General features: G+C 45.8%; 2 protein-coding genes across 6 annotated transcripts; both read left to right on the plus strand.

Moving 5' to 3' along the window:
- Positions 1 to 5,218: 5,218 nt before the first annotated feature.
- On the plus strand, positions 5,219 to 6,403 carry LOC113585114 (G-protein coupled receptor 20). The gene has a single exon (XM_035525095.2). The coding sequence runs from the start codon at positions 5,219 to 5,221 to the stop codon at positions 6,401 to 6,403; it is 1,185 nt and encodes a 394-aa protein (XP_035380988.2).
- Positions 6,404 to 18,111: 11,708 nt separating this feature from the next.
- Positions 18,112 to 56,612, plus strand: slc45a4a (solute carrier family 45 member 4a). Of its 5 annotated transcripts, none has more exons than XM_081716361.1 (10): positions 18,114 to 18,271; positions 19,548 to 19,641; positions 21,029 to 21,102; positions 31,854 to 32,856; positions 45,072 to 45,260; positions 48,983 to 49,162; positions 50,372 to 51,489; positions 51,870 to 51,969; positions 52,361 to 52,572; positions 53,114 to 56,612. In XM_081716361.1, the coding sequence occupies exons 4-10, from the start codon at positions 32,559 to 32,561 to the stop codon at positions 53,483 to 53,485; spliced, it is 2,469 nt and encodes an 822-aa protein (XP_081572487.1). In that variant the 5' UTR covers positions 18,114 to 18,271; positions 19,548 to 19,641; positions 21,029 to 21,102; positions 31,854 to 32,558; the 3' UTR covers positions 53,486 to 56,612. The 5 variants fall into 5 exon arrangements, with proteins under 5 accessions (XP_081572490.1, XP_081572487.1, XP_081572488.1 ...); XM_081716362.1 differs by lacking the exon at positions 21,029 to 21,102 and adding an exon at positions 22,105 to 22,501; XM_035525578.2 differs by lacking the exon at positions 21,029 to 21,102.
- The last annotated feature ends 6,335 nt before the right edge of the window (positions 56,613 to 62,947 follow it).

A 62,947-nucleotide genomic window follows, 5' to 3' on the forward strand; every position in this document is an offset into this window, starting at 1 on the left:
TTTGACTAGTCAGGTGTTTTTCCACTCGGTTTCAATCACCTGTTTGACTAGTCAGGTTTAAATAACTCATATGCCTGGCCCGGTTTTTCAGAATAGCCCCAACTGAATCCATTCTTTTGAAAAAACCTGCCCCGGGGTACCCGCAAGCCCCAAACTCTGCCTATGCCTTGCTGCGCGTGCTAACCAAGACATGAGAGACGTTCAAAGAAGGCATCTGCGCAGGCTTCGCCGGGCCCCCTGGCCTGAGAATAAACAGGTGTTGGTAAGTGTCCAAAAAGCCCACAGGCAGATATATGACATCCTGCCCTCCCATCCATCCCCTCAGAGCCCTCTGCAGGAAGTGTTTCCTATCAAACCTGATGGAAGCTAAATGAAAACAAAATGTCCCCCGCTCACTCGGAGATTAATGGCAGTGAACGCTTAAAGCAAGTCACAGGTTCAGTCTCTCTGAGGCAGGGAGAGGAGCAGCGACATAAACACCCATGATGGCTCCATATTTTACACTTTTATGAGGAAAGGTTTGGCCCTGCATTTATATCGACAAAATCAAAATACGAATTTTCTGTTTTAATTGCAAATTAAGCACAATTGCACGTTCACGTGAGCACTTGAAAGATGTTTTCCTTTCGGGGGGGGGGGGCTGTTAAATCATGCATGTTTCAGTGGAGTGTTCTGGAGTTTATTTGGTTTTCCAAGTAATTATTTTCTTCAGGTATTTGTTTCTGTCTTGAAGGTGTTTGGCGGTTTACATCCTCAATGACTTCGTGAGGAGGCTTCCAGCTCATATGCACAAATGTTCATTGTTATTATTATTATTATACAAATGACTAACCACAATTTGTGGTTACAAATGTAATCTAATGACATGCTTCATTCATGCACAAAGGTCATTTGGCACATTTTTACAATTCAGAACTTCATGAAAGAAATAAAACACACAGGAATGACAAAACATCACATCATGTTCAGTTTGAATACATTTACTGTAATGGCTCACTGGTCTGGTTATTTGTTGCCTAAGTCTAATATCATTAATAGAATTACAACAAGGTCTGAAATAAAATTAACTACTTATATAAACTATTTTTCTTCCCCTTTGTGTTAAGCACAGCATATTTTTACAGTAATTATGATGTCTGATTTACCTGGAGACATGGCTATATAAAATGTATTGATGTTCCATTAGTGCATTAAAATGCTTATATACACATATTAAAATACATAAATCTAAAATTATTGTTTATTAATATTCATATTGGCCACAACGAGGTGCTAATTATTGGTTATTGGATTGGCCCAGAAATTCAACATATGTACATGCCTACTAAAAAGAATAAATAAAGTTATTATAGATAAGTAGTTCCAATCAGTAGTAGCAAAGTATTTTGTTACACTGTAATGATATGGTATGCAAAAACAAAACAAAAGCAAGGAACTGTGTCAAAATAAAAGTTCCAAAGAAAAATGTCACAAACATTTTCACATACACTTCGTATGTCACTTTAAATCTATGGTCTTTTAGTCATCTTTAGGCCATAGGTCCCTTATAGTGCCTCATCATTCCTCATTATTCTATATCTTTTCTGCATTACTCTAGGACTACGACCGTAAGACTCAAAAGTGTGTGCATGAAGTGTCAGTCTAATAGCTTTAGACTGGGGAGGAAAGAACTTGAGGAAGGCTTCACACGCGCTCGTGCGCGCACCTGCAGTTTCCCACCGCTGGTTCCTCTGCGTACGCAGGAGAGTGGATGTTATAATACCGCTAGTTTATAGGCAGTTTTAAATGCCAGTGCTGAAATATACTGGCACTCTGGCCTCTGTCATAATGACACATGTTTAGAGCCTGAAGGCTGAGGAGTCTAGCGTGACCCCAACCTGTTACAGTCCTGTCAACAGTGCTGGAAGTGATAGAATTACTATGTGTTTGACAAGCCCTGTCAGTATTCTAACAGCCTTCTGTTTATTCTGAATGGTGTGAACAGATCTCGGGACCACATCCTTTCTTAAACATGGGTACCATTTCCAGCGTTGGATTACTAGGTTGATACAAAGCGGATGATCGCTAATGTTTCTTTCTCCTCGTGCTACAAAAGATGATTGCGAGGCAAACAGTGTGGCAGCACTCAGGCGCGAGGCCTGTCGTAGCAAAATAAAAAGGCCCAGGAGATTTAGCAATGGCAGAGGGGTTCAGGATGGCAGACCACCCCCGGTCCTGCTCGAGAGAGTCACGTCAGAGCGGTGAAACATGACCTTTCAAAACAAAGGCCCAGTGCTTAAGCCCTGTAACTGAAACACAGAGAAGAGAGAATTACGTTGAAGAGTATCTCTGCCTCACACACTCCTGCAGGAATGTGGAGTGCAGAAATCCCTAACTTTGTCAGGGTTACTACTAATAACACCTTTCAAGTTATTTTTGAGCCATTATTCTTTATTTGTGAGCGCAAACGAATCTTCCCTGATGGAGGTCTAAGAGAGTTTTTTTTTACTGAGAATTAGTGAAGAGAATAAGAACGTGTTACTGAGAGTAAACTGTGTAGAATAACAGCGGAAGTGATTGGATCTGCATACGTCCTTCTCTGGCAACAAATGCTATATGGCAGGAAACTATGCGTCTATGGTCCTTGGGTGACTTTTCTTTTAAAAAAACGTTGTGTATGTCACGCTACAAGCCTAAATAATATCCACCCTAGAGACACTCTCTGTTCACAAACTCACTGATGAAGGGATGGAAAATGGTTCTCTATGGCAGATAAGCTGTAGTCTCGAAACATACCCCATTAAGGTATTTCTATTAAAGTGACTGGTAAATGTATATTAATCTACTGTGTTGTTTTTTGGGGGTTTTTTTCACACTGAGAGGCGCAGAAATTGCTCTTGGAGACACGGCTGACGGAGGACACAGGCGATGTTCTCACTCCACCCGAATCTCCCCATCCTGTCGTCCAGGGGCCCTGTCTGAATGGAACACATAAAGTCATGTGTCACATTAGTCACTTTAGAACTGGACCCCCGCCAGGCGACTGAAGATGCTTCCCCAGCAGACATGGATGAGTTAAGGAAGGTCTGTTTACAGAACGATTTAAGCTGGTTACGCTTGCTGGGTGTTGTCCTGAGCTCCCTGTTCAAAAGAAGAAAAGGTGGTGGATAAGACATCCATTTCCTGAATATTACATATACAAACTCTGTACACTCCTATACTCCTATAAACCAGTCTGTTCGTGTGGTACACACACTTTTGACGTATAAACTATTCTTTTCTATACTAAATTAAGTGTGTAACTGCTTGGTATTTAAACCTGCACCTTTCTTCAAGGTGACGATAATGTAAAGATTAGGTGCACCGTGTGATTAGAAGCACAGCTTTACATCCACATTTGACATCTCTGCTTGTTTCCAAACACTGATAACTTTTTTTTTTGGGGGGGGGGGGGTTATTGAATGTGAATTAGGAGGTTAGATGTGCATACATGTGCAACTTGCATTAATAAGCTGCATCCATCAACTCAAACTGAAATATGAAGTTAACACAATCTGAAACATGTATAAACACACTACAAAAGATTGTTATGGGCAGTGCTGTAATTTCTAACAATGCTTCATCAAATGAATCATTTTTGTAATGTAGATTTAATGCTGAACTATTTTTGTTTTCTTAAAATATTGAGCCGATTCCCATATAAGGCTTAATAGGACGCTACATTGTGCAATGAGGTTTGAACCATTTATTCACAGGCAGTGATGTCAGAACAGGAGCAAAGCAAACACACAGCTACAGAGAGAGAGAGAGAGAGAGAGAGAGAGAGAGAGAGAGAGAGAGAGAGAGAGAGAGAGAGAGAGAGAGAGAGAGAGAGAGAGGCCCTGGGCTATGACACACACATAGTGACTCGTTGAGAGGTTCAGGGGATTGTTGAATCAGAAATCATTAAGAGGTACAGATGGGCAGCACTACACTACCAAGAAAAAAAAATTGAAGACTATTCAATGTGACATAGGCGTAGACGAGACATTTTTAAACAAAAAACGAGGGTCTCCAGGTTTCGACTGGTCTGGGTTGTTTGGGGTTTTTTTTTTACCACTTCTGAAGTGTGTTCTGAAGTGTCTCTGTATATGATGTTCTGTGGCTGACGAAGTATGTGATTCTAGCGAGTGAACTTTGGTAACTGAGTAGTCGTGAGAAGCCTGCATCTGAACCTCTGGAGGTTCTGCACCACTGGAGAGCTCCACCACCTCTAAAAGGTAATGGTTTCCTCACAGCCTCATTACACCGCTCTTCACCAACCTTGAGAAGTGAACGTCTAGAAACACAGCATGGTTTGGGAAGTAGGTTATAAAAGGCAGTACGGTTTTATGCAAAAAGAAAAGGTTGTAGGATGTTACAAGGTCATGGGTAATGTTAAGATGTTTAACCATCCACACAAATCCACACTGCATGACAACCACTGCTTTTTTATATAAATACTGGTTCTATTGCTTAAATTCTAGATGGCTGGTTTTTCTTAGCTATTGTTAAGTCTGGCATCCATTAAGAACCATTCTCAGTCTTATATAGAGCTTTTCTGAAAAGTATGAATTTTCATTGCATCTCCCACTAAGAAAAAATATAGACTATGCCCTTTTATTCTGAATCCTAAAAAAATACGGTAGTGTTCTCAAATGTATTCATAATCCTCTGGGTGTGAGTTCCTCTGGTTTACCTTTTTCTTTCTTTGCTCTGTAATTCTTTAGGACTGTTATGTGTGGGTAGCTTCATGCATTTTAACCACCAGTCTCAATCATTCTCACTATGGCTTCACTCTTAATTGAGACAGATGCATTATGTTACAATAGCTCTGCGCTCTCGCCTTGTGCTGTGCTGTTTAACGTAGTGAGACTTCGTTTGATTTATGGATTCATAGTTTAAGATGGTGTCATGGGAACCTGGGCCAAAATAAAGAAACGTTTCCAGCATAAATTTTCCCATTTTGTGGATCCAAGCCTGGGCCCTTTTAGTTTTACTCTACATGACCCTTAAGTGTTATGTGTTAAATGTGTAAATAAAAAAAAAATTTTAAGAAAAAGACAATTTGAACTTATGTATGGCACCGCACGCCTCTCTCATGCCCATGAGACATGGTGACATCACGCTGGCACTACCCAAAAAATGGAGTGTGAGAAAAGTCCAAAACAAAGCAACCAAAGTCTCCTCTGTATGTTTGTTTGTTTGCATTCTCCCAGCCATGGAGACCATTCTGCGGGAGTTTTTCAACATTACGCCAGATCCCCCTGTAAACACCTCCCATCGCCTCTGGGGGGTGCCCTACCTGAAGAGGCTGGCCCATCTAGATGACGTCCTGTACCAGGACTTCCACGTCCTCTGGGTGTCCCTCACGGTGGTGAACAGCCTCATGTTCGCCGTTGGTCTCGTGCTCAACAGCCTGGCCCTCTACGTCTTCTGCATGGGCACCAAGTCTCGCACGGCCCCCGTCATCTACACCATCAACCTGGCCGTGGCTGACCTGCTGGTGGCGCTGTCGCTCCCCGCCCGCATCGCCCTCTACTACAGCGGCGGCGCGTGCGAGGCGTGCTCCTACGTGCACACGTTCAGCTACTTCGTCAACATGTACTGCAGCGTCCTCTTCCTCACCAGCATCTGCGTGGACCGCTACATGGCCGTGGTGTGGGCGGCAGGGACGGCGGCGCGCTGCCGGAGCCCCGCCGCCGCCCGGGCCGTGAGCGCCGCCGTGTGGCTGTTCGCCGTCGTCGTCACCTACTCGTTCCAGACCACAGCGCTGGAGTTCGGCGGCTCGGCGTGCTGCCGCCTACCGGCGCTCTTCGCCCTTACCGTGCTGGAGTTCCTGCTGCCCCTGCTGGTGATCGTGGGCTTCACGGCTCGCGTGGCCTGCGCGCTGGCCGCCGGCGCCCTCATGCCGCAGAGCCGCGGCCGACGGGCGCGTGCCGTGCGCCTCCTGCTGGCCGTGCTGGCCGTCTTCACCGTCTGCTTCACGCCGTTCCACGTGCGCGAGGCCGTGCTGTACTTCCACCTAGGTGGCAGTACAGAGCAGCATGTGGTGGCCTACCATGCCACGGTAACCCTCAGCAGCCTCAACAGCTGCCTGGACCCCGTCGTCTACTGCTTCGTGCCAGACAACTTCCGCTCGGCCCTGCGCCGGGCCTTCCGCGGTAGGGCAGCGCGACAGGGCGGGGCGGGGGGTGCGGTGGTGTTCGTGCCCAGCGCCCGCCGGAGCTCCACGGAGTCCGGATCGGCTGTGGCCTTCGCCTGCGGCGTGGCCGCTCTCGCCCTCAGCCCCTGTGCCCTGCCTCCTCAAGAACTGCCAGCATGGAAAAGAGAGGCAGCGAGAGGAAGAGGAGGAGGAGGAGGAGGAGGAGAAAAGGCAGGTCCAGAATCTCCAGATGTGCACTGAAAGAGCCTCATGGGGCCAAAACGAGGATTTTAGCTCCTGTCCTTCGCCGGATGGTGGCTGAGGAATGAGCCCCTAACTTTTGCCCTTGAGGGCAGTGTATTAACTACTCAGCAGGAATGAGTCATGTTACGTGTATGTATGTATGTATGTATGTATGTATGTGACAAGAGAATTCTCCTCTAACTGGAGGACCAGAGAGTGTATGTACTGATTTTAGTGCAAGGAAAAGCATCAAATGCCAGTGTGGCAGAGTGTGAGAGTGGTTGACATCCGTTCTTTCCTTTCCTGTTTTAGCGATTTAGTAGGGTGTAACCGTGCAGATGATTAACCATGCTTTTGATTTTATTACTAGGAAAATAAAAAAAAGATCGTCAAAGTGAAACTAAACACGTATTACTGAGCGAACTGCGGGTTGTGGTTTCATTCGCCCTGTAATTCATTGCTACCACCATTGATGAAGGGATGCTTGTCAAGCTCCCATCTACTGCCGAAAGACTGCCCACACACCCTTACTGCACACTCTAAACAGAATTCTTTGCCTAATTGTTTATTTTCTTCTGCACTTGATTTAATGGACAGATTGGCTAGTGTGTTTATGTCTGGGAGGACAGAGTCGGAGTCAGGGGCAGCACAGCCTCTCGAGCTCCTCCACAGGGCGCTTTGCACGAGGAACCGCTTGCGAAGTTCATCTGACATTTGCGAGATCGAATCCTTTTCGGGACTTGTTTGAACCTATTGTTCCATTAGGCAACGTCGAATCCAAAACACGAGCCTGCCACACACTTGAACTGTTTTGCTTTTCTTTTTACTTTTTATGTTATCCTGAAGATAGCGTAAAAGAAAGCCACCATGCTGCCTTAAAAGGTTTCAAGCTTTCGGGGCCCTGATGTTTAGATGGCGAATGAATGTGTGAAGTGTGAAAAGAACAGACTCACTGATGTTCATTTGCACTTTCTTTTTACGAAATTTTAATAAAGTAAGACATTTAACACTGAGGAAAGCAACGCGCAACGATTGTTTACATTTTAATAGGACCGCGTTGTTCCTTTTATTGAGAAAGACTACAATTATTAGGATTTTATATCTTCCACAAGAGGGCAGTGTTTCATGAAAAATACACCTTATGATACCGTATTGTTCTAAAGTAAGGTGAAAGCCAAAACTACTCCCGAAGAAATGTTAGCGTGCCCCATTACGCTTCAAATAAATAATCTATAATCAGGGTTTACACTTTCACAGTTCTTAACAGAATGTTTTAAATAGGTGAATTAAATGTAGTGACGTTCAAATAAATGAGAATTCTAACACAATCTGTTTTAAACACGCAAAACTACCAAAAAAGGGAGTACAATCCATTTTACATTCAGTAGCTAAATAGACACACATCCTCACTTACACACACACACACACACACACAAAGGTAGGGAGTTCAATGATGATCTTGGCGCATGTGCTTGTGAGTTTTGTTCATTTGAATGACATGCTCTCTCAAGATACAAACGAGACTGAGCCCAGGCTTGTATATTCTTCCACCTTGACAGAGCTGCAGCATCCGGTTCCCTCTGAGCAGTGTCAGGGCAGTTGAGAGAGAGGCGGTTAAACTGCAGCGGCAGACGTCATGATACATAGCGAAGCTTCTCAGAGTCCCAGCAGTCTCATGATCACACTAAGCACCTTCAACTGCTCGCATCAGCATCTTCCACCACAAATAAGGAAACTCTTTTATGAACATGCACGCAAGCACGCACACAGGCACAATCACACACACATTAGTCATGCAGTCCAAAATCACAGACCAGTGTTACATCAAAATGTGCAGGCATGTGCAAAGTTTCTTCAAATCTAATCCATATTTCTCTCATGGTTGGCAATTACTGTTTTACAGATATGTGCAGTGTCAGCAGTGGTAGGGTAGGGCACAGTGATATAGCTGGTAGGGTAGGGTAGGGTAGAGTGGTAGGGTAGGACACAGTGACATCAGTGGTAGGGTAGGGTACAGTGACAGGTGGTAGGGTAGGGCACGGTGACATCTAGTGGTAGGGTAGGGAAGGGCACAGTGATATCAGTGGTAGGGTAGGGCACAGTGGTAGGGTAGGGCACAGTAACATCAATGGTAGGGTAGGGCACAATGGCATAGGGGGTAGGGTAGGGTAGGGCACAGTGGTAGGGTAGGGCACAGTAACATCAATGGTAGGGTAGGGCACAGTGGCATAGGGGGTAGGGTAGGGCAGAGTGGTAGGGTAGGGCACAGTGATATCAGTGGTAGGGTAGGGCACAGTGACATAGCTGGTAGGGTAGGGTAGGGCACAGTAACATCAATGGTAGGGTAGGGCACAGTGGCATAGGGGGTAGGGTAGGGTAGGGTAGGGCACAGTGATATCAGTAGTAGAGTAGGGCACATTGGTAGCGTAGGGCACAGTAACATTAGTGGTAGGGTAAGGCATAGTGACATTAGTGGTAGGGTAGGGCACAGTGACATAGGTGGTAGGGTAGGGCACAGTGACATTAGTGGTAGGGCACAGTGACATTAGTGGTAGGGCACAGTGACATTAGTGGTAGGGTAGGGCACAGTGACATTAGTGGTAGGGTAGGGCACAGTGACATTAGTGGTAGGGTAGGGCACAGTGACATTAGTGGTAGGGTAGGGCACAGTGACATTAGTGGTAGGGTAGGGCACAGTGACATTAGTGGTAGGGCACAGTGACATTAGTGGTAGGGTAGGGCACAGTGACATTAGTGGTAGGGTAGGGCACAGTAACATTAGTGGTAGGGTAGGGCACAGTAACATTAGTGGTAGGGTAGGGCACAGTGACATTAGTGGTAGGGCACAGTGACATTAGTGGTAGGGTAGGGCACAGTAACATTAGTGGTAGGGTAGGGCACAGTGACATTAGTGGTAGGGTAGGGCACAGTAACATTAGTGGTAGGGTAGGGCACAGTAACATTAGTGGTAGGGTAGGGCACAGTAACATTAGTGGTAGGGTAGGGCACAGTGACATTAGTGGTAGGGCACAGTGACATTAGTGGTAGGGTAGGGCACAGTGACATTAGTGGTAGGATAGGGCACAGTAACATTAGTGGTAGGGTAGGGCACAGTAACATTAGTGGTAGGGTAGGGCACAGTGACATTAGTGGTAGGGCACAGTGACATTAGTGGTAGGGTAGGGCACAGTAACATTAGTGGTAGGGTAGGGCACAGTGACATTAGTGGTAGGGTAGGGCACAGTAACATTAGTGGTAGGGTAGGGCACAGTGACATTAGTGGTAGGGTAGGGCACAGTAACATTAGTGGTAGGGTAGGGCACAGTAACATTAGTGGTAGGGTAGGGCACAGTAACATTAGTGGTAGGGTAGGGCACAGTGACATTAGTGGTAGGGCACAGTGACATTAGTGGTAAGGCACAGTAACATTAGAGGTAGGGTAGGGCACAGTGACATTAGTGGTAGGGTAGGGCACAGTAACATTAGTGGTAGGGTAGGGCACAGTGACATTAGTGGTAGGGTAGGGCACAGTAACATTAGTGGTAGGGTAGGGCACAGTGACATTAGTGGTAGGGTAGGGCATCTGCTGGTCTTTCTTTCTCTTTCTCTGCTGCAGCATTCAGAGAACTGAATGAGTCACCTTTTGAGAATGTGAGAGATGCTTTAGCACTCCAGTATCAAAACAAAAGGCTCAGAGAGCACCTTGTTCTCAAACAAACCTCAAGAAGTCGTCACAGTTCATATCTCAGGGGTAACCTGCCTCCATAGGCCAAAGCAAGGTTTCACGACACGCAAACAGCCTGGAACAACCTGGCCCTGATTCTGTCGTTGCACCATTAAGAGAATTACAACCAGTTGTGTCCCAGTGTGGTGTGGCAGCCTGCTCTGTATCTGACAAGAAGGCCCAGAGACGGGTGCTGCAAAACTGCTCAACACATCATCAGCACCTTGATCCTTGCCATCATGAACCGGAGTGATGGCATGTCTGGAGGGCATGCAGCATTACAAGGGACCCCTTACATCATAAATATATCAAATTTATCACATATCATTTATATATATATATATATATATATATATATATATATATATATATATATATATATACACACACACACACACATATATACGTGTATATATATATATATATATATATATATATATACGTGTGTATATATATATATATATATATATGTATATATATATGTATGTATATATATATATATATATATATATATATATGTATGTATGTATGTGTATATATACATATACATATAGACATATATATGTATATATGTATATATATATATATATATACATACATATACATAATTATATATATATATATAAAATTTATATATATATATATATATATATATATATATTTATATATATATATAATTTACACTTATAGATGTATATACTTAATATTTATATCATATACAGTATATTTGTTGCTTAGATCATATTTACTAAATTCTTTAGTATGTCCAAAAGTATGTGGACACCCCTCTTAATCATTGAGTTCAGGTATTTCAGCAACACACTGATAACATGTATTTGAAATCAAGCACAAAGCTGTGTAAGCTCCATAGACTAACACTAGCAGTCACTAACCAACACTAACGAGTCATACTGAAGAGCTCATTGACTTTAAGTGCGACACTGTTATAGGATGTCACCTTCACCACAAATCGGTTTCAAATTTCTGTCTCACGTGTAAGAGTTATTATTGTGAAATGTAAATGTCTATGAGCAAAGGCACAGACCGCGGCTGCCAAGTGCTGATGACTGTAGCACGTGCAGATTACTGGTGCTCTATTGCCTCACTCTGCACAGAGTCCAAACTGCCACATCAGCACAAGAGAAAGCCATTGGGAGCTTCACAATATGTTCTTCCATGGCCGAGAAGCTACGCAGAAGTCTTAAGGTCGCTACGCGTAAAGCCAAGTGTTGGCTGGAGGGATGTAAAGCACACATCCACCGGACCCTGAAACGTGTTCTCTAGAGTTATGAATTACGCTTCACTGTCTGGTAGGCTGATGGATGAATCTGGGTTTGGAGGATTCTGAGAGAACTCTACTTACCTGAATGCACAGAGCCAACAGTAAAGTTTGGTGGACGCAGGATAAAGTACTGAAAGTCCAGAATCTTTTCTCAGGGTTCGTTCTAGTTCCAGTGGTCCCAGTGAATGATATTATTAATGCTATAGCACTCAAAGACATTTTAGACAATTATATGATTCCAAATACCAACAGTTTGGGAAGGCCCTCTCCTGTTCCAACAGGAACAGAAAGCAAGCTCTAGAAAGACATGGTTTGACATGTTTGGTGTGGAGGAGCTCCAGTGTCATGCGGAGAGCCCTGAACTCAACCCCACTGAACACCACTGGGATGTATTGGAATGTCAGTTGCAAGCCAGGCCTTCTTAACCAACTCTAGTGCCTGACCTCACAAATGCTCGTTTGACCGAATGGGGACAAATCCTCAGAGACACACTCCAAAATGTTGTGGAAAGCCTTCCCACAAGAGTGGTGTGTGTGAGTGTTGGGGTGGGGGGGGTGCTAATACCATAATAATGCCCAAGGATTTGGAATGGGATATCCATATTGTGACAGCCCTCTCTTAGACTCCTACCCCCAAGTCAGTGTAACCACTCGGCTCGTGGCTCGTGGTGTGTTTGTGTGCATCTTGTCCTCCATCAGCATGCCCCTCTTGTGTTAGTCTGTCTCTCATGACACCTGTGCCTAGCCACAGTGCTTGTTTAAGTCCCTGTGTTGTAGCTGTTCTTTGTCTGGGTTTATCCCAGTGTGCGCTGTACACGCTGCGCTTCAGCAGCCCTATTGTTAGTTATCAACTTTATCGTTGGTCGTTTTGTCGTCCAGTGATCGTTCCTTGTTGTTCTTTGTGTCCTGTTTAATAAACCGTCTGTGTGGAAGCTGTGTGCCTCACTGCCCTGTCACACAAATAAATGTAATGGTCAGGTGTCTCATAGAAATCCACCAGCCGCACAGTCAACCAGCAAGATGAATCATAGGAATTCTTGGATGCACTAGTCAAACACTACCACTAGCATCAACAACAAAACTATCAAGGAGGGGAAAGAAAACAAAACGAAACCTGCAGTATAACTAAGAAAGAGGAAATGGCGAAGGTTAGATACGGCGTATGTATTGGTCTGAGACGTGATATGAGACTGGTAGCTGGAAGGATGTGGGTGTTTTTCTTTTTCCAAACTGAATCGTCAGCACTGTGGCAACAATGCAAAGACAAATTCTCGATACCGAGTCTGTGGGATTAGTGCCCACGTGTGTGTACCAGACCACCGGCCCGTGCATATACGGTCTGGGAACTGGCTGACTGGAGTAATATTTTGGTGGCCGGTGGGGTATGAACACAAAATGAGTCAAAGGAGCCGAGTGTGAGTTTCCTGGTGTAATACGTGCATAAGAATAACAAGCAGTGGGAAATCTCACAGAAGGCTTCCTGCTCCGGCGGAATCCACGGGCTTGGGTCTATCACACGATCTCTGGCCGCAGGAGGCCTGTGTGTCAAGCACGCTGTGTCAGAACAAGCAGCCAGGTCTTTCAATGTCCCGATGTCCCTTGACCCTTATATATGGGCTTTTAATGACATGTTTAAGTGGGTGTGGTGTGCTTGGCATCCGTTCCAGTTCTGATTCAATGCCAAACAATACGCAGTTTATCTTAAATAACATTGCGGGAGTCAGAATACTATAAAACAATGGAATTAAATCCTCTATGTGAGTAAGATGAGCTCTAGCAGGGCTTATGTACCACAGGTGACCTTACACAGAGGTAACACAACACAGTATAACGTGCTAGTGATTCCATTCAGCCTGTGTGTCTGCAGGATACAGCAGGACATATGGATGTCCTCCTCCCTCAAATGGAATCAGGCGAGACATACTGCGCTCTGGAGCCTATCAGTGCCCAGAGTGATGGAGAGGCGAGAGGAAGCCAGGGCCCATGGGAGGCCAGGGCCCAAACAAGGCTGTGTGGAGATAGGGGCCACTGGGATCTTCAACCAGGTGCGGGCTACGGAGAGGCCGGCCAGGAAGCCATTGTGTTGATGGAGTGCGGAGTGGGTGAGCGCTACGTCTGGCCTCTGGCCTGGCCTGCTTCCAGAGGCCCATTGTTCCTCTGTGTGAAGTGGCCCTTTATCTGCAGGGTCTGCTTCAGCTCCGACTCACTTTCACACCCGCCAGAATAGCGGGGGGGCACACTGGCCAAACGTGTTGGACTCTTGTCCACCTCTTCTTCTTTCTCCACTGGTCTCTCTCTCTCTCTCTCTCTTCTTCTCTATCTCTCTCGGTCTTCTCCCTTTACTGGACAGCCTTTATTAATGTATACTCACTTTGCTCACTTTTTGTGATCACTTATATTTATGGTGCACCTGTAGGCTTCCGTCTCTTTTCAGTCAGTTCAGTATGCTCGGAAGGAATTGGTTTTCGCTGCACAATTGTAGCTTCTATCATGAATCCTTCCTGAGGTCTGGATATTCTGTGTATGTGTATATAAAGCCATGTGTATTAAAATCATAACCTTTGCTCAAAACCAGGTCACTCTGAACTTAAAGAGGCTAATAACAATTGACACAACGTACGCGGGGTCACTGGACGGGTCTGTCTACTGACTTCAGAGTATAGTAGTAGTGCTGGGTGGATTATTATAATTTCAAAAAATAGCGAATTTCCAAAATGCACCTTAAATGTTGTAGTTCCTTTCAAGGATCCAGACTTGGGTGCTTAGGTCAGCAAACAGTTCTGCATGTTGAAAACAGAATAGCTCACACATCAAAAAGCAAAGACTGGGCAGGCCCAGATTTTTTTTTGTTTTGTTTTGTTTTGTTTTGTTTTTTTATTGACCAAACAAAGTGCTGAAGTGCAAAGTGCATATAGTGAGAACTAAAAGCCAACAAATGGTTCATTGACCAAACTTCCATCAGTGCACTGCACAATATTAGTCAAGCTATGTGTAAGTATGAAGTGGTGGATTTGTCTAATAGATTAAAATGAAAGGTTTTTAAATAACAAACTGTTCAAATAACTGTCAATTTTGTAACAACTGTAAAAAATCAAATTAAAAAAACATCGTAAATCTCATGTTGATCTGCATATTCCAATACTCATCATCATTTGTCATCACCTCATATCAAAAAGTTATGTTTAAAATGGAACTGCCTGGTCAGATTTATTTTACTTAGAAACTGGATGTTGAATTAATGTAATTAAGAGGTTTGGCTTCTCAGTAAAGGTATGCATTCAGTTTTCTCTAACTACATTTAATCCCGTTATTTTACTTCTTTAATTAAACTGGAATAGACTGGAATATGAACAGGTATGCAGACTTAGTCTGTCCCCATGGTTTAATTACTAAGACGTAAGAACTAGTTTTGACCACCATCCCCACCCCACAAAAAAAGGAAAAAACACCAGAAAGGCACTTTTGTCTCCTTATCGTCTTGAAAGGAAGTAAATGTCTTTTCAAATCACACAGTAAGTCTCCAGAATGACCAAAACCTCATTAAAAGTGTCTGGAAAAACAGCAAAACAACCAGGCTTAGAGGAAAGAGAAAGTAAACAATAATAAAGCTGCATGGGCATGAGCGGGCATGAGCGGGCTTGAACAGGAGATTATCAGATTTAGCCGCAAGCTAGACCTCCCCCTGCATCTCTCGCGCAGCCTGCAACGTGGTTACCGGGAATCAGACCGCAGGACTTGGAAACTGGTCAAAATGAGCAGTGGATCAAGGTCTGGAAGGGAGGGGACCTCAGGGACTAATCTCAGTGTTGCAGTGTTGCAGTTGCTGTCATTAGATAAGACTGTGGGAGTGGGTTAATAATAATAACAATAATAACAACAACAACAACAATCATAATAATAATAATAATAACAACAATAATAATACATTATATTTATATAATGCTTTGCAAATGCCCAAAGACTCTTGGCTTTGGCTTCCTTGACTGGAAAGGGCTGCCCTTTACCTTGAGGAATTATTTTGGGTGGATGCAAATATCTTAAATCTGCTTAAAATATCTCCTTGGCCTCCTGGTGCAGTGCAAAGACCTGTTGGAATGTCAGGGGCAATTTCCAGCTATACCTCTCTCTCTTTCTCCCATGTCCAGTCCATTTCAGTGCCTCATTATATCAGACCACAATCACAATTAGATCACAGTGTAGCCAACATCTAATGCTGAAATCAAATTAAAATGGCTTCACAATTAATTATGCCCAGACCCCAGACAGTCTCACTTGAGTAACTTAATTTTGCTGTGTGCCAATAGAGCAGGCTTAGTATCTCTTAGATCTGCACACGCGCCCAGCTCCCTAAATGGCGATACGATCAGGACCTCCGTTTTAAAACGTTTTACAACAAAAGGGAAGCCGAGTTTTATATGACGAAAGGAACTGCCCATCAAGGAAGATCAGAGGTATCAACCCACAAACAGAGATGGTAAATTTAAGAAACATTTTCTGAAGTCAAAGCTTTGTTTGTGTGTGAAATTCAAGCAAGAGATGTAACACTGTAAGTTACTTGGTTTACAGAGAAAGCATTCAGTGTCCTGTTGGCCAGTGTCTTATCAGACCAGCTGAGTAGGCCTGTCTCTTGAAGTGGGTACATGTCTCAGAAGCCAATTTTAACAAACCAATATAGAGTAAGTTGACAGTATAATCAAGAGAAATCACTTGCAACATTGTCACAAGCAATTAACTTTAAGCTCGTCTTGTTCCACAGAATTCTGCTACTTTCAAACATACAAGCAGGCTAGCCCGAAGGCACGTGTTCCGTGCATGCGCTGAGCCACCGCTCTAACAAGGTGTGCTAAAGCTTCATCCTTCCCTCGAGCCTCCGAGTAGGAACCAAAACTATTACGTCGAGATTCTCGTGATTAGCGGCACGTCCATAAATGCGTATACTCGAACTTGGATTTTTATTTTTTATTTTTTTTTGACCCACGGTTTGTATTGCTTGTTTCTCATCATCAGTGTAATATAATAATTGCATTAGTTATTACAATAGTTATTAAATGATAACTATTTTGCAATGGTTTATTGTGTTTTAATATAAATTGTGACATCGTGAATCACATTATATAAACTTAGCTTAATGTTATCGTTTTTCTTCGTGTTCTTAAAGTGTGCACAATGCAAATCGCAGAGAGTTACGGCTAGCTTTCAATTACTCACCTGTACGTAGGCCGACAAGGGCGTAAGAGTTCATACATTAGCCTGACGCTGATGTATTAGATGGCGCTGAAGTACATTTATTACCTAATGTAGGCTACATGAAATAGATTTGAACTGTCACGTAACCACATGTAATTATCTTTGTAGATAAGGTATAATGGACTGATTTATTTCACTTTATCTAGTAGGGTTTTTTTTACATATTAATGTATACCTTTAAAATTAATAAATTATCATATAAGGACATTTCTGTTGTATTCCGTATTAACACTGTATTTTTTAAAATCATTTTCTGTGTTTTAGCCCATCGAGTTGCCCTGCCTATAGTTATATATAGCCTATATGTTAATAGCATTTGTTATAAGGGCGTTTATATACTAACTCTATAATAATTTACGTTGGTAGAAATGTCGCCTGATCGACGAATGGGCCTATGCGCTACGGTAGAACATTTCAACAAGGTGGGACAAATAAAACCCCGTTCCAGGAAAACAGCTACAGGCGCACAACGAGCGAGAGAAAAGTTAAAGTCCTGAATAAACAGGAGCCCAGAGCGTCCAGGAGAATGTCCATGAAGAGCTTTTACTCCGTTTCATGAGTAGTCTATTACTGTTGTAGGCAAACCCACTCTGGCACCGCAGAGGACTTCACTGTAAATCATAATGTGGACGATGTGAAAAACACATTAAGTGAGTTTCATGCAGACAGTGACTCAGCTTTTAAAATGTCATGCGATATCAACTTTCAACGTTTTGAGTTACAACTGGAGAGAGTTATAACGAAGCAAAAATCATGTCCGGGGTAAGAGGACCTATAAAGAAGATACAGGACGACAGACATCCATCCCTGGCAGCCGTTAATCAACGCCAGACACGTTTTGCTGCGTGAAAGTTGGTTAAAACTGATTACATCTTTGACTTTAAAGAATACTACTCTAAAGAGTAGTAGTGCATACAGACACGCAGAGAAGACGTGTTGCCTAGAGAGGCAGTATAGCCTATTCATGTTCTGTTTCGTATTCTTTGCTAGCGCCAAATAAATCCAGTAGAAAAAAATAAATAAATTATATATATATATATATATATATATATATATATATATATATATATATATATATATATATATATAAATGGAATAATGATGAAAGTTACATGTGTGGATTTGTATCTGAATTAATTAAGAAAATATATTACACGAGAGGGGTGAAATATAGCATAATAATCGTGTTATGGATTTTTAAAAGTTTCACATATAAATGAGCTCGTCTCTTATTTTATTTTTGCTCCTTTGAAATGTGGTTATTTTAATATTGCTTTTGATTCCACTAACTGTTTTAAATGGTACTACTTATCTATCTATGAAAAAATAGGGCGGTGGGGGGGGGGGGGGGGGAACGACATCAGCTAAGACGCGCGTCCAGACCCTTTACCTTTAACTCCAAATCCTCGCCCCTTTATTCAAATACGCGTGGTGCGTCAGCGGAAGCGGCACGTTTATTTCCGACAGATATTGCCTTTAAAGGCGCATTAAAGTGGCTTAACTGGAAGACGTCCCCGAGGCTTTGGCCAATGCACCAAAACAAAAATACCTTACAACGGGAGCGTAGGATAACGGCGCACACTGTAGGAGTAGCACACTCCCACGGTCTCTTGTGTCAAACGCCAGGTATCCGGGTGAGTATTCTGAATGCTGAGTTATATTTGTGGTGAAATCAATATCCTAGCTGGGTAACACTAGAGCAGCATCTCAGGTCGCCGCGGCTTGACTGGACGCTGTGAACGCTGCTGGAGCGGAGCATCGATAACAAAGAAGTCATTTCCATCTCGTTATAAGGTTGTATTTTTCCATGGTGTGCTGCCCCACAGACTCCTTTGCCTACTGGTGCAAAAGTGGCGTTAGTGGCTTAATTTGTTAACAGAAGGCGGGTTTGCTTGCTTCAAGCCAAAGAATGAGATCTCTATCAGCAGGGTTGCAGTCCTAGTTAAAACACATCCCGAAATGGTTGTTTTATGGAATCTGTTTTTAACAGTCAGTGCAACGAGTGTCTGGTCATCAAGTGCACGCATTTGTTGAGATAGCCAAGAGTCGTGACTGTCATGGATGCATTTTTGCAGCTTTTTTCCCCGACGGAACCGCATGTTGCTCATACTGGAATAATAACTTAGTTAATTTTTAAAAAATGATTCAGACTGAAAAATTCAGTGCTAATCAACCGGCATTAGATTGTAATCTACACTAGATGAAACATGCCAGTGTTGAAGTCCCCCGTACCCACCTGCTAGCTGGCAGTAACAGTCCAGGTAAGCTGTTACAGCGGAATCGTTACGCAATCTAATTTAGCAGGGAGACCGAATTCCAGCGTCTTAACCCAACATCACTTAAATTGGTAAGAATCACTGCATAAATGAGAAAACATCCGCGCAAATTTGATACACAGCTAACGGTCCTGCTCTGAAGAGTTTCGCTATGTTTACCATCACGGGTGACCTTGCATCTTTGTTCAAAAAGGTGGTGTTTGGGTAGCCATCTCATACTCAATTAGCTATTCCCTGTTGAAGAAACTATAGCGCTATAGGCTACTGCCATTGGTTTTCAGGTAGTTCATGACTGTGCATGAAGTTTTGTTAAACAGAAGAAAGTCACGAGGCGGTGTTGTGCTGCGCTCCCCGAAAGCAGAAGTTTCGTGCCGTCGGAGTTTTGTCGCTATCGCATCATGTGAGAGAATCACGCCTAGCTCAGCTCTGACCATCCTGGCCTGCACTGCACTGAACTCAGATGTAAACGTCCTCGCGCGCGCCTGTGACGTGAAGCAGACGGGTGTGTGCGGGTGCGCGCGTGCGTCGTGTTTGTGCTGCAGAGTGCTCGGGATGCCTGGTGTCTTGCGTGTTTGCCGCCGCTTCGCTTTTGAGAGCCGTGCGATGACCGCTGTCATTTGTTTGACCTTCCCAGGTGCCAAGACTGCTGTTGGGCTGGGGCCGGGTCTGTAGAAAAGCCGCTGCTGTATGCAGGCACCGGAGATTTATGAAGCTTTCAAGGCCTTTTGGTGAGTCTCATGAGCGCTGTGCTGAGGCTATAGTGCTAAGCCTGGTTCAGCATAACTGCAACTGGGTATGTTTGATGTCCCGAGGTAATCACACATGCACACCATACATGATTGGTAGACAGCAGAAGTATCACGTATGGCGCTGTTTCTTTGAAATGGGATTTTGCTGCTCTGTCGTTAAATCCAGAGGTGTATGCCTAAAACATACATGTTCACTTTGTGTGTGTGTGTGTGTGTGTGTGTGTGTGTGTGTGTGCGTATGTGCATGCGTGTGATAATGAGATCACGTTAGCTCCCCCTTCCTCATTGATTGCCTAACACTGGGGCAGACTCAGCAGAGCTGTTCACATGACTGTCAGAGGGAAGCAGAGCCCCAACCATCTGTGAGCACCGCCCCCCCCCCATCAAAACTAACTTAACCCAGGGCCAGGCCAGTCCCCCCCCCCCCCCCCCCAAGCACTGAACGCCTTCTTAACTATTAGCATTATTATGAAAGGCTGCGATTAAATACTGGCGTTCACGTAGAGTGGATAGAGATAATGCATTTAAAAGGATCTCCCTTCACCAAATGATGATAATCTGCATTAAGGATAAGCAGTTAGAGTGAGTCAAATGTTTTGTTACAGTCCTGTAATGCACTTGTAACTACATCAGAGAAATATTCCACAACATGAATGGAGTCATGGTACTGACTTCACTGAAATGTGAAAATACTGTACAGCGGCCTCATACATAATGCAGGCCAGATTCAGATCGGTTTCATGTATTAGTGTAGTAGGCTCTAATGTGCACCTAGATGTGTGCGCGTGCATGTGTGCGCATGCGTGTGTGTGCGCGCATGCGTGCGTGTGTGTGCGTGCACGCACATGCAAGAAATGTTGCATTGGTTCAGTTGGTTCGTTAACCTGCAGTTGCGAGCATTTTTCTTCGAATATTGAAAGAAAAGAAGGTCAGACATCAGTGTGCTCAAAGTGAGCTCTGAAATGACCAATTTCTGAACATTATTCTATTTCACTGTATTGTTTTTTTCCTGAACATTGGGGTTTAGCTTTGTTTTAGCAGGGCAGGGACTTTTATAGGGAGTCAGAAGCATTACTGGGGGGGGGGGGTATCTGCTGTACTCAGGACCTTCTGTAATTTGTCATTTTTTCTTTCAGTACACTACTTCTTACTTGCTCCACTGTGACTCATATGTAAAGTGCTAAAGTGTTTCATTAATGCAGAGTGGCCATTCTCAGTAAAACGTGAGTCATTTCAGGTGCCCATCATACCCACACTCTGGCTCTGTCCCCACCTCTCTCTCTCTCTCTCTTTCTCTGATATTAATGAATCCAGGCCATGCAGCTTATGGTTGGCCTCACAGCAAATGCCTGCTTTCTCTTTCCAGATGTGCTGAGCCTTGGAACTCCTCCACCTCCTCCTCCACTCTCAGTGCCCATGCTCCATCCTGCCCAGACCGGCGTAGGTTTTTGCCTAAATAGACTCACCAGGCTTCAGAGTTGCTGGTAACTGTAACTGGCATGGAAGGACCTTTGAAGTATAACCAAGCTAGGTTACTGGGAGTTGGCTGGTTAGCGCTGGCTACTGATTGTGCTTGTGGGTGGTATCTAGGCTACGGCTTCTTCCCGTCAAACATCAACTCACCCTCTCTTGTTTTGGTTTCCAAAGGTGATGTATAAACTAGATTGGGCTGTCGGGCAGCGTTCAGGTGTTGCCTACTATCTGCCCTATGCGTACGCGCAAACGTGGCACAGGGTTTTACGCTCTGTTTGCGTCATAACGCCCCTGTCTGAACATGATGCCACTACGGAATATGTATTGTGAGACATTTCAGGTGATGGACTTTTGCACTGGTTCTACAGATGTCACTTTCAGATACCCCCCCCCCCCCCCCCCATCAAAAAAAAAAAAAAACATTAAAAAAAACAGTTTCCTGATGCTCAGTTAGGTGGTTTGAAGGTCAGCGATGTGTCCTGAGCGAAGATGATCTTGTCGAAGCCGCAGGAGGTGACGTGTGATGTGAGGTGGCTGTTGCGTTTCTCACGCTGCTGCAACCGGTCTACCAGACCTCGCCATTTAGCTCCAATTTCACTTCATTTGAAACAAAGCCTCTGATGAAAACCTTCTCAAGTGTCTTTCTACCTTCCAGTTTTCTTTGTCTTTTTTGACTTGACGTGAGAAAACAGAGTTTGTGTAACTTTTGAGGGTTGTGGGGTTTTTTGTGCGATTGTGTCTGTCTATGTGTGTATCCATAGAGACAGCATGCAAGATTCTCATACTCAGGCAGCTTGCTTTCTGGGAGAGAGTTGGAAGAAGTTCAAGAATTATCATTAGTGAAAGGGACACCATCCCTCACATGCTACCTAATGTCTCAAAGCTTCTCACTCTCCGTGTGTGTCTGTGTGTGTGTGTGTGTGTGTGTGTGTGTGTGTGTGTGTGATTCTGTGTGTTTACTTTGGAAAGGTCTAGGCTGCCTCCATCTGTCTGCCTGCTTGAGACAAACTGAAGTCATCACCAGGTTGATGCATGGATGTGGAAAGCAGTTGTTACTGCCATGGTTGTTGTTGTTGTTGTTTATTTCATGCTGGTATTTGTCTTGAAGGAACCGGTTTGTCATTTTGTGGCATAATACCTTTAAATATAAAATGTCTTTTGCCTGTTTCGATTGTAAGGTGAACACAGTTTTTTAGTCTTGAATATTTCCTCAAGGCTCTCCCAGTGCAGTCCGTCCTACGCCCCGGCCTGTTTCAACATTGATCGCACATCGGTTTCCACGGCAGCATGCCAACAGCTGACCTTCGGCGTGTCATTGCCGTCATCCTCAGAGTTGGTGGCACAACCAGTGTAGCTTGTCTGAAAGGTTTGAATTCCCCTGCCATTTTGGAGCCAGCACAGATGGTTTACTCTTGGCTTCAGCGCATTACCAGGCGATCGGGGTGCAGTTCCTGGACCCCTCCTAGCTGCTCCTGGCACTAATGACATGTTTAACAATAAGCCTAACTGCATCTAGTTCTGCATCTCTCCTACTCTCCATCCTTTCATGCTCCCCCATCCAGCCCCATCCCAGAACACCAGCAGGAGTGCAGCAAATTGTTACACGAGCAAATCTGCATTCGGTCTGATGTGGGGCGTTCTCTTCCTGCCGCTCTGGAGCGCGAGACCTGCGGAAGTGCCCCAGGTTACTTTCCATACGGATCTGAATGAATCCCCGGGTGATCTGGCCAAGCGCTGCCTCTGTGCCCTGGTCTTGACCAGCGCTGAGCATGAGAGGGTGGCTGTAAGCTGTCTGTGCTGCGCTCTCACAGAGCCACGGCTCATAAAGGACGCTTTGTGTGCTGCCTGTCCGCGAAGGAAGCCCCCCACCTCCCTCCTCCCCCCAACCCCCCCGGATTCCCCCCCCCCCCCACACACACACACACTCAATATTCAGTTGCGACTATTTACATACCTGTGCATGCGTGCGTGTGTGTGACTGGAGCAGAGTGGGTGTTTATGTAAGCGCACGAACGAGTGTGTGTGTGTATGTGTATGTGTGTATGTGTGTGTATGTGTGTGTGTTAGGCATCCCCCTTCTTTTGTCTTCCTCTACTTTGAGCGCTAAGAGAGGGGAAGAGTACTTCGGTTCCCAAAAAGTCGCGCTAACCTCGGCGGTGCGAGCGCAGGCATGTGTCCAAGGCCGACCAGCTCTGCCCCTGGCTCGGCCTCTTGCCCTGACACAAACGGGCATGCAGACACGCTGGAATTTTCCAGGACGGCTCAGCGCGGTCAGGGCGAAACTGTGTGTTAGGTGTTGCGCCTTGGCCAGTAGGAGGAGGAGGAGCAGTATACAGGAGCAGTCGGGGAGAAAGTACGGTCTTTTCCTGCCAACATTTCTGTCCTCCTGTGGTTTAAAGTTCAGACTGAATCCCTGGTTAGATCTAGGCTAAGCGTGCTAAACGTTCTAGGTAAGTGTATTATTGCTGCTAAAAGGCGTAGAGAGAGCAGACTGATACCACCCCAAAACGAAATGTTTTGCTAGTTTGTTAGGTGTCGATGTGTCTGTGGTGTGGCTGTTCTGCTGCTTGCAGGTGGAGGGGAGTGCTTGGGCTTTCCTATGTCAGCGCGAAGCATTGTCAGGTTTCTGTAGACTCTTCAGAGGCGTTGTTACAATGATGCACGCCAGTCCGCAAAGGGAGGCTTCCGGAGTGAAGAGTGTTTTCCATCCTCAAAGCCGCAGAGAGGACTCGTGCTGACGAGCCTCACCCTGCCGGATTAAGTAGCCCCCGCCAGGCCGCAGCTGAGTGTAACCCAACCACCCGCCGCCACCTCCAGCAGTGGATGCGGACCCGCATCCTCACCCCTGCCTCGCCTCTGCAGGCCCCCAGCGCCTGACTTCTCACGTGACAGGGAGCTCAGCCACCTCCCTGCCTCGTCTTGACGGGATTGTCTTCGTCAGCGTTGCTTGCAATAATCTGCCGTTAATATTCTGCCATCTGTTTTTTGCACCCCGTAAGTATGCCCAGTGGGTGGCGCAGCAGTAGAACATGAAGAGGAGAGGCTGGGTGTTCGGGGGGGGGGGGGGGGTTGCTTGGTGTTCGGGTGGGGGGCTTGGTGCTCAGGATGAGAGCTCAGAACGCTCACTCCAATACACGTTGCCTGTACAACTCATTTACCTTGGCATTATTGGTCCTTTGTTCTATAATCAATAGAATCATCAACCAACTTGAACTTTATATTGGTAAAGTAAGAAAGAGATTGTGTAGGGCTGTCCTGGGTTGTGTAGGGCTGTGCTGGGTTGTGTTGTGTAGGGTTGTGTAGGGTTGTGTTGTGTAGGGTTGTGTTGGGTTGTGTTTTCTTGCGTATTTAAGGCATCACTGCCATTCTGATACACTTATTTTCAGGAACTCCTCTTAGTCATACTGTACATCTGAGAATCTCTTCATGAGTCATCAGAAGAAGTTGCATGCTAACAATACTTTAATGTTTTTACAAGCTAATAGCGGCTGAAAAATAAGATGGTCCTCATGGGGAAGATTATTTGGCAGAGGAGATGCCACAGGTAAGAGGGACATGGCGCTGTGACGGCCGTTCAGATTGGTACAGTTCCAGTCGACTTACTGTGAAAATAGAATAGCTTGTGAATAGCATGATGCCACTGGCATAGGCATGAAATGACTACCTCTTATTAGTGTTCATTGCAGCTATGGGACATGGGCTCTTTCTTGAAGTGATATGAGACAGCGTGTAGCCTCTGATGAGAATGTGTTATATTCTGAAATGACCTATCTTAACCTCAGAGGACTCCTGTCTGGCTAGCTGTCTCCACATGCTCTCGGGGAGTTTGTGCTAAATGTCACTAGTGTCTCTCACTGTATAGTATGAACTTTTAATGGTGTACTTTGGTGCATAGCAAGCAGCTTTTTCACAGGTTGGAAGGATGCCACAGTCTCAGAATTTGTCAGGTTGTTGATGAAGCAGATATTTCTTGAGAAGGTGAAAGTCTCTAGAGCAAAAGAATCATGGCCTCTCTGTCTGTCTCTCTTTGTCTCTGTCTGTCTCTCTGTCCCTCTCTGTCTGTCTTTCTCTCTCTCTCTCTCTCTCTCACAAGTTAGCTGCAGACCACTCGGTTAGGGCATCTATTCTTAGCCCCGCCTGCCCTTTGGGTGATATAAGAGCATCACAGCTCAGACCACATTGTGCCTGCATTAGCCTTCATTTGCTGACATATCCGCGGAGGACCTGCTCTGGATCAGCTGAAGCCTCAGGAAAGATCTCAGGGCCTGGGTGACCTGCCGTGTGCTAAGCCACCCCGCGTACCTGAACATGTGTGCTTCAAACGTTTATGGAGCCTAATTGGTAAACGGGACTTTTGGGTAGGAAGAAGGGTCTCTAAGAGATGTTCTACTGAGTCCCACTCTAAAGTATCTTTCTCACTTGTCTGTAAGGCAGGTACCCATGCTTCCTGTGCTAGCACTTTTCCACATGGAGACTTCAGAGTGTGTTGATTACAGTCCTGCTGGCCTGGTTTTGAGTGCAGAGTAATAGACTGTAGATAAATCTGGGAAGGGGCCTAGGCCTGCTGTCCATGTGTGGATGTGATGAATGTGACACAAATAACAGTGGAGGACAGTGATAGCGGGCCAGCTCAACTGCTAAGAGCAGGGGGGTGACAGCGGGCCAGCTCAACTGCTAAGAGCAGGGGGGTGACAGCGGGCCAGCTCAACAGCTAAGAGCAGGGGGGTGACAGCGGGCCAGCTCAGCGGGCCAACTCAACGGTTAAGAGCAGGCGGCTGGTGTGGGCTTTGGGCCGCCCCCTCCCACGGGTTTGCTTACATGTGCCAATTTAAACCTGATAGCTACACTGCACTTAGAGGGCTCCTGCAGTGTGCACTGTAATTTAGGTCAGCTGCATAGCACAGTGCAGGGTTGTTATGTTGTTTTTTTGTTTGGTTTGCTGTTGTTGTTCTTGCTGTGTGCATGGGCACACAGGAGTGTTTGCACCACAAACGCAAAGAAATGCATGATAGCCTGATATGTGGAGGAACTACCTGTGAGCTACATATTGGCACATACACACACATAACAAATATACTTATTTTGAATAAATAAATCTATGTTTGTGAGGAGAAACTGGAAGTGGGCTTTTATTGTGAGTGCACACACACACACACGTGGACACACACACACGTGCGCGCACACACAATGGTGCGGTGGAGGAATCTAAGACGGGATCGTTTTCCGAGGGAGCCACAGTAAGAATCTCCTGCACCACAGGGCATGATGTGTCTTTCCCTTGCTGCGCTCTCTGCACGTGAATCTCCAGCGCGATACTTAATACCAGCGCAGCACTTAGAAACTGCGACATCCTTTCTCTGTGTGCCGTGTAAGATCATGTCTCTCTCTCTGTCTGGGCCTCCAGACACTCTTGAGAAACAATTGGGGCTCGGTGTTTGCGAAGCCAGCAGCATGCGCCAAGCTGACCGTGACCCACATGCTGCGGTGAGGTGCCACTCTGTCCTGCTGCAGGGTGTGTCGTGACATGCGTGGTCAGGATGCTCAGAGCTGGAATATAAAGTAGCCTGCACGTTCGATTCAATCAATCACACTCCCTATTAACTCCTGTGTGTGTGTGTGTGTGTGTGTGTGTGTGTGTGTGTGTGTGTGTGTGTGTGTGTGTGTGCGCGCACGTGTGTGTGTGTGTGTAAGAGGGAGGGAGAGAGGCGGAAAAAGGAGTGGATGTTTGCTTTTTCTCAGCTATAATTTGTCTCAGATGTAATTTATCACCCGTACTAAAGTAATCTCAGCTGTACTACTGACTACTGCTTTGTGGCATCTGTGGCCGGCGTCCTGCATCTGTGGATGGGCTGTAGACCAGGTACTGCAGATAGCACATCCTCACTCACGCTTCTCTGGCCTAAACGACTCCAGTCATCCATGGTACAGCAAGGCAAGCCTACCGCCCCTCGCCTTAGCCAAGACTGAAAGTTCCTTTGAACAGCCTGTGGGAGACAGACAGGATCTTCAGGCTGTGTCCCCAGCGAGCAACAGAGTGATAACCCAGTTTTTCTCTCTGTCTGCACTGCAGATGGCAAATGGAAACTATTGTCTGTCCTTTGGTACGTGCATTGTATGCTGAAAGGGTCCCATTTATAGGGCTCTCTTCTCAGGCACTCAGAGAGAGTAGTCCTCTGGATTTCTGAACCCTTAGTGTAAAGGGGGCGAGACGGACAGGCTGTTCTTATCACTGATTGATTAAGGTCCCTCCAGCTCATTCACATCCTAAATGATTAATAGGGGTGCGCGTGCGTGTGTGTGTGTGTGTGCGTGTGTGTGTTTGTATGCGTGCGTGTCAGTGTTTGAGAGAGAGAGTGAGAATGACACACAGATGAGATTGCACTTCTGACCCGTATTGGATGTGGAGTACTATTTCGAGGAGGGGGGGCATTGTTCCAGAAGCATTAAAGTGATGTGTGATGAGCAGAGCCCAAGCTTATGTGAGTCATATGTGTAATGGCCTCAGATAGACCTTGGGATGGAGAGGTCAGAAGCAGCCGTGTCTCAGGCCAACCCTCTGAACAGAGATGACAATTTCCAGGCAGCGTTGCTAATCAGTCACCTGTTTAGGGTTCCTTCCCTTCTGAGTCAAGCGCTTGATTCATTGCCTAAAGGGCATTTTGGCAAAGCGTATTGCTTTTTGTTTTGTAATGCATTTATGAGGTGGTCTAGTCTGTTATTGTCGCGGAACGCTCGCCTCTCGCGAGTCACATGGTGTGCAGTGGGAGGATCTTCGTTTTGTAACCACGCCTGCACACACCTGCACCTTGTTTGTCTTTGTGTATTTAAACCAGTGTCAGTGTGTGCAGTGTTGTTGGTCATTGTTGATGTAGTGTGTTGTTCGTGAGTTAATGTCTAAATGTAACATTCATAATCATGTTTGTCTAGCTGGTGTTAATGTTAAACATCATTAGTGTTAAGTGTCTATGTTCACTGTTTGTGTTACACAGGAGTGCCACTATAGTCTTTATGTTTTATGTAAATAAATGTTTGTCCACGTCGAGAGAGTCTGTGCGTCCTGCTCCACACTCTTTGGCACTCGGGCAGTAAACGTTACAGTTATTGTAGCGCTGCCTTCTTCAAAAGCCCTTTGCTGTGCCACAGAGGGACATATGAGTTTGATTCACTGCTTGGATCAGCTGATGGAAATCACTGCCATTCAATTACAATGGAAATCATGGCATGATGCTTCGCTCTCTGTTACGTCATAACACAGTTCTAACTTCCTGTAACCTCCTGGGGACAAAACCATTCCTGGTTATGAAACCAAAGACATTTTCTTCAGGAGTAGGTATTGTGGATTTAACCTTGATGCACTCCCTGTAGTAGGTGTGCAAGCTAGACTGATTCAGTCCTGCAGATTTGAGCCTCCATGTGAACAGTACATTGTTCTTTGTTATTTATGCTTATCTTGAATTCAGCTCAGCTGAACGCAGTCCTTTAGCTGGGTAGGAAGCCATCCTGAATCTCAAAAGGCTTTCACATCTGTTCCATTCCAACGATTTAGTCATTTTTGCCCTATTGTGGGCATTTGTGTGGCTAGTTTGGAAATCCCGCTCTTGCTGAATACTTTATTCAACTATATTTTAAATATTTGCTAAACAACTGTAGCACATGCTGATACATTTGGTGAACTATTAGCACTGTACGTGCCTTACTGGAATGTGGAAGGTGAAGTCATGTGGGATGCAGGATGATTTTCGTCATAGCTGCAAAGCTTCCATCCAGGCAGGAGCTCCAAGCTGGAGGAGAGGATGGAGGAGGTGATGGAGGAGGTGATCTAAGAGAGGATGGAGGAGATGATGGAAGAGAGAATAGAGGAGGTGATGGAGGAGATGATGGAGGAGGGGATGGAAGAGGCTTGGTCCCCCTGGAGCGTGTCATCCGGCACAAGCCGTCCCCGTGGGAGGAGCGGCTACATAACAGCCGAGTGCTGAAGTTAGGCCTCCCGCTGCTCTGACAGCTAATGTGTTGGAGAGAGATTGAGAGGTGTGAATGTCACCAGGTAACCAGGAATGGAACAGGGACCCTGAGCTGCCAGGGTGATAAATGAGAGTTACATTTCAGGTGTTGGGAATGTGTGCTGACGGATCTTTTTTGTCCGAGCACGGCCTGCTCACCGTAAAAGGTTGTCTTAACCGCAGCTGAGAAGGCAGGCCAGAAAACTGCCTTTCAGGATTTGGAGAGCAAATCGAGTAAAGGATCATTCTCCCAGTCCACTCGCGCTCCACTAAGCAGAAAGTGATGAAATCCTTCAGCAACCCTTCCATCTAAAACAGCCTGCCTCTTAGCCTGTCTTGGGCTGCTGTCTGTCTAATTAGTCCCTGTTGTAATCTGTAAGTAGTTAGTGTCTGACAATGCTGTGATTATTCTGGTGGGGTAATGTACCGAGGTTGCAGGTCAGATGTATAGGATTACCAGTTTATTATCATCTTAAAATGTAACGTTCTGACTCTGTCAATCTGATCTCTCATCTCTGTGAAGCTGAATCAATATTGTAGATTGCAAAGTTAAAGAATTAATCATCTTCGACAGCAACAGTATGGATAGTTATAGACTCATTGTAAGAAAGAAAGGCCTAGAGATTTTTTAACATTTATACTACAAAGAAAAATATGATAAATTTATGTTGCTTTCAATCAGGCTGAAAGGTCATTGTGTGAAATGTATATGTATGATTTTTTGTTTTATTTTACCAATACCATTTGCGCTTTTTGTTGAATATCATGGCTAAGATTTCCATTTTAGGACTCCATAAAGCAAAACCATAACCATAAAGTCTTAGAGTGTTACGACGTGAATCTTATCAGCTCCTTGCACAAACAGCGGAGTCGGAGCATATCTTTAAGTGCCAGAGAGCGGACAATTAAACGATAAAACATCCGCTTGTCCGCGAAGGAACTGCGGCGTCAGCCGTTAACGCGCAGGGTAATCAGGCAGCGTGCGGCTCCGTGAGTTTTACCCCGAGCCCTCGGCGGAGCTGGTGCGGCTGTGTAAGCATGAGTAAACGTCCCGCCAGGCTTCACAAAAGTTACGTTAGCTATACATTTTTAGCTAAGTTAGCTATGAACATTTACCCGTCTTTCAATGACCTGAAATGTGTAAAATCTCCACCACGCTCTCTTTATCTTGGACTCGTTTGGATGTCTGTGTCGCCCGTTTCCTGCGTTCGTGCTTAGTGAGGAGCTAAAGGCTGCTGTGTTATTAAACCTGGGATGGAACAGTCCTATCCCTAACCACGGCTCTTACTTTATTACTCACAGTTCTGACTTTTTTCTTCAGTTCTGCACCATGGAGACAGATAAATGTAACATATTTAAATATTATTTCACTGATTATTGGAGGACATGGTTCCTAAGTAATATTTGATTTGAAGTGTTAGTGTAGTGTTTATTTTAGGAGACCATAATCCTTTCTAAAATAATGACAATTACTGTTTAAAACCATTATAAATGATAAAATATGGGAATTTAAACATATAATAGTATACAACTGAAGAACAGACAATGAACTATTTTACATAAGCATAACAACGCTCAAATGTGCATGTGCATAGATCCTGTACTTACCTAATAACTATTCTCAACTAAAACATTTATGAATGGCAGAGTCTTGGTGAAAACGACTTATGGATTTCTTATGGAAGAAGTCTCTTCCGAAAAACAGTTGGTGAGGATCGATATTCTCTGTTTCGACCAAAGATCGAGACTGGAGCAAAGTGCATGTGGATCTGCGAGAGAGATGCATTCAGGTTTCAGGGATGTTTTGAGGTGGTACAAATAGACTACAGCCTAGCCTAAAATTGAAAACACACGCAAGGAATTTAGAATCTAATGCTTTACTAAATAAATAAGAACATATATCCATATAGATATATAAATATACAAAACAGCACACACCCAAGAAGGTGCGTTTCTTACGGCAAATGTTCCTGCACACGTGCATGTGCATGCAACAGAGATAAGGTCAGAGATGCTGCCCTCTAGAAGTGGTTTAAGTCATGCAGTCTTTGCAACCTTATAATGTCCCAGTGAAGATGGGTTGGGGGACTGAGTCTCTCTTTATCGACTTTTTCAACATGTTTGAGAAATAACCTCCAAATTAGATGCATGAGCAGTGCAATAATCAGATACAAGTTCATTATCAGCTTCTAGAAAAATCCAAGGGTGCACCCACACCTCAGGTTTTGTGGGCGTGACGCCTCTGACTATATTTGTGCAGATTCCAGTTGTGCTTTTGTTGTTTGTTCATTTTCAGTCATATTGAGACTTTTAATAAACAGCTTTCTTTTCTTACACGTGCTTCCATGAGCTAATTTTTTCTTCCACGTGCTTCTTCTTTGCTGGCCTGGACTGCCGTCTGGAGGAGGCCGTTGTCTCTTCAGCACCAGGATGCAAGCTGTGCCCAATCCCTGCAAGAACGCTAATGCCCCTGTTCGCTCTGAGCCCATCCGGGAAACCCCAGACGGGCTTTATTAAAGGCCTTAAAGGTTTTAATCATGCCTTACAGATAAGGCCTCTCAATCCATCAGCCTGCCTTAGTAAGGGCTGTATACAGTAGCAGAGTTGGTGGCTGTGTGTGTGATATAAGGTATAGCATGATCTGCCATGACACAAAGAACTGACTCTCTCTCTCTCTCTCTCTCTCTCTCTCTCTCTCTCTCTCTCTCTCTCTGGCAGATTGATCAGCCACTCGATGGGGATTCACCAGCGAGCTCCCACCTGTGTGTCCTGCCCCCCTGCCCACTGCCTGCCTCCCCTCTACAACACCTCCTCCACAGAAATCATGAAACTGGTATTAACTGAATGGCAAATTATATGGATTTTTACTATTTCCAATAGACAGTAAACACACACACACACACATATACACACACACACACATACACATATACACACACACACACATACACATATACACACACACACACACACACACACACACACACACACACATACATTTTCATGCACGCACATACACACACATACACACTTATACACACATTTGCACACACCAAAGGGAGTAACCTCATGATAAAGCCATATCTCCCTCATGGTTGCATACCAAAAAAAAGACCCCAACCCATGACACGACGGATGAGGCTCTACTGGGAGCTCCACTAGCCATCCTTGAGAAACCTACATGGAATGTATCTTGCTTAATTGAGCTTTTTTTTTTTTGTCAGTTGTTCAACAAGAGCATCTTAGATGATGCAGGTTCACCAACCAAAAGGAGCTGCTCGGAATTAAACCCACACCGTTTTTTTTTTGGTTTTTTTTAATCCAGAGTTGGGTTTTGGGGTTGTTGGGTTTTTTTTGTTTTGTTTCCTTTTTTGTTGCACACAACGTGCCTACGGAGCCCGGGGTGTTCTACTCGGTTACTGCATGCCGACGGCGATGGCCCCCCAGAACACTGATTCGGATACTATGCAAGTGCAAGAGGTTGTGGTGATTCCTGCTAAGGCGGCCCCCAGAGGCTCGGCAGGACGGGGAGGAGGCAGGGCTAATGGAGTGGGTGGGGCTAGTGGGCAGGACCTGGAGAGTCAGGAGGACGCGCCGAGCGAGGCCTCCATAGACCGCATCCCCCTGCGCCAGTGGGTTATGCACGGAGCCATCATGTTCGGAAGGGAGTTCTGTTACGCGATGGAGACAGCCCTGGTGACGCCCGTGCTGCTTCAGATTGGTAAGAAAGACCCCCCCCCCCCCCCCCCCAGCCCACACTTACCATGCCCAAGACGCCTTGAGGAACAAGTGCACATGTTTTTGTTCTATCCATAGTTCTTGATCCTACTGTAACATTCAGTGAAGGACTTTGACTGCATGCCACAGCTGGGTCTCAAAGCCATTGATCACTCAGCTGGGAACCATTGAATAAGGCTAGAAGAAATCAATAATCCCTTGAGATACACACACACATGCTTATGAGCCCCCCACAGTAATGACGAGTGCCATGTATTGACTGAGATCTGCTGAGTGGAAGATGACAGTGCTTCTCTCTGGTAGTCTTTTTAATGTGATTAAATGCTACTACTGTGTTCCTATCACAAAACAACTCTTAATAGGTGTTTGTGTGTGTGTGTGTGTGTGTGTGTGTGTGTGTGTGTGTGTGTGTGTGTGTGTGTGTGTGTGTGTGTGTGTGTGTGTGTGTGCCTACAAGAGAGAGCACGAGAAGATCAGTCTTGCAGCATGACCAGGCAAAAGATTAAAATAACCAGATGGGACTTAGTGCCTGCGTCAGACATTCCACCTAATAACAGATTAGCTGTAAAATGGGGAACAGTGTGAGATGTAGTTAAAGACCGAGTTCCTGTAGAAAAAGGACTGCCGGGTTCAGTCATGAGGTTCACTGCTGTGCCGCCGTTTACATTTAATACCCAAAGCCATCATCGTCTAATCTCACGGCTCAGCCGCCTGTCAGCTCCTCAGAGCTCATAGGCTAGTCAGTTACCTGGACCTTCTCGTCTGCCTTCACATGGCTGACGCAGTAGCAGGGAGACAGAGATCCTCACAGGATGCTGTCTGACACCACCTCTTTCCTCCCTATACACACACACACACACACACACACACACTTCAGTCTGATCCGCTGTGGTGTGGAGACATTCCATCCCGGAGCCTTTTTTTGAACAGTGTGAATATTTTTATTGACATGCACATTATGTGAATGCACGTCTGAGGAGGTGTGAGGAGGTCTCCTTCTCCCCAGTAGCCAGCATTTATTTACCACTAGTCAAGGACAAGGCCTCAGTGCACACTCTGTATTCTGAGTCAGATCCAGAATCTTGCCTGGGTCTACATGTTAGTGAGGATGCATGTCTGAGTATGGAATCTTGCCTAGGTCTACATGTTAGTGAGGATGCATGTCTGTTTGAGTATGGAATCTTGCCTAGGTCTACATGTTAGTGAGGATGCATGTCTGTTTGAGTATGGAATCTTGCCTAGGTCTACATGTTAATGAGGATGCATGTCTGTTTGAGTATGGAATCTTGCCTAGGTCTACATGTTAGTGAGGATGCATGTCTGTTTGAGTATGGAATCTTGCCTAGGTCTACATGTTAGTGAGGATGCATGTCTGTTTGAGTATGGAAAAAGTTGTCTTCTTTGGCTCGATACGGGTGCAGAGTGCTGTTTGGAATTCTCACATTCCAATGTCTAGTCTTCAAAATATTGGATTTCCTGTGGAATTATGTTTGATGCACGAGTCTTTTTTAACTCACTACATGAAACCTGACACAGTCCAAGAGAGGGTGAACCCATACACCTCCTCAAAATCCCCTTGCTAAGCCAACTGGAAGACAGTAATCACTTCCTAATGCTTACTAACAGACCCTGTCTTACAGTTGTAACAATTCAGTTATGTTGTAGGCAAACAAAAAAAAGATAGGTGATTAGTAACAATCTTGGCGTTTTATTCAAGCACAGTTTACTAAAAGTCTAACTTAATGTAATAATAACTGGAATGTTGAAAACAAATATTGCATTGTTGCCTTACGGAATAACACTGTAGACGTCGTTGAGGAGTCCAGGGATTGGACATCCTAGCATGTAGCTTGCAGCATCTGCATGGTCATCCCTGATCCAACAGCTGTATTTGCCATTCCAAAAAAAAGGTGGAAGAGGACTTTTGTTGTTGTTGTTGTTGTTGTTGTGTTTGAAAGCACACACACGTCTGTGGGTATTTTAGGGCGGGGTTGTTTGTTTGTTTGGTTTGCATTTTGTTAAAATATGGAGACCTAATATTCCTATGACTAGACAGGTCTTTTTGCTGTGCTTGTCTGTGCGGGTGCCAACAAGCCCAGCAGGCTCGTGTGCGCGCCCGTGCGCGCGCACACACACACACACACACACACACACACACACACACACACACACACTCTCACACACTCTCACACACACACACACTCTCACACACACACTCACACACACACACACACACTCTCACACACACTCACACACACACACACAGAGTGTAGGACGTCTGCAGCATTGTTGAAGCGTTCAGCATCAGCCAGCTTTTGGCAGCGTTTTCTGGGTTCAGCCCCCAGTATCGCCCCACAGAGAAGTACTGCACGTGGGTGAGGTCTGCCGCAGAGCTGCTCTGCGTATGTATCGGTGGTAGCTCTGTGATTAATATATTCAACTAGTAATCAGAAGGTTGCCAGTTCAAGCCCCACCACTACCAGGTTGCCACTGTTGGGAGCAAAGGCCCTTCTCCCTCAATTGCTCAAGTGGTGTTCATAATTGTAAGTTGATTTGGATAAAAGTGTCAGCTAAATGTAATGGCAAATGCAGACAAACATCCTCCCTGTGCTGTTTGCCAGTCGTTGACATTAACTGCGTTCTTTCTCTCCCTTTTCATGGCTTGTAGTGCAAAATTAATGCACAACAGTGGAGCTCTTTATTGTCTTGGAGCTTGTACAAGGACAGCTTGCGCAATTACGACAAAAATGGTTCTTTTCCTTTATACCGTTCTCTGTCCTTTGAGATTTGACACGTTAACCGTGTTCACGGACTGTGGCCTGAATTTGTTATCCTGGGGATTCACCTTTTCTTTTTCTCTTTAGTGCTCCGGTGGGCAGGAACCGTGTGCGAGTACTGATCGTGGGAACTGCCGCAGGAGGCCGGGGCCCACTACCCTTCTTCCCTGCACTGTTTGTTTTACCCCAGAGAAACCAGCACAGAGCCTCATGAGACAAATGACTGTGGTAATGGAGGGAATATTACTCTTTTAGACTCTGCTGGGCGGTTTCTTTTTATATTTGAACATACGGCTGCGAGCGTTCTTCTGTGACTGGTCGCTTGACTAGTAGCGCGTGGCCTGCGTGCTACTGCTGTTAGCTTGTGCGTTGGTGCTGTTAGCGTGCACGCTAACGCGGTCGTGATCTTTTGGCCTTCAGAATCCTCAAATTCTGGCCAAAGCTAGACTTAAGTGACACTACTCATTGTTTTCTTAGTACATACTGGATCTTAATTACTGAGGTTTTCTTATCATTTCTGTTATAGATAAACATAACATTGCTTTGAAAAAAAGGACCTCTCTCATTCAGCTCCTTGGGGTCTCATTTGCAATCAATAATGGACTGTGGGACTTCCAGCAGACGTTCTGGAAATGTTATCCTAATTAGATTGACTAGCTGGGGTTTTTCAAAGGCAGGTTTGAAGACACCATCACAGTGCTATGTGCACGTGCTGCTTAGGGCACACTCATTCGTGTTCTTGCTAATCATGTCGTGTGGAAGGCACTTGGGAAACACTGGCCTACAACGAGTTAAAGGGGAGACACGGAGCTTTGAGCAATTACGCAATGCCTGCAACTGGATAACGCATCATCAGATGTCCGTCACCACATCAGCTCCAACACGAGGAGCGGAAAAGTGCAAGCGGCCCACCTGCTGTACTGCTGCCGCTCGCCGTCCCTGGCAGACGCCACTGCTAATTTGCCAAGTGCTGACATGAGGTTTTTCTGATGACCTTGACTTTTGCTGGCTCATAGTGTCTGCCTCTGTCTGCCTCTGTCTGCCTCTGCACTCAAAGCTGATGCATGATGCATCAGCTGCTTCACTCGCGACAACAGGAAATGCTGCTGCAGCCCCGGGGTGGCGGCTTCATCCCTGTCTTCCGTGGTAGTCCATGTTTGACGCCCCACTGCCCTGTAGGAAGTCCCAGCCCCCAAAGGGCAGCCTTCTAAGTTGGGAAGAGGGGAGCCGTAATGGATGAAGACAACGGAAGTCCCCTACGCTGCCAGTCTGCGGGGGGCGCTAGCTGCTCTGTCCCGCACTGCGTTTCACTACGCGTTGTGCTCCTAACGGAGCAGGATTTGCCGTAGGAAAACCCCAAACGCCCAGCTATATTTAACTATGGCGCTTTCCAGAATTACCATTATTAGGGGAAGTTCTGTCCCATTGTCCTAAGGGTTTGTCATAAGTTTACACCTGCAGAAGTAGAGCAATACACCCCTAAATGTTTTTTCTTCTTTAAACAAGATGAAAGCCTCACATGCGTGTGCTAACCACACACCTGGCAGTGTTACTGCACAGCCTCAACCCCTGCACTGTGCCATCACATTGTGTCACGGACCAGCGGCTCTGTGCACAGACCTCGTGCGAGAGGTGCATCTGGCTCTCTGGCGAAAGTAGCCTGCTGCCCCCCTCTTCTTCCAGGGCACACGCTCCACCCCCCACCCCTCCCTGATTGGCTGGTCTCCGATGTTGCTGTGCAGAAGCCATCCACATGCTCCCCGTGCGTGGTATCCAGGCGCTGCTCAGAAGCGTCTGCTCACAGCGTCCCAACGGACCGCCCTTAGAACGGTCTGCAGAGCATGTGTTCGCTTTGAAGCCCGAAACACAGTTGGGAGGAAGTGAGTTGCAGTTTCTCTGCTCTGTTTTGCTGTTGGACAGCAATGGGCAAAATGAATCAGCTAGAGAGGGTTGAATGGGGGGAGGAGAGCGAGGCTCCTGGTTGGACGATTAAGAGTTCTGAAGTGGGCAGACGTTCTTCAGTTGCTTGCTAGGCTTACGCACGTGTGTGCGTGTGCGTGTGCGTGCGTGTGCGTGCGTGTGCGTGCGTGCGTGTGTGCGTGCGTGCGTGCGTGTGTGCGTGCGCGTGTGTAAGAAGAGAGATGAGGATGCAGGTCACTGTTCTGTGCAAGTCCTCACCCGTCACTCTCTCAGCAGTGCATCATGGGTATGTTGCGTCTCACATGCAGATTGCTGGAATTCAGCTTCAGGACCATATGTCACAACTAGAAGGAGGCATGCAGAATTAACGCATTTATGTGAATTTTTATGACAGATAATATAAATTTTTATCTTTTTTAAATTTTTAAATTTGTAACATTTTTATCACTTCAGTTACCCTTGATGCGGAGTGTGTGTGTGTGTGTGTGTGTGTGTGTGTGTGTGTGTGTGTGTGTGTGTGTGTGTGTGTGTGTGTGTGTGTGTGTGTGTGTGTGTGTGTGTGCACAGCTCACAGACTCTTAATTATGTCCAAAGGGAGGTGGAAGATGAGGCTGTTTGCAGCATCCTGAAGGGGAAACACACTAACACTCACACGTACACTGATTATAATCATCGAGCTTGCATTCTACGTGTGTGTGTGTGTGTGTGTGTGTGTGTGTGTGTGTGTGTGTGTGTGTGTGTGTGTGTGTGTATGTGATGGGGGGGCCACTGTGAGCTTTCTACAGTAATGCTGAGGCAGCTTCTGCCTTACTGCATCATTTTCTGCTCTATAAAACACACACGCACACACACAAATGAGGATGGATGAATAGCTCAGTGTGTGAATAGCTCAGCGTGTTGGCCGCTATCCTCTTCTATAGGTGTCTGGAGGATTGTGTAATGATTATTTTTATGTTTGGTTTTTAAAGCGTCTTCCTCTCTTTCATTTTTTCCCCTTCCTCATTCTTTCTTTTTCTCCTTCCAGTCTCTCCCTATCATTCCTCTTACCTCTTACCCCTTACCTCCCTATCATTCCCTATCGTTCCCTATCGTTCCTCTTACCTCCCTATCGTTCCCTATCGTTCCCTATCGTTCCTCTTACCTCCCTATCGTTCCCTATCGTTCCCTATCGTTCCTCTTACCTCTTACCTCCCTATCGTTCCCTATCGTTCCTCTTACCTCTTACCTCCCTATCATTCCCTATCGTTCCCTATCGTTCCTCTTACCTCTTACCTCCCTATCGTTCCCTATCATTCCTCTTACCTCTTAGCTCTTACCTCCCTATCGTTCCCTATCGTTCCTCTTACCTCTTACCTCCCTATCATTCCCTATCGTTCCCTATCGTTCCTCTTACCTCCCTATCGTTCCCTATCGTTCCTCTTACCTCCCTATCGTTCCCTATCGTTCCTCTTACCTCTTAGCTCTTACCTCCCTATCGTTCCCTATCGTTTCTCTTACCTCTTACCTCCCTATCGTTCCCTATCGTTCCTCTTACCTCTTACCTCTTACCTCCCTATCGTTCCCTATCGTTCCTCTTACCTCCCTATCGTTCCCTATTGTTCCTCTTACCTCTTACCTCCCTATCGTTCCCTATCGTTCCTCTTACCTCTTACCTCCCTATCGTTCCCTATCGTTCCTCTTAGCTCTTACCTCCCTATCGTTCCCTATCGTTCCTCTTACCTCTTACCTCCCTATCGTTCCTCTTACCTCTTACCTCTTACCTCCCTATCGTTCCCTATCGTTCCTCTTACCTCTTACTTCCCTATCGTTCCTCTTACCTCTTACCTCCCTATCGTTCCCTATCGTTCCTCTTACCTCTTACCTCTTACCTCCCTATCGTTCCCTATCGTTCCTCTTACCTCTTACCTCCCTATCGTTCCCTATCGTTCCTCTTACCTCTTACTTCCCTATCGTTCCTCTTACCTCTTACCTCCCTATCGTTCCCTATCGTTCCTCTTACCTCTTACCTCTTACCTCCCTATCGTTCCCTATCGTTCCTCTTACCTCTTACCTCCCTATCGTTCCCTATCGTTCCTCTTACCTCTTACCTCCCTATCGTTCCCTATCGTTCCTCTTAGCTCTTACCTCCCTATCGTTCCCTATCGTTCCTCTTACCTCTTACCTCCCTATCGTTCCTCTTACCTCTTACCTCTTACCTCCCTATCGTTCCCTATCGTTCCTCTTACTTCTTACTTCCCTATCGTTCCTCTTACCTCTTACCTCCCTATCGTTCCCTATCGTTCCTCTTACCTCTTACCTCCCTATCGTTCCTCTTTCCTCTTACCTCTTACCTCCCTATCGTTCCCTATCGTTCCTCTTAGCTCTTACCTCCCTATCGTTCCCTATCGTTCCTCTTACCTCTTACCTCCCTATCGTTCCTCTTACCTCTTACCTCTTACCTCCCTATCGTTCCCTATCGTTCCTCTTACCTCTTACTTCCCTATCGTTCCTCTTACCTCTTACCTCCCTATCGTTCCCTATCGTTCCTCTTACCTCTTACCTCCCTATCGTTCCCTATCGTTCCCCTTACCTCTTACTTCCCTATCGTTCCCCTTACCTCTTACCTCCCTATCGTTCCCCATCATTCCCCTTATCTCTTACCTCTTACCCCCCTATCGTTCCCTATCGTTCCTCTTACCTCTGTTTTTCTCCACTTCTGTTTGTCTGTTTCTTTCTTTCTTGTTTGTTGTTTTTCCTTTTCCTCTAGTCTTTTAACATTTGGATCTTAGCATTTTTGTAGGACATCACTGAATAATTCATAACAGCTGAGAGCAGGAACAATAAGTTTTGGCTACTGTGAGAGAACATGGCCTGGTTGAACACACACACACACACACACACACACACACACACACACACACACACACACACACACACACACACACACACACACACAAGCTGACCAAGAGAAACTTCCAGAAAGTTCTAAACATCAGATGGAGGGCTTCTCAGATTGTGACTATAGGCTGCAAATCTGAAATTGTTCTGATTTTCAGAAACCGCTGTATTTGGTTTGATTTGGGACCTGTATGGCAGGAGAAAGTAGTGGTATTCATCCACAAGCCTCTCTGCTGCGGAGGACGACACAGGTCCAGGACACCGCATGTCTGGCTCCAGTGCCAGAAGCCTGTCATGGAGCCTCGTCCCTGCTTGAACTCAGCGAGCTCTGAGCTTTAGAAGTGCCACTTTACCCCATGCAGCTCCATGATTGTGGCTCAACGCTGCCGCGCTTGCCAGGTCACAGCACGCTTTTGCCATGTTATCGTTCTCATTTGTCACAGTTGTGCTCGTGAATGAATGAGAGAAGCCAAGCCCTGCAATTACCTCGACCCTCTGCGAATTCTGGAGTTCTTCCTGTGAGACTTCACGCTACAGAACAACTAAAGGTGGCAGAGGGCTGGATCCGTTCTTCCCAGCCTTCTTCGGGAAAGCGACACCAAATGCATGGGGGGAGGCAGAGAGAAGGGAAGAGATAAAGCCAAAGAGAAAGAGAGATGGAGGGAGAGAGAGGGAGACAGACGGAGACAGAGCAAGCTCGAGAGTGAAGGCAAAGAGAAAGCACGTTTCCTTTCGTGCTGCTGCATTGTCTACGGATAGTGCTACATGCACCACTCTCGCTTTTTCCCTGCCTGTTTGTTTTTCTGTCTATCCCTCTCTTTCTCTCCCTCTCTCTTTCTCTCTTTCTCTCTCTCTCTCATCCTACAGTCCCATGTTTTTTGGCTGAGGTTGATTTTCTCATGAACAGTGTGTGAATAGGCAGCGTTTGGGAAAGGAGCCAAAGTCATTGTGTTTTTTACAGACTGAATGAGTCACGGCCTGAGTCATGCGTCAGAAGTAGTGTTCAGGTACTCACTGAAACGTGTGTGTGTGTGTGTGTGTGTGTGTGTGTGTGTGTGTGTGTGTGAGAATCATGGGGTCATGAGTAGGCAGAGTGGTCTTTGTTACTGGGCTGTGTTAACTGCACCTGTCCACACCATAAGTGTGTTAGCCAAAGCACAGGATACACCAGCAATAAAAACAGATCTGCTCTGGTTCTGTTTGAAATGTAGCGTTGAAACAGAAAATGGAATTTTCCTGGAATTCGTAGTACCTGACAAAAGTACATCTCTCTCTCGCTCTCTCTCGCTCCCTATCTCTATCTCTGCTTCCTGGAGTCCTACAACTTTCTATGCTCTCAGTATTGTTAGCCATTTTTGACCTGCCAGGAACAACTTTAAAAAAACAAACCCTGCTGTCATTATTTACTGTGATCTAACCTCCTGTTTGCATGTTTACTCACTGCAGGTTTCGAGGAAAAAACAAACTCTGACCAACTGATTCCAATCTATTCAGTTCATTCACAGGCCCAGGCAGAACACACAAACACTTGGGAAACTGAACAAAGGCAAAGCAGAAATATAAAAACATTTTCCGGCGTGGATATAGCAGCCGAGGGCCAGGAAGTGTTTGCTCGAGGGGTCGCAGTGCCCGTGGTTCCCGTTACACGTCAGCCTGTCTCGCCGCTCCTGCCCTGACCCCAGGGGAGAGCTTCTGGAAGGTTCTTCTCACGGCCGTGAACCCCCCGACACGGTGGCAGGTGCAGGCGGCGTGTGAGGCACTTATGTGGTGCCAAGGCACAGAAAGAAATCAAGCTTTAGGTCGTCTACAGCCAAGACGCACACAGAACAGAACATTGCGGGCGTTCTCACATGAATACAAGATTTACATTTATGTTTGTGGCATTTAGCAGACGCTCTTATCCAGAGCGACTTAGAAAGGTGCTTTGTCATTTACTCATAGGATGCATCCCATCCAGTACAGTACAAGTACATTACAGTCCGAGATGCTATTGGACTAGGATACTGCTGGAGGCAGGAGGCAACGCAGATACCTCGACAAAATTACAACAATAAGTATCATTTCAAACAATGTGTGCTAGGATGGTTCAGTTAATCAACACTAGAGCAATATTTCCATAAGTGCATGAGCAGTGGTCATTTAACATACGCCGCATATACAGTAGGTGTGGTTGAGACAGGACAAGATAGCAATCATATTTTGTGTGTGTGTGTGTGTGTGTGTGTGTGTGTGTATGAGTGCATGTGAGAAACTATCAGCTGTAAATTATAATTGGATTATAGTTGCCTGCTAATTAATCATCAGAGTACCTGGAGTACTGACATGCGGCGTGTGTCGCACACACACTAGAGTGTTCTCCTGCAGTAATTAGGTAGTGTGTTGCCCACCCCCCCCAGAGCTCTCAGAGTCTGCCAGTGTCAGGTGCTCTGTATCCGCCTGCTTTTTGCTCACCATGCCAAGTAATTTTCCACTGCCCTCAAGGCACGGCGAGGGAGCGTATCATGTTTCTCACAGTGCATTTACCTCACCTAGTGAATGCAGTTGGATCGATGTGCCGGAGATGATTCCAGAACAGCCCTCGTGCTCTGAAACGCCACGCGTACGAGGACCTGCGTTCCCTGCCAAGTGCGGTCATTAGTGTAAAGTGCTGTACTGGCGAGGGCCAGTGAGGTCAAAATGGAGTTTAACTCTGTTATTAGATCACATTCACACACATTCATGCACACCTTCACTTCCCAGAGTGTGTGAGTTATCACTCACTGGACAGTTCCAGGGTTGTTTATCGCGTTGTTCCACACGTTGCTCTGGAGTTCTGGAACCTTCTCTGTGTCTGTCTGAAGCCACAGAGAGAAAAGTGAATTCTGGCCCACCTACACACAGAGCAACGTATCTCATGACAGCCTTGGCAGCTGCCCTGACCCCACTGTGTGTGTGTGTGTGTGTGTGTGTGTGTGTGTGTGTGTGTGTGTGTGTGTGTGTGTGTGTGTGTGTGTGTGTGTGTGTGTGTGTGTGTGTGTGTGTGTGTGTGTGTATGAACTTTACTTGACTATACATGCTTAATTCTCCACTTATAGTGAATCTTCTTCTCAGATGATTGTGGAGATTGTTAGTCAGTGCCCTCATTCAGCGCACAAGCACACACACACACACACACACACACACAGATGCAGGCCCTCTGCCGAATCACAGTTACTATGCCAACTGGCTCACAGATCTGGATGAGTTTACTGGGAGATTTTATGCAGGAGTCCTAAAGGTTTCATACTGCCTGTAAGAGCATGATAAATGCTCACTTATAACTAGATTACTGAGCACTGGGGCTTAATTGTGTGTGTGTGTGTGTGTGTGTGTGTGTGTGTGTGTGTGTGTGTGTGTGTGTGTGTGTGTGTGTGTGTGTGTGTGTGTGTGTGTGTGTGTGTGTGTGTGTGTGTGTGTGTGTGTGTGTGTGTGTGTGTGTGTGTGTTCTGATGCCGTGTTTGCCAGTCAGAGATTTACAGTTCTCTGTGTGTTTCCTAATCTGTGGAGGCCGGTGTGCTGTAAGCAGAGTCTTAGAGCTCCTTGTTTGTCGTAGACTGACCACAGCAGCATTCAGCAGTCACTCTTTGGATTCTGGTTCCCGCGTGGTTTTCACAGTGCCTTTACTTATCACTCTGATAAAGCGTGCGCACATGCGTGCGAGCTTGAGTGCATTCGCACAAGCACGCGTGCGTGTATGCATTTTCTCCAGTTCTCGGCCCTTTTGCTGGAACATGAGGCACAAAGTCGGTTCAGGCAAAATGTGCCATGTCCAAGCAGCTTTGACCGCTCACTGCTGCAGTGCTGAACGGTCACGGGTGGAGCTCACTGCTGCAGTGCTGAGCGGTCACGGGTGGAGCTCACTGCTCCGGGGCTGAGCGGTCACGGGTGGAGCTCACTGCTCCGGGGCTGAGCGGTCACGGGTGGAGCTCACTGCTCCGGGGCTGAGCGGTCACGGGTGGAGCTCACTGCTCCGGGGCTGAGCGGTCACGGGTGGAGCTCACTGCTCCGGGGCTGAGCGGTCACGGGTGGAGCTCACTGCTCCGGGGCTGAGCGGTCACGGGTGGAGCTCATTGTTCCGGGGCTGAACGGTCACGGGTGGAGCTCACTGTTCCGGGGCTGAACGGTTACGGGTGGAGCTCATTTCCACTCGTGTAACCCCAGCACACCACAGACCTGGAAAAAGTGCACCCTGCTACAAAATATTTTTTCTATATCAATAACTAACATATTATTGAGGGATCTGGGAGCTCTTTGTAATATGATATTGTATTGACCTGCATATCTTATAAATCTGGGCCCATATGTATGAAGCAGCTTAAAAGCATCCCCACTGTATCATTTTTTACTGGGTTGTTAAGGAAAACTGATCTTAGATCAGATTCGAGTTGGGGGGTTAAATCCAGTTAAATGTTTTCTCTATGCCAAATGCTGTAAATATAAATCTTTTCTCTATGGTTTGTGTGGCAGTCTTGCTAAGTCTAATATCCCAGAGTCTAATGTTATCCTGCGATTTGCACTGTCCTCTCCACATCAGTCTGAGCGAAGTCTGACTTTAACGTTTTCCAGCCCTGACACTGAAAGCTCCACTTTGTGCTGCTCTCCTCAGGTCTTCCAGAGCAGTACTACAGCCTGGTGTGGTTCCTCAGCCCCATCCTGGGCCTCCTGTTCACCCCTCTGATTGGCTCGGCCAGCGACCGATGCACGCTTCACTGGGGACGCCGTCGCCCCTTCATCCTGGCACTGTGCGTGGGCGTGCTCATAGGCGTGGCACTCTTCCTCAACGGTTCCCTGATAGGTGCGCTCCAGGAGAGGGAACACTCACACACACTCACACACACACTCTCACACACACTCACACACACACTCTCACACACACACACACACACACACAACTTTGAAGGTAGGCCGATCAATAATCGGTAACGTTACCATAAGGTTTGTATACCTCCTGCATCGTTTTCTTGTGAGAAGAATGAAAACGTTTCAGAGGAAAGGCCGTCCACCTTGTAAGATGTCCGAGAGTGACTGACAGTCACTGTCTGAGAGTGAATGAGCAAACATTTTAAGTCAGTCATGTCGCTACAGCCAGATTATTTAAAGAATCTAGGAGCCTTCTGCTAGGTGCAGGATCCTGAGATGAAGAAGGACGAGAGTGTCTCGTGTTGAACCATGACTCTGCTCAAGGTAGGCTGGAGCAGGCGGGATAATTCAGCGAAAAGCACGGCCTGCAGCACCAAGGGACCACCCAGATCTCAGCAGCAGTCAGCTGCATCCTTTTCTGTTTCAGACAGGAATTCTGTCCCCCAACAGAGTGCCCCCATCCATGCACTCCTTCAAGGCTCGACACACCACTCAACACTGCAGGCCAGGGAGAACCTTAGGGCTCATCACCTGGGATTTGCCCTTTTCTCCTCGTCACCGTAATCACCGTCAATTAATTAACAATTCACGCTTACAGAATTGCCGCCTTAGGTGACAGTGGGGTGGAGCCCCTGTGGTTGAACTCCAGGAAGGAAGACGTCTCCCATAGTGCCTGTGTTAATGACGGGAACCGAAACTGCCGAGGACGTTCCATGCGGTGGGAATTGTGTTAGGAGCCAACTGTCAGGTCACCCAGCTCCGAGACGTGCGCCTTTGTAAAAGATTCTGTGAAAGCAAATAAAAAAGCAGGTAGAGACTAGAGAAATGTCATTCGAGGAAGGTTTTTAGAGGGTTAGGGTTGGGGACAGGGTGCGTGATATGTGGTAGTTAATCTGATGTTATTTATTGGGAAATACAAGAACAGATGTTTCTATAAGGAAACAAAAACAAGAACTTTAGTCAAAAGTAGGCATAATTCATTCAAACAGCAGTTGTCTTTTTTGTAGCTGAAGTATGATACAGGAGTAAAGGCTTAGCAAAGGCTGGGAGAGTGACCTGTCGTTACCCCACACAGTCTGCTGTTGAGGGAGAGGGGGAGAGAGAGAGAGAGGGAGAGAGAGAGAGAGAGGGAGAGAGAGAGAGAGAGAGGGAGGGAGAGAGAGAGAGAGAGAGAGAGGGAGAGAGAGAGAGAGGGAGAGAGAGAGAGAGAGGTGCACGTCAGATTGTGAACCCTGTCCGTCTCAGTGACATGGGAAAGGACTAGGAACCAGTTCACAGGGAAAGATTTCCTGTTGTGCCCCTTTTTTACCTTTCATTGGCTATCCGGAACAACTTCCTGTCTCCTGTCTCTAGTCAGCACCAGCTCCGTGGGCAGGAAGAGAGCCACACACAGGCTTACACATGACTACTGCAACACGTCTCATTCTCTCACTCTCAGATTCTCTCGATCTATCTATCTGTCTGTACGTCTGTCTGTTTTATCTGTTGTCTCACCCCATATGCCCTTTCCCTGCCTCTCTCCCTCCATCTCTTGTTCGCTCTCTCTATAACCCCTTTTTCTTTCTTACTTGTTGTCATTTTTTTAGTTTGTAAAATGCTTTCTTGCTGACTTTTTTAAAGGATTAGAAAGTGGAAGCAATCGTATAACATTTATGTTTCAAATGGGCAAAAGATCCCGTAATAATATATTATGCAAATAAAATGTAAAGCTTACATTTTTATTAAGTGCTTTATGTAATAAACATAAAATAGAGAATAGAAAATAAAACAGAAAAGAATAATAAGTGAATAAAATGAATACAAGAACAAAAAGGATCTGAATATAAGAATGACTATAAGAACAAAGAAACACATTGTAAGTGCTTTACACTAAAACTTAAAGTGATGGAACACTTTGCCTTTTATAGAAATAATGAAATATTATTGGATGCAATAATAACTAAGTACATATGTAAGTAGAGATGTTTTGGGTTTTTTTTGAACACGCTAAGGTTGTCTATTGATCTCCAATTTTTCAAATAGAGAATTCCAGCGCTTGTGGCCATATTAATCAGAGACTGTAAGGGAGTAATGTGTGCTGTTCTCTCTAGAACGGGAGTAATGTGCGCTGTTATCTCTAGAACGGGAGTAATGTGCTCTGTTCTCTCTAGAACGGGAGTAATGTGCGCTGTTATCTCTAGAACGGGAGTAATGTGCGCTGTTATCTCTAGAACGGGAGTAATGTGTGCTGTTCTCTCTAGAACGGGAGTAATGTGCGCTGTTATCTCTAGAACAGGAGTAATGTGCGCTGTTATCTCTAGAACGGGAGTAATGTGTGCTGTTCTCTCTAGAACTGGAGTAATGTGCTCTGTTCTCTCTAGAACGGGAGTAATGTGCTCTGTTCTCTAGAACTGGAGTAATGTGTGCTGTTCTCTCTAGAACTGGAGTAATGTGTGCTGTTCTCTCTAGAACTGGAGTAATGTGTGCTGTTCTCTCTAGAACTGGAGTAATGTGTGCTGTTCTCTAGAACTGGAGTGATGTGCGCTGTTCTCTCTAGAACTGGAGTGATGTGCGCTGTTCTCTAGAACTGGAGTAATGTGTGCTGTTCTCTCTAGAACTGGAGTAATGTGCGCTGTTCTCTCTAGAACTGGAGTAATGTGTGCTGTTCTCTAGAACTGGAGTGATGTGCGCTGTTCTCTCTAGAACTGGAGTGATGTGCGCTGTTCTCTAGAACGAGTAATGTGTGCTGTTCTCTCTAGAACTGGAGTAATGTGTGCTGTTCTCTCTAGAACTGGAGTAATGTGTGCTGTTCTCTCTAGAACTGGAGTAATTTGCGCTGTTCTCTCTAGAACTGGAGTAATTTGCGCTGTTCTCTCTAGAACTGGAGTAGTGCGTGCCATTCCCTTTCTGTCAGTTATAGCTAATGAAGGGTCTTCTAGGGGAGTCCAGTTACATTCCTGGCGGGGATAAATGTGCATGAGTTTCTCAAGGTCTCATTGGGACATTAAGTCTTTGGTTCGAGCTATATTCTAAAGATGGTAGAAAGCTGGATTGCAGAGACTTGGAAATGTGAGATCCGACACTAACATTTCTAACTGGGTCTTTCAATATACACTAATTTTAAGAGACTCCTCTCTATTGCCAGATATCGTATGTTTTGTCTTTATTTAACTTGTTTATATGCTCCAAACTGGCATGAGATTACTGTGGCCTGAAACATTCTTATCATGGCCCTACCCTGAACGCAAGCACCAACCAGTGTGATCAATTAGCACACACACACACACAAACACACACACACACTCTGATAGTGCTGGGCAACACATCATTTCATGTATTAGGACAGCTGGTCTGGATACATAAAGTGCATTTCCCCAGGGTGTGTGGTGTGTGTGTTTGCGTATGTGTGCATGTGTGTGTGTGTGTGTGCGTGTGCGTGTGCGTATGCATGTATCTGCACACACTAATCTATATTGGATTACATATACATATAGACACAGGCATACAAACACATCAGCACATACAGAAAAACCCCACATTGTGTAATGATCATGGTTCATAGCGTCTGTTTGCTCTCTTACGTGGTAGGAATCTTTACCGCCATTTTTTTTGCTTTAGTGCAGGGATATGTGTTAGTAAATACCGAGAGCCGCTCTCTCTTTGCCATGTTCGCTACAGGTCTGGCCATCGGCGACATGCCCAGCAAGCAGCCCATTGGCATCGTGCTGACCGTACTGGGCGTGGTGGTACTGGACTTCTGCGCGGATGCGGCCGAAGGCCCCATACGAGCATACCTGCTGGACGTGGCTGACACAGAAGAGCAGGACATGGCGCTCAACATCCACGCCTTCTCAGCAGGTTCCACACGCACACGCGCACACACACACACACACACACACACACACACACACACACACACACACACACACACACACACACACACAGAGTGCTCTCAACATCCACGCCTTCTCAGCAGGTTACACACACACACACACACACACACAGAGTGCTCTCAACATCCACGCCTTCTCAGCAGGTTACACACACACACACACACACACACACACACACACACACAGAGTGCTCTCAACATCCACACCTTCTCAGCAGGTTCCACACACACGCGCGCACACACACACACACACACACACACACACACACACACACACACACACACACACACAGAGTGCTCTCAACATCCACGCCTTCTCAGCAGGTTACACACACACACACAGAGTGCTCTCAACATCCACGCCTTCTCAGCAGGTTACACACACACACACAGAGTGCTCTCAACATCCACGCCTTCTCAGCAGGTTACACACACACACACACACAGAGTGCTCTCAACATCCACACCTTCTCAGCAGGTTCCACACACACGCACGCACACACACACACACACACACACACACACACACACACACACACACAGAGTGCTCTCAACATCCACGCCTTCTCAGCAGGTTACACACATACTCGCATGTACACATGCAGACATAGGCGAGCCACACAGCCCCTATTGCACCTCCGGGCCTTTTCAAAAAGCACATCTCACACACACACACACACACATAAAGTGCTGTCGATATCCACACCTCCTCAGTGGATCCACACCTCCAACGTGCACACAGTGCTCCTCAACATCCACGGCATCTCAACAGGTACACATAGAGAGATACACACACACACACACACACACACAAAGATACACACAGACACACACACATACACAAATACACACACACAGAGATACACAGATACTCACACACACACACATTTAGCATCTTGACTTCTTAGTAGTTATGTTACTACACAAATAGACCTTTAGTGTTCTCTGCCTACCGCCACAGACTGGACTGTTTACACCAATGCTATGCTACATTGTGTTGTGGGGTGTTTTTTATTACTAGGAGGTAATAATCTGTTTGTCAGAGTACCATTTTAGTACATTAAAGTCCATTATTAATCTCTGACTCCAACCTGGAAGAAATAGGCTGTTTCTGTTCACATATTTTAGCCACTGTTTGAAGGTCATAAACCAAGTCGCTGTCTGTGTATTGGCAGGCCTGGGAGGAGCTGTGGGCTACGCTTTCGGCGGCCTCGACTGGACCCACACCTTCCTGGGCATGGTCTTCAAGTCGCAGGAACAGATTCTGTTTGTGTTTGCTGCCCTGCTCTTCACTGTCTCCGTGGGGCTCCACCTGTTCAGCATCGAGGAGGAGCAGTACTGCCCCCAGCAGGAGCGGCTGGAGGAAGTGGGGGACACCGTCTCGTCCTCCTACGGCAAGCCCAACGGCCCGCTGGGCCTGCCGGCGCCTGAGCCCTCGCCCGCCCCAGAGCTGATCGGCGAGGATGAGCCGTACGAGCGCTCGGTGGTGTTGGCCGATCGCCGCTCCGAGCAGGACCTGGAGCTGGACTTCCTGCATGCCGAGCTGGTGCGCAGCAAGAGCGACTCAGTGCTGGCCATGGCTGACGGGCCGCTGGAGCACCTGGACCACGAGGCGCTGTTCCTGCGGCAGATCGAGCCGTCCATCTTCCTGGAGGAGCGCGCCCCATCCTACCACGGCTCGCCCCAGCGTCGCCGCAGCGATGACGACAGCACCGACGGCCGGGAGCTCCCGCCCGGCCGCCTCAGCCTGTCCGAACCGGAGCCGGAGGACGAGGAGGCACCGCTCCACGCCTGGCCCGCCGAGCCCAAGGTCCCCAACGGCCACACGTCCAGCCCCGGCGGGGACGGCGGTGGCCCCCCGCGGCCGCCGCAGCCTGCCGGCGCGTCGGCCCGCCGGCGTCGCCACACCTTCTACCGTCAGTCCTCTCACACCTTCTCCTACTACGGACGCCTGGGGTCGCACCGCTACCGCTTCCGGCGCGCCAACGCCGCCGTGCTCATCAAGCCGTCACGGAGCATGAACGACATCTATGAGCTGCAGCAGCGGCTGAAGCAGGCACAGAGGCAGAGGGCCCGGCACCAGAGTGGCAACACCACGTCTAGCGGCGACACAGAGAGCGAAGAGGGCGAGGGCGAGACCACCGTGCGCCTCTTGTGGATGTCCATGCTGAAGATGCCCAGGGAGCTGCTGCACCTGTGCGCCTGTCATCTGCTCACCTGGTTCTCCGTCATCGCCGAGGCCGTGTTCTACACTGACTTCATGGGGCAGGTCATCTACGAGGGAGACCCTACGGTGAGAAATCACCTCTTCTCCACGTCACCAAACGACGACACTGCGGTTTACGGTTGTTACTCAAGGACGCTGTAAAACATCTACCATACTTTCGTATTAGTCTCGGACATTTTCAGGTTTTGTTGTAGACAACTGCCGTTCGGACCATTCATTTTCTGACATAAACACGTTGTTTTAGAGAACCTGAGTTAAAGATCTTTAAGAAATAAACTATTTCCAGAAAACGCTATAGTGTCTGACGTTGAGACATATTACTTTTACTTTTGATGGCTTATTCAAGTCCGCACTTTACTTCCCCGTTAAGCTGAAACGTTAGAGCCACGTGGCCACGTTGTTCCCGGACGCCCTGAGTCTGTCTGAGCCGGTGTCTGTGTTCCCAGGCTCCTGCTAACTCCACGGTGCTGCAAAACTACCATAAAGGAGTGCAGATGGGATGCTGGGGACTGGTGATCTACGCTGCCACCGCGGCTGTCTGCTCGGGTGAGTCATCCCCCATCCCTCCATGAGCCCACAAACACCCCCCCGCACAAAGCCTCTGCCTTTTTGCCCCAAATCTCCCCGCTGTTGCGTGTCCTTACGACAAAGTGCAGTGCCGAGGGTTAGCGTGCGGGGGACAGCGGCCGGCTAGCTTTCGCCACGGAAACGGGGCTGTTTCGGAGGGTTACAGAGGTATCGGGAGGTATCGAGTTTGGAGTGGGAGCAGCTGGCACGCCGCCTCTCTCCACAGCTTGACCCTGGAGGCCCTCCACACGCTGTCCTGAACAAGCATTAACCCCGCGAGCCGTTACGGAAACGCCCCTGCATGGTTTTTTTTGGTTTTTTTTGTGGGGTCCACACTTTGTTCTGAACGTGCTTTGTTTCTTTTCTCCAGTTTTACTCCAGAAGTACCTGGACAACTTTGACCTGAGCATCAAGGTCATCTACATCCTGGGCACGCTGGGCTTCTCCGTCGGCACGGCCGTCATGGCCCTCTTTCCAAACGTCTACGTTTCAATGGTGATGATCAGCAGCATGGGCGCCATCTCCATGAGCATTTCCTACTGCCCCTACGCCCTGCTCGGCCAGTACCACGACATCAAAGAGGTGAGGCGCCAGTGCTCCGCTCTGCTGGCCTTTTAGAGAACCTACAGCAGTCCGTGCCAAACCATTTAATTCCTCGGATTAATCGTCGGTAAAAGAATTCTGAGTGTTCGGCTTGCTGCTTGGCACGCCATTCAGCCTGTCTGCTAGTTAACAGTATGTGTGACATTTACAGCATGCACTCAAATAACCCAACCTCTTTTATGACTTTCTGTGGAAGACGTTCAAATGTGGCTTTTGGCACACGCTGTATCCATATGGAATAGTTGAATAGAACTTTGCTTGGACTCTGTATCATATATCACTTCCACAGCATACTACCAACCTCATTTGGGTCTCCATCAAATTACCGTCGGCGACAGCGTCTTCCGTAGCTTCCCCCGCAGTAGTAATGGTAGCCAAAAAGAGGAGAATTTGAGACTGCCTTCTTTGACTGAGGGTGTGTTTATGAAAGCTAACACGACCGTGTTCACAGGGAACAGGTTTTCCCCGGAGGGCTGTGCGGCATGACGTATTGACCAGGCTTCTTTCCACTGTTCCACAGTACATCCACCACAGCCCTGGCAACTCCAAGCGAGGGTTCGGCATCGACTGCGCCATCCTGTCGTGCCAGGTTTACATCTCTCAGATCCTGGTGGCGTCGGCGCTGGGCGCGGTGGTGGACGCTGTAGGCAGCGTGCGGGTCATCCCTGTGGTGGCATCGGGCGGCTCCTTCCTGGGCTTCCTGACCTCCTGCTTCCTGGTCATCTACCCGGGTGAGGGCGAGGGAGCAAAAGGTGACCAGGCCAAGACCCCAACGTCCACGGGCAACGAGCGCGGCGAGCAGGCAGCGGCCGAGAAGCCCAGCGTCCTGAAGCTCACCCGCAAGGGTGCCGCCACAACCACGTGCAAGGTGGAGCACGAGTCCACGCTGTGATGCAGGCGGAGGTCGTGCGCCCACGGCCGGGGGCTCGGGGCGTGGCTTTCTTTTGTGTGAGGTTTAGTGTTTGTGTGCACGACTGTCCGTCTGTCCCAGATCTTGGGTGCTGCGGTGAAGGGAGATGCATGCTCTTCCCTCTCGGCGCCTCCAGGGGGCAGCATTGAGCAGTACTCAAACAAGGCAGCAAGGGTGCTCTGCTCTTGGGCTCCGGCTCACTTTCAACATAAAGTTCAGTCAGTTACAGTTTTTAACTTCCACTCCATGCTCAAGTTGGAGGGGGAAAAAAAAGAAATAAAATGTAAACAAAAAAGTTCATTGTATATCTGAATCACAGCTGAATCATTTGCATGAGCCAAATGATATTTTTCCTTGTCAGTTATGTTACTACTATTAGAATCATGTTAAATTAAAACTATTAAATTAGACTCTTTTTTGCCTCTGGTCTAGGAGAGGACTGTGTGATTACCAAAAGCTGCGCAATATAATTACTTTTTTGGGTCTTGTTTCTATATTTTAAACTATGTTGACTCTTTTTTTCTGAAGAAGTAATATGCAGATGTGTGAAGGAATCTTGATGTTTTAAGAAAAAACATCCAAAGGTTTAGAACTGAGACAGAAATTCCTGTTTCTGCATTTCATTTAAGTATTTAAAGTGTTTTCAATTGTGAACAGCCACTGAGGTCAGTACTAGCAGGAATCACTCAAGGATTCCTACATTTCCCATGTTCCTCTACTCTGCCTGTGAGTGTGTGTTGCACTTGCGCGCAAGTGTCAGAATTGCACTTGCTCTTTCTATCCACAGCTCTTTTCAACATTACCATTTGTGCAAACGCTTCACAACATCACAAATAATCTCAGAGTAATGCTGCAAGTATTTTTTTTTTTTTTTTTGAGCATGTACCAAATGAAGAAAAAATAAACAAGTGTGCGAGTATTGCGGGAGACACCCTGAGGAGGATTGCGCGGTGTGAGCTGACGGAGCTCCAGCTGTCGGTGTGTCCCCTCTTCGTGTCCTTGTGGTCATAGCAGCGTGTGTGATTTGCACATGTGGAGCTGGCATCTGTGACAGAGTGCCAGCGCTCGTTGTATTGGAGTGCCTGCGCCCGGTGGCGAAGGTGACGTGCTCGAGAAGCATTGCATAGCATTTCAACGGGCGCCATCTTGGCAGCCCTAAGCACTTTATGCGTCCACAGGGGGGCGCCACACTCTCACTAGAAGTTTGTTTACATTGTCACCTGCTTGCTGCATGCAGGAAGGCTCCACCCAGGACCCACCCCTACCCCGTTTTCCTCCACCTCATCTCCGTCACCTTGGTTCCTCCCGTGCCTGGTCACCAACCGTGCTCCACGGAAGCCTGAGGCACAGGCTCTACAGCAGGTCTGCTGCAGCGTGGCTTTTGGACGAGACAACTGAGAGAAAGGATGAGCTGGGGTCGTGTTCCCGGTCAGCCACGGCTGTGACGTACACTTGGCCTGGCGTGCTGAGACTTTTTGCGCGTCTTCTCAAGGTTGGAAGATCTAAGAGCGGGATGCTCTTCTAATGTTCACTAGACACGATGCTACTTCCTTCATGCCATCTAGCACGTCAGAGACATTGCAGCATGTTGACCACATAGAGATGTCTATGTTCCATTAAAGCAGATTTGTACTAATATGTAACTTTATAGAGTATTAAACCTACACCATAAGCTGTAACCTGTTTTTGTAATGTGCATAAGGAGAAATTAAACTTGAAAACAAAACACCACACCCGCACACCCGCACCATATTCCTGACAAATCAGACACAGTTGCAATAATGATGTTACCTGCCTCAGAACATGTTGACTTTAGTGTGGTAAATTTTTTCTACCTAGTGCATGAGAGGATGTTTGATATGTCTGCGTTGCTAAAAGAAATGCACTTATTAGTTAAATTAGCTGAGACATGTGCTCAGGGGGAGGAGGCAGGTCTCGTTTGGAAATACTTGAAGTGTGTCGCGCTTGTTTTTAAGCGGAGGGGACACTCCTGGGGCTATGCCCGTGGGGTTGGGAGGGAGTTTCCTCCACTAGGGGGCATCACTTTGACCTGCCTTCGTTCAACCAGGGGGCAGGTCAGGTAATGAATGTATATACTGTTTATCGCTCTGCTATGAGCAAAAGATCTGACGTGGCGAAGAGTTTGCACATACAGGGCTGGCTTCCCTGACACTGACAAGATCAGACTTAGCATGAAAAGCGCGACGCCGCTGATGGTGCCAGCTAGTTCGGGAGTGACCTTAATCTAGCGTCCCCCAGAGTTTTGAGGAAAGAATCATCTTGCAAAATAAAAACTGTGGATATTTATTTTTTTTTAGCTCTTTCTCCTTAAAAGCTTTGACATTATTTAAAGATGAAAATATAATTATAAAGAGATATATTTACACTCATTCTAAATGCAAAGGAAAAATGTTTTTGAGATGGAAAGACGTGGGGGTTGTGAGCACATGTTGTGTGTCTATGAGCATGTTACAAAATCACACTTCTCTTCACAAGTCCTGGTATATATTATATATTTTATTCTAAGGAAACGTTTTATTTCAGGTAACACTTCAAGCAGTAGTATTATTTCCTCATTATATTTAGCATTCAGAGGTGTGTAAGTACTGAAGAATTGTTCACGTGGCGTGTGGAAATAAGTCGCTCAAATTTTGCTTCACTGATTTGTTTGCGCTCACTTCCTGCTTCTTTATTTGTAAAGAAAGCGGATGGGCGCTACTTCAGCGTAGCATTTGCTGTGGACGCTCTGCCTTCTTATTTCAAAGCTGTATTTGTTTTCAACACTTTTTTTGCTGCTATTAAAGGCTGAATATTTTAGTTTTGTTTTCTATATAAACTGTATATCCGTCTGTATATGTCTGCGAATATGCTCAAGCCCTCAAATATAGAACTTCAGGAACACTGTCATGAACGCACCTTTAAAGAATCATGGGAAGAAATCCTGATTCCTTTCTTCTTTTCCTCCTCCTTCCCACTGCAGTATGTTTTATCTGTCCTTGTTTTGGGTGTGAGATTCAGTATGACATTCATATGTACGACTGCGCCGTGGCTCTCGGCCATGTGTTACGACATTTAACTTGGCATTAAATTTCACCTGAAACATTCAGAACCTTTGCATCATGTGATTCCAATGTTCAGAAAACTGCCATTTTTTTACGGGTGCTTGAAATATATCACAACTGGATCATTCATCTAGTTTAATGGTAAAAAGAAATTCTGGTACTAGTCATATGTTATGCACTTCTGGACTATGTGTGAATGAAACTGCTGAACATGGATATGAAGATCCAGTTCTCAGAATTTTCCTGATTAAACAGGCATAATAAAGAACATACTGGCTATAATTGAGATCCCAGTGGACAGAGATAAAGTGTTCATGAATACGTCATTTATATATGGTGTCTCCCAGTGAAATATAACCCCTACATTGCATTAATAGCCATCAAAACTTAAACCTGAAAAGTGGCTTGGCGACTAGTCTTTAGCCATGAAAGACCAGAAGTCCCATGAGGACATTAGGACATTTTGAGACCTTAGGACAAACAGCCCCAGACGAAGATCTCTGCATGACTCAACCCCATGGCAACACAGGCCTAGAAACACACTGCTTAGAAAACAGAGCAAACTCATCACTCCAAATGAAAGTCTCAATTAAATTAAAATATTTCAGATTACCTCCCTTCCCCCAAACACAAATGCCATGTCAAATCTTAAAATGTTAAGGCTGCTGAAAAAAAGAATAGCAAATCTTCCAGTGGTGTAAATATACTTATATTAGTAAATCGCTGAACAAAATTACATTTCTTTCTGTTATTACACATCTGACATTTCACACCTTTCCCTGTATGAAAGTAGAAAAACCCTGAAGATATCTGTTTCTTAATATATCCTACAGCATAATAATATTAACTAGTGTGCACCAAGACTTGTAGAATTCTGAAGTTGCAGGCCAGCACGTTGCCACTAGGTGGCACTGCTGTACAGGCGGTTTACATCAGGGTGGCCTGGATTCCTGCATACTGCTACTGTGGTATTAGTGCTCTCTAATTCCAGATCACAGTGGTATATGGTGTGACTGAGAAAATGAGGAGTCGCTTCAAATGGATCCATACATTCGCTAAATACTCCCCAGTGCACTGGTCATTACACAACCACTATAGGGTCTAATGGGTGGAGCTATAATCCTACTAGAATCCCGCAGTTTACCATGACCTGATCACACTTTTATCATAGCAGAACAAATAGGTTTTAATCATGCTTGAAAATAAGCAACCTTTAAACAAAGAGTCTTTTATTACATTGACCAAATTAACATATATATCCATTATCATCATCAATAAATGGATAAACACAGATATAGCCATCGCCATTAAGAAATATATTAGAAGTGTATTTCTCTCCAGTGGCGCATGCATGTGTAAGAGGTGTTTAGTGTTCCTAACAGCATGGCACTGGTGTGTTTGGATCTGGGATAGGAAGCCAGTTACAGTGATCCCCACTAATGCGAAACTTCAGCTCTATATGCTACACCTCAGGGACTGGGCTCAGAAGCACTGTGTTCACTATGCTGGGAATACAAAATGCTTGCCTAGCTAGCTGACAAAGGGCTGAGCCAGCATCCGTAAAGATTAGCCAGTGTGCAATGGAAGTTACTTCCACTAACCAGGTTTTATGATGGTGTACTGTGCTGACTGCTGGAGTGGTAATTGAGAGAGACTGAAGGAAACTGCACATCTCACACTGCTTTGATACTGTTTTTTCTACATGTGATTTTGATGGAAATAGAGCAGATCCGGGGGCTCAGTAAAAAGAAAAACTTACCATATTCTGATTGTGGGGCCTTAAATCATGTGTGTGTGTGTGTGTGTGTGTGTGTGTGTGTGTGTGTGTGTGTGTGTGTGTGTGCAGGTGTGTGCAGGTGTGTGTGTGTTTCATTTGTACCAACAATGTTGTTTGGATGCATGCTGAGCACTGCATGGTTGCATGGACTGGGCACGTTGTGTGTGTGTGTGTGTGTGTGTGTGTGTGTGTGTGTGTGTGTGTGTGTGTGTGTGTGTGTGTGTGTGTGTGTGTGTGTGTGTGGTGTAGTATATGTGTAGTGCGTGTGTTTGTTAGGGTGTCCATGCTGGGTGTGGCGTGGTAATTGGAGAGGGAGATCTTAATTCTCGAGGGATGAGATGAGAGGAGGTTAAGTTAGGTGAATTCACCTGATCCTTGGGGGATGGAGAAAGGTCTCCTTCTCTCTCTCTCTCTCTCTCTCTCTCTCTGTCTCTGTCTCTCTCTATGTCTCTCTCTCTCTCTCTCTCTGTCTCTCTGTCTCCATCCTTCTATTTCCACTCTGTGCAGTGTCAGCATGGAAATGTCCATTCAGCGCCCATGCAGTCCCTTGTGGTATCATCCTCAGAGAGTATTTTCATAAAATGTTGCCAAGCAGAAAACAGATGAACACGTCCCAGAATACCCTGCTGTATCCTCCGTAGGTGAGAAATACTAAACTGTAGTCTAGAAGCACTGGAAGTCCAAAAAAAATTCAACCTTTGCACAGGCCCAAAGGTTGACCTTTGCGGTCATTTGTTGTAACTGAATAACAAACCTCACGTCACACTAACACTTGCAAAGGAAGCCAAAATAAATATAGTAATAATAATTTTAAAGTGTGTTTTTTTCAGGGCCAAGGCTGCTGTACAATATAAAAGAAAAAGTACAAGTCAATAAAGCGAAATTTAAAAAGCACATAGACATACAAAGAAAAGAATAAGACATGTACACATATGTATATACGTGTGAACTTAGTGAACTGAGACTGAGTTGTGGGGGTGTTACTTTGACTTTCAACAGAGTACCACTGTATGCAAATATCAGTCTTAATTTAATCTATATTTGAAAGGGATGTGTGCTGTTCAGAAGGTGAAGAAGCAGCCAGTTCTAAAGTTTAGGAGCTACAGAAGTGATGGATCTAGCAGCCATAGATGACAGTTGTATGTGAGATGTAAACAGTAAACCTGAGTCAGCAGAGCTAAGAGAGCAGAACAGTACATATGGATGAAGGAGTTAAGAGAAGTAGAGAGGGGAAAGTCCAACTAGTGCTTTATATGCAATGATAAAGAGTTTTAACACAAGTTGCCATGGGAAGGCAAAGTAACTGACAGAGTGCTGGGGTGATACATGCAGACTTCTAACTGACAGAGTACTGGGGTGATATGTGTAAGTAGCCGAGCTTCTAGATTCTGGATATACTTCAGTTTATTAAGAGTTATCTCGTGAGAGATAACGAAAGCATGAATGAGTATTTCTGCACCCTGAAGACTGATGGATGAATAGAGGCGAGTAACCTTGCAAAGGGGAAAGATATAGTTTTAGTTGTGTTTACATGTTTCCGAAAAAGAAAGTGTGCGGTCGAAAATGACATGTAGATTACGAACTGAAAAAGAAGGAGTTTTTAAAAAGTGCAAAACAAATTTATAGTGCCGGTCTCACGGGATCGAAATCTGGACAGAAATGTTTTGTAATTAAAACAATCAAATGAAATGCATACCCTCATTTTCCATGTATTTTCCCATACAAATGTTCCATGCAAATATCCTTCCAAAATGAAAGCTGAAATAAAATAGCTACAGTTTCGGAATAATTGCCGATACCAGTATTTATGACAAATAAAAAATTAAAACAGGTTTTTTGTTTTTCATTTACTTCATCAGCGTGGTATTTCATGCCCCATAACTGCGATTAAATAATAAGCAAAATAAAACATCCAGCTTGGCTTTTGGCTATTTCATGAAATACATGTCAAAACAAAAATAAAAAGGCAATGTTTACTATGTCTTTTGTTTTCCATCGCAATAGGCCACATGCCTATGAAAGGTTTTTTTCCGCATATTTACCAAAGTAAGTGTAAACTTTGGGCCTCACCCCTTAATTCCTCTCACAATCAGCCAATTAATAATCGTGTTAACTGTCACGGTACGGCCCCTCTTCCCAAACGTCTCCCTGTGTGTGTGTGTGTGTGTGTGTGTGTGTGTGTGTGTTCGTTTGTCCGTATGGCCACGCCCTCCCGGTGTTTCACAACTGCTCCTCGTTGTGTTGTTAGTGTGCGAGGATATAAGTCTTTTGTTTAAACGTGAATGTTGTCAGTGTTTGACCTAGCGGTATCCCTGCGTTGCTGTTTGTCAGACGGCTCGTCTTTGCATCCTGCCAAGCCTCCCTTCGTTACAGTAACCCAGTTCTTATACTGTTTGATGACTGAAATAAAATGCTCTGTATTTTTTATGTAGTGCAGTATTTGGATTGTAGAAACCCTAATTTAATGAAATTTATAATGGTATACTACATACCCAGTGCTATAACTCTACATAGCATATGTTTTCACACTTTAATGAAACCTGAGACTATAATGATCATAATTAGAGGTGAGGGAGCCCTATGTGAGGTTTTCATGTAGGAACAACTGCCACTACAATCTATAAGAAGACCATATTAGACATTCTCTGTATACAGTAAACACACTACATGTGAATTCCATGCCCAGTTACTCAACAATACACTGATCACAGTCACTGCCATTCAAGCAGTTACCACTTTGACCACTACAGGAAATGCCCTGGCAACTTTTTTAATTTAGTAAGAGCTGTCAGAATACGTTTCTCGGAATATTAAAAGCCAGTAAAAACAATTTGTTTAGGTCACAAACCATTTATTTTACTGTTTTAACAGTAATTCAATGTAGAAATCTTATTTGAATGGTCCATATGTCGGCTGAGGGAAGGATGATATCTGAACCAAAGATGTTTGCTTGTGGCATCTCTCAGGCTAACATCCTATGACAATTCCTGTTTTTATTGTAGCCTATATTAAAGGGACATTGTGTCCCATTCCAAGCATGTAATAAAACCTATGGTAACCATCAGGTGCTAAGATACCTCCAAAGTAATGTGCTGCGGTTTCCCCTCTATAACCCTGTGGATCCCATGGCACTAAGTGTCATGTGGTTTTGCTTTTCCTTTTACTTCATTTCTGTTTCCACCCTTATCTTGTGTTTTGTATGGCCCCACCATTTATTGATTTCCCCTTTGTCTCATGGTTTTCTCGTATATTTATATCCCATCTTCTCCTCTCTGTTTTTTTGGTCATTGTGATTGTTAATGTTGTCACCATTGTAGTTGTCACTATCGTTTGTGTTGTTATCAGTGCAGTTGTTGTTGTTGTTATCGCCATGTTTCGTTTTGTGTGCTTTGTTTTATTTTGTTCTCCCTGTGAAGTCTGATTCAGTTTCTCTGTTTCCATCAACAAACCTTGTTAAACCCAGCAAATACGTCCTACCTCAGCTCTGTCACCATCACATGCTCATAGGTTATAGCTTCCATGTGTCACGTCTGATCCTCCTGCCTCTCCTGTTACTGCGTCCATAAACTCCATATCCCATGATCCTCCCACTCGATCATTAGAGCTACTTCCCCTGATTATTGACTGCACCTGACTTCCATTACCCTAATCCATCAGTGTATTTAAACCCCACATAATCTGCATGAAGTCTCACTGAGTATTTTTGTGCCTGTTCTAAGCAGTTTGTATTTTTGCCTTTCTGTCCTGACACCTATTGCCAACCTAACCCTTCTTTCTCTTTGGCTCTGTCTGTGTTGCCTAATCCCGTCTTTGTTTTGTTAACAATATTTCTGCTCTCCATTTCTGACTTTTTGGATTATATCTCTGAATTGTTTGACTGTGTTATCGTTACACCTTTATTATCACCGAAACTGCTTTTGAATCCGCTTCTGTAAGCACACTTGACACCATGTAAGATAGGGAATATTATTATTATTTGTTCTGCACTGTGGTAGAATATTATTGATAAAGGTAGCTAGCTGCATCATATGCTAATGCAAGGTAACATTAACAAAGTATCTGCTAGTAGACTGCCTGATGGTTTCTTGCCACTAAGTCAGGGGAGACTACACAGGTGGCCGAGAAGAGTCTTGGTTCCTCTCAAAGTTCCTCATTCTCTAGGGAGTTTTTCCTTTCCACTGTCATCCTTGGCTTGTTCGCTGGGAGGTTGGACCTGGACATGTGTGAAGCTACTTTGTGACAACAACTTTTGTAAAAAGCGACATATAAATACATTTCACTTTGGCTTTAACTCCTGAATTCCATTTGCATTCTTACCATTCTTTCTCAGATGCGGTAGTTGTGCTATCTGGATAGGTACATTTACCCCTTCATTTAATTCGTCTCCAGCTGTGATAGGATGCATTGATTCACAGTGTTTGAGTTCTAGGTGACTAATTGCTTGTCTCTGAATGTGGATAGAGACCTTTTCCTCATCTATAGTTCCCTTACGTGCTTCATAGAGTCTCTTTCATTGGTCTTGGTGCTGTAGTAGCATTCCATTAGAACCATGTTGTCCAGCCTTGTCCATCAATGTTTTGTTCCAGTAGCTCACTTACCATCGAA

The sequence above is a fragment of the Electrophorus electricus genome, chromosome 6 (genome assembly GCF_041902795.1).
Source record: "Electrophorus electricus isolate QZ-2024a chromosome 6, ASM4190279v1, whole genome shotgun sequence".
Lineage (NCBI taxonomy): Eukaryota > Metazoa > Chordata > Actinopteri > Gymnotiformes > Gymnotidae > Electrophorus > Electrophorus electricus.

What these genes read in the sequence shown, in the direction of transcription:
- slc45a4a (XM_081716361.1), top strand. Translation starts at nt 32,559, where the DNA reads ATGCCGACGGCGATGGCCCCCCAGAACACTGATTCGGATACTATGCAA. An exon ending in CCTCAACGGTTCCCTGATAG is followed by an intron (nt 45,261 to 48,982) that starts GTGCGCTCCAGG and finishes TGTTCGCTACAG; the next exon opens with GTCTGGCCATCGGCGACATG. An exon ending in CATCCACGCCTTCTCAGCAG is followed by an intron (nt 49,163 to 50,371) that starts GTTCCACACGCA and finishes GTGTATTGGCAG; the next exon opens with GCCTGGGAGGAGCTGTGGGC.
- LOC113585114 (XM_035525095.2), top strand. Translation starts at nt 5,219, where the DNA reads ATGGAGACCATTCTGCGGGAGTTTTTCAACATTACGCCAGATCCCCCT.